At 33.9% G+C, this 72,089-nt stretch overlaps 1 protein-coding gene across 6 annotated transcripts; it reads right to left on the bottom strand.

Moving 5' to 3' along the window:
- Nucleotides 1–21,940: 21,940 nt before the first annotated feature.
- Nucleotides 21,941–35,910, bottom strand: KCO1 (Outward rectifying potassium channel protein). Of its 6 annotated transcripts, none has more exons than XM_089798585.1 (5): nt 35,870–35,910; nt 25,184–25,461; nt 24,978–25,033; nt 22,887–23,936; nt 21,941–22,387 (listed from the first exon to the last, which is right to left on the bottom strand). In XM_089798585.1, exons 4-5 carry the CDS (start codon nt 23,780–23,782, stop codon nt 22,228–22,230), a joined length of 1,056 nt encoding a protein of 351 aa, XP_089654711.1. In that variant the 5' UTR covers nt 23,783–23,936; nt 24,978–25,033; nt 25,184–25,461; nt 35,870–35,910; the 3' UTR covers nt 21,941–22,227. The 6 variants fall into 6 exon arrangements, with proteins under 6 accessions (XP_089654711.1, XP_089654707.1, XP_089654712.1 ...); XM_089798581.1 differs by having other exon boundaries at nt 24,966–25,033; XM_089798586.1 differs by having other exon boundaries at nt 25,127–25,461.
- Between the last annotated feature and the right edge of the window lie 36,179 nt (nt 35,911–72,089).

The following is a 72,089-nucleotide window of genomic DNA, read 5'->3' on the forward strand; positions in this document are numbered from 1 at the left end:
AAAGGTCTTAGATGGTGTGTTTTTAAGATGTGTTGATGCTGACCAGTAGAAGAAACTACTGAAAACCTTCCATGATGGATCCTGCGAAGGACATTCTTCATCAACAGTGACAGCCTTCAAAATTCTAAGAAGTGGATACTATTGGCCAAGTATGTTCAGGGGTACCTACAATTGGGTGAGAAATTGTGAGAAATGTAAATTGTTTAGTAGAAAACCACAATTAGCTACTCTTCCTCTAAAACCTGCGATTATAGAAGAACCCTTTTAACAATGGGGATTGGATTTTATAAGGCCTATCAATCCAAATTCAAGTGCAGGGCATACACACATCCTTACTGCTACTAATTACTTTACTAAATGGGTTGAAGTCATTCCTATTAAAGCCAAACCATCACTGGTAGTGTATAAATTCTTAATGGAAAATATTTTGACAACATTTGGTACACCTAACAAAATACTGACTAACAATGCACAAAATTTTTCTTCTTGAGAAATTCAATTGTATTGCTATGATCATGGTATCCAACTATCTCATGCTTCAAATTATTTTCCTCAAGGCAATGGAGAGGTAGAGTCCACAAATAAAAATATGGTGAATATTATGAAAAAGTTAATAGATGAAAAGGGGAGAGATTAGCATAAGAAGTAATATGAAGCAGTTTGGATTGATAGAACTTCTCCAAAAAGAGCCATTGGCATGACCCATTTTGAGCTGGTGTATGGAGTTGAGGCACAATTGTCCTTGCATTTGGAACTGGCTACCTTAAATTTACAAAAATAAATTGGAGATGAAGTGTTTCATTCTCCCATCGAAAAGAGAATATTGTACCTCTAGAAAATAGAAGAAGAAAAAGGAAGGTTGTAGATCACATAACCAACCATCAAGCAAGGGTTAAAAGAATTTTTGATCAAAAAGAAAGGCCATGGAGATTCATGAAAGGAGATCAAGTACTATTGTGGGATAAGAGGAGGGAACCTAAAGGAGCTCACACCAAATTCAAGAGCTTATGGAAAGGCCCATTTGTAATATCTAAGGAATTGGGTTCAAATGCCTTCAAACTACAATATCTTAATGGAGATGATTTTCCCCTATCTTATAACGATCAGGATCTTAAGCTCTACCAATTTTAAGTCTATTCTCTATCTCATTGTAAATAATGTCTTTTGGGTTTTGTTCTTTCCTTGTCCTATTTTTTTGTTGATGTCTTTTTGAGTTGGTTTGCAAAGCCAAAGAACCTGAGTTCATCTATGATCCTTCTAGTCTCATTCCCCAACTGGAGCCAATTGTTACCACACTCATATTTTTCTTGTGTCCTAAGTTGGTTCATGTGTGAGTCATTTCTTGATCATGAAGTTGAACTTGAAGTTTTAATTAACTTCAAGTTAGAGTTCATGCTCCCTACTATCTTTCATGTAACAAAGTCCACATTCAATGCCCTGAATCAGCCTTAATGAAGTCAAAGTCAAAGTTGAAGCCTGATCATCTCAAACTTCAAATTTAACTTCAATATCAATTTTGTATACTAACATTATGTTTTCATGTAGGCATTCAATCTTTAAAATAAAAAGGTGAAGTGGGTCCCAATGAAGACATTTTTCGAGGTATGCAAGATAATAAATGAAAATATTGAGGTGGCACATGTCTTGATACAGAAAGATTTGGCAAAAAGGAAAAAAAATTATTTCATGATGACATGGAGCATTAATAGGCATGTGGATTTGATAAGTATTTATAACAAATCTTTCAGAGGGTCTTTTTCGATGCGCAGCACCTGAATAGTAATTATTATATTTACTTGCCATATCTGTACTGCAATTTTTTCATAAGTTATCCCTTAAATGCATTACTTAGCCATTTCACTGCTCATTATGCCATTTGCAAAAAGAAATTTTAGCGTCATCTAGTAGGGAGAATGACTCATAGGATAAGCTTTGTCAAACTATAAGTGCATCGTCATTACCCTCTATAATTTTTATTGCGCTTTCTTTCATTTTGAAGAGTTTCCATTTGTGTCTTTTAGACTCTATCATCCCATAGCATGCCATGACATTATTTTGCCCCAAGATGCCCAAATTTGAAAAGCCATGTCTCCTTAGCTCTTTACCTGATATTTGTAACACATTTCTGATTAATAAAAATTTGACCAATGTCATCAAAAAAGTTAGAAATACCTAGTCAGGTCCTACATACTAGAGACTAGTTAATAGTTGAGTTGCTTGAAGCTGCCACATTTCCTGTAGTGATTACATGCCCAGAGCTAGTCATTGAATGTGCAAACCATTATGATCCAAGCACAAGGTGTGTCAAGAAAATTTCAGGGAAAGTGATAGTTAAGATTAACAGAACTAGTGTTTGTTAAGCCTTTAGGATCCCTCACAAAGAACCCTATGAACTATGGACATTTGAGGAGGTATAATCCCTGTATGTTGAAAGGCAAAAAAATTATGACAATAAACTAGCCCAGTCTTGGCTCCTAAAACCAACAGAGGGTGGTTCAAGGTTACCCAAGTCATTAACCATTGAAAAATTTATCAAGGAAATTGCAGACATTGTGTTTCTATTAAACAGAGTCAAAGGGAATGAGCATGCATTTCATTGGGAGACATGGATGTATTTCTTCATCCAAAAGATTATTGAGGGGGATAATTTCATTGACTGGGCTGACCTAATTGCTAATACTTTACACAAGGGTTTAGTAGTCGTCAACAATTTTTGTCCATTTTTACTATCTTCATTTTTTATTTACGTGTTAGCAGTGTCTAAAGAATGGGAAAGCCTTCCACATTCACCATGGATAGATGAAATGCCCATTTACCAATATTAGAGTGATCTTCAGGAAGCTACTTTGTGTAAAGAGTTTAGAAGAGTAAATGATGTCTTTCTAGGAAGACTAGTCTTTCAGCTTCAAGGTCGCAAAAATAATAGGTTGTCTAAGGAAGCAATGCAGGCTATACAAGTCTATGGTTGTTTTCACATTCAATTCCCTAGGTTTACATATCTCAGGATGGGTGGTCTTTCAAGTGAACCATTGAAGTTGCATCATTATTTCTTAGAATCTATTATTTTATCTGAAATGTGCAGACAATTTTTCTCTGCGGTAGATTCTTTTGAAATTTCTAAGAGGACCTCTTCTATCTTCTTTCCTGTTGAAATTGGCCACTATAGATGTCCTAGTTTAAAACAAGCTATGTTAACAAAAGCATATTTGACCCGTCTGTGTTTCAAACCCTTCTCCCCTCAGGAAAATTTTGATTACACAAGATTTTTCAGGAACAATTTCAAAGATGCAGTTTCTTTTGTTCACATTCCATTGTTAAAAGACTACTGGGCAAATTTTCCTGATGAGTTTGAAGTAAGGAAAAGGTTGTGGCTGAGGTTAATAGTTAAACAAATTAATATGTTCAATCTTGATCTTGATACATGCAAGCTAAAGGAGGAAGATTCAGAAGAAGTGTTTGACCAATTTTACATCGACCAAATTGAATGCATGCCTATTCGTGAAACTAATTGGGAAAGAAGAGAAGTGGATGATGTATTCTCTCGCACTAAAGATGTGTTGGCTAGGACTGAAATGTGGATAAAATCAAAAATTGTTGTCACCCTTGAACCATCTGGGAAGCCTTTAAAAACCAAAAACAAAAAGTCCTCCCAAAATCAAAAGGCTATTACTAACCATGATATTCATGGTCCTATTGCAAGTTCAGTTGATGTTGAAGCTGAAGCAGTTCCACAATCACTTCAACTTCAAGTTCAAGTAGGAACCCCTAAAGCTAAAAGGGTGACCCATTCTAGCACAAAGGATGCATCAACAACCAAAGGCAAGGGTGCAGTGATAGTTAACCTTGTGATTGCAGAAGAATCACTTATGGCGAACAGTGTACCTGAACTCCATAAGTCACTAGTGAATACTGAGAGCCAAGAGAGTAATCTTGCCTTGGCTAAATTCTCCCCTGCAACTAATAAAGAACTAATCACATCTAAGTGGTTGGAGACTTCTGTTGAAAGGAAGCAGAGCATGGTACCCCTTTCAATGCCAATTGATGACTTAGTTAGTAAATTCTTGGGAAAAACACCTAAGGTGAAGAAAGCTATGACAGAATCAAGGATCAGAATTTGATAAAAAATTAGGGCATTGGTCGGCTGAAATAGCCATGCCACCAGATGGAAGCTCACGCGAATCCCTGACCCCTCAAGACTACCAGATAACAAAGGTTGATTTAGGAAAAGGAAACTGTAAAGTGGATATGGAATTGATTGAGGCCTCTAAGAAGAAAATTGTGCACAAAGTGTGGGAAAATGGGCAAGACAAACAAGAGATGAAGGAAACAATAAAAACTAGGGCACATTATATCAATGTCATCTTTCATTTAGAAGAAAAACCTATCAGCAAGATGTTAGTGATTGTTGATGTGTCCTTTGCAACCAACCAGAAATCCCTTGATAACCAACAAAAGTGCAAAGTAGTCACAAGGATAGTAGGAGAACGGGTGTAGGGCATTTTACATGACACTGTGAAACACATAAGTCTCCTAGACAAAGCTTCGAAAGAAATCTCCACTATCACCAAAAAGGTAGAACTAAGCAATGAGCGATATGAGAAAGAAAGAAACAATTGGGAAAAGGTAGTGATATGGCTAAAAAATATCCAAGAGTTTGGGCTTCAAAAATTTCAAGCAAAATGTCATGTAGCAGGTTTAGACAAGAAAGCCTTGTATGTAATCAAAGATTGTATTGAATGGAGGAATGAAGCATTAATACAAGGCGTAACTAAAATCAAACAAAACCTACAAGAACTCAAAGTCATACACCAGATAATTCAGGGAGACCTCAAGTTGTTTGTTAAGCACTTCACAAGTAAAGAGGATGACTTTGTTGCCCAATCCAAGGAAGTAATCAAAGAGGTTCAGAAGAAATTCTAGGAACTCCAAGATAAGAAGACACCAACTAAGCAAGACTTTTCAAACGTAACCCACACTGAAGCCATGCTGATACTCAACTTGAAACACTTGGAAATGCATGCGGAAAGATAGTAGAAATGAAGAAGGAAAAAGAAATCTAGAAGCAGTGGCTCACCTACATTGGTCTGCCTCATCAATCCATTATTTCAGCATTTTCAAGTGCTTACAAAGCGTAGAAAGTGGTGAGAAATGCAGCTAGAGTGGATGGTGCTACATGATCAAAATACATAGTTATAGATGGTTGCTTAGTTGTCCTTTTTGTTATTTTACTTTTCTTGTATTTCAGTTAATACAGTTGTCTTAACTAAAAGACTATTTTATTCCTGGCGCGGTAATTTTGGCAACTGTCCAGCTCCTTGCCTTATATATATGTAATAATTAGTATGGCATAGGGTTAATCTCTAGTAGACTGATAAACATAACTATTTTTGTTTTAGGTATAGTCTTAAGTATTAGAAGATAGCATTTTAGATTTTCAGCAAATATAAAGAGAACTCTGCAATTTGATTTTGTTAAAAGCTTTGAAGGTAGATATTACTATCTGCTTCTTTGAATCATTATTTCTGAAGATACTATTTATATTAAAAACTTTTGATTTGTTTGTCGTCAATTCTGAGATTGCTTGTTTGAAATTTGAGGAGCTATGAGAAGTGAGTTTTATTTGATCTGCCTGCTTGTTTACTTAACTTTCAATTATGTGGATGATATTGATAGGTAAGATCAAGTAGTTCTTTAGCATTAAAATCTATTTTATGTTGATGAAGTAGAATAAGTTGATTCAACATTTTCAGCATATAATATTTTGAAAAGATCTTTCTGTCTAGTTAAAGATCAAAATTTATTATTTACAATAAAGGTAGCTATGCCTATTTTACTAAAGAGACTTTTAACTAGAGAATTCCTTTGCACTTTATAGGAATTCATGTGTTAGGATGCATTTTTCTCCATTTTGAATACAAAATCATTTGAGAAAAATTATTTACTAACAGTTTTTGGCAACTCTGCTAGGGAAAGACTAGAAATAGTTTTACCTCACCATGAAATTTTCCCAGTACTTCAACTAGGCTTAGGGTTTGACAATACTCAAGAGGACATTATTTCAAATCTAAGTGCACAAGCCTAGAAACTCAAAACAAGCCTAGAACAGTTTATACAAGTTAATCAAGTACTTGAAAGAGATGAAGAAATGGCAGAACTCATTAGAGGAGTACCTGTCGCTACTGAAGAAGCAGTAGTTGATAGATTAGTTCCAAGACCAATTTGAGTATTGGATTTTTGTTCTATTGTGATAAACTGGCTAGTAAGAAGTATACTTTAAGTGAAGAAAGGAAGGGATTCATTGATCAGTCTTATGAATTTGTAAAGAGTCTTAATTTTGCTCCTGATCTCTCTAAAAAATGCAAAAAGTCTATATAAAGCAAAAGTAGGCCAACATCTCCTCAAAAACCAACCCTTGTAACCGTAAGACTCCAAGCACTAATCTTACCTAGGACACTAGTACCTTCTCATTTTAATGATCAACCTTTGAATTTCATCCCACCATGAATGGCTGCTAACTCATGGGGTGCACAAGTGGGTCCCTCAGCCCTTGGAGCCAACTTAAATCCTCTCCATCAAGGTGCTAGAGAAGTATTACCAAAATTTAATGGAGATGAAAAGAAATCCACTAATGAACATCTCAATTCCTTCAACATTGTGTCTGCAGTTCTTGTTTTCATTCATGAAGATGTAGCTGTAAGGCTATTTGTACAAACCTTAATAGAAGATGTTGCTGATTGGTTTCATCAACTCTCACAAGGGTCAATCACTACCTAGGGTGAAATGCGAAATGCTTTTGAAAATAGATCTAAGTTTGTTGATGATGAACATACCTTACTTCTTCCATTGACCCAGTTAAAGAAAGAAGTACATGAGCCCATGAGAGATTTTGTAGCAAAGTTCAATAAAATAATTCATAAAATCCCTGCTACCAAGAGACCTAATGCATAAAATCACAAAGGTTTCTTTGTTAATGCAATGCCTCTAGATATCAATTTTCACTTAAGGAGAGACAAAGTAGCAGATGTTGATGCTTCTTAAAGACTGGCTATTGAATTAGAAGATGACATTTTAGCCACAGGGAAATTGAAATGAGAAATTCAGACTTCTAAGTCAACCAGACTTCTAAGTCAACCATCTACCTCTGAAATATCAAACCCATTAATTCAGAAGCTCATCAATGATGTGATGACTATTAAAAAGAAAATGCTTAAGATAAATACTCATTACCAATATATTCCAAGAAAATATTCAGGTCAAAGCAATTTTCAAGGAAAACAAGTTACTTTACCCCCAAATCAACAAAGATTGCGAATTGAAGCTCCACCTAATAAAAATAACATGTGTGTTTTTCATCTTACAAATGATCATGAAGGAAGTTCTTGTCCTAAGAATATAATATATCAACAACTTGAAGCAAAGAAAGTAGTCTCGGCTAATGTAAAAATAAAAGAACAACCTTCTGAACAACTTGTCGACTCTATATGCTATTATCTTAAATATGAATATGATTCTGACAGAAGTGGTGATATCCTTTTAACCTTAGAAGAAGTTGCATGTTCAATCTTAACATGTGGATAGAGGGCCGCTAAAGCTGATGATTCTAAAAATAATGCAACCCCTACTTAGGAAAAGGAATTAAAGACAAAGGGGGAAAATGAAAATAAGTCATCACCAATACAGTTAAAGACACTTCAAATCTTGAAGAGGTTTGATCCCGATTCTTCATTTGACATTGTTGAGTTCTATAAAGCATCCAAAATACAAATTTCTCCTGTTGAGTATTTAAGAATGAACCCTGGAGAGTTGAATAAACTAATTGAATATGTTCATCAGTCTTCCCCTGATGTAGCAACCAAACAAATCAATGAAGTCAAATTCTCAAGAAGTAATGAGATGTCTTCCAAGCAAACAAGTGAAACCCCTCAAGAAAATAAATTTGAAACTCAAGCATCTAATAACCAGGAAGAAATAGTCCAACCAGAAAAAGTTAGCCCTGAATTTCCCTCTTTTCATAAACCTAAACCATTTTATGTATCCCTCTTCTTCATGGTTTTAAGTTAAACAATTGCATCATAGATTTAGATGCTTCTAACAACATAATGCTAGTTGCAGTAGCAAAGGATCTTGATCTTCCTTTAACCAAAACTTTTGGTAAGTGTTATTCCATGGACTCCAAGAAGGTGCCCTTAATAGGTTAGATTAAAGATGCACAAGTTTCTTTAGCAGCCTATCCTCAGAAGAGAATTAAGCTTACTATCCTAGTGGCAAATATTCCTACTAGTTATGGCATACTTCTCAGTCAAACCTTTTGCCAAGATTTGGGAGGGGAAGTTAAAATAGATTGGTCTCAAGCTGTCATACCTATGGGGAAAGAAAAAATAACTTTGTTACCTAAAGCCAAATCCAAATACACTGTCTTCCCATTCGACGATCCCAAATCTCAGATCCTTTATCAGGAGACTAGTTTTTCTAACTATTTGATTTTGTCTGAAAGTGAGAAAACAAGTGAAAGATTTGAAGGTGAAGACTCATTGTGGACCTTAGATTTTGATGGGAGTTGCTGCTCAAATGGATTTGGGGTTGGCATTGTGTTGATATCTCCTAATGGTTAGAATTTTCCTTCTTCTTAAAAGCTTGTTTTTGAAAACACCAATAATACAGCAGAATATGAAGCCTTACTTCTAGGTATAGAAGAAGCCAAGAGAAGAAATATTAAGCTGGTAAAGGCACAAGGAGATGTTGAATTAATAGTAAAGCAAGTCAAAAACCTATTCTCAATAAAGAACCAAAGAATAAAACATTATAGGAATCGTGTACGGGATAAGATCAAAAATTTTGAAGCGTTTGCAATTGAAGCGATTCCCAGAGAACTAAATGATAAAGCAGACTCTCTAGTAGTATCATCCTCTTTAGCAGTATCAGCCTCTTTGTTGATTTCTCATCCTAACTTCATAAATAAAAAATATTCAGTTGAGATCATTCATAGGCCAAGCATTCCAGACAATAACAATTCATGGAAAGTATTTAAGGATGATGCTCACATTAATGCTTTTTTACATAGTATTAAAACATTCTCTACTAATTATTTTGAAGGTTTAGATTCTAAATGTAGAGAGTTTTGTCCCAATCTCACTGATGAAAAATATAGTATGTATTACAATTAAAAGGAAATGTGATACCTAAAGGCCTAGTTGAGCTTGAAAAACTCTTTGACAGGTGAGATGCTTTCCTGGCCCAAAATTTATCACCTAAAGAAGATCCAAGTGTTGATTATGAAAAGGTCAATTTGGGAGATAAACATAATCCCAAAATTATCAACTTGGGAACCTGTTGTGGAGAAGATGAGAAAGAAAGATTCATTAAACTTCTTACAAAATATATTGATGTCTTCACTTGGTCTTATGAAGATTTAAAAACTTCCTGCAGTGTTCAATTCAAACATCATATCACTCTAAAACCAAGTACTACCCCTTTTAGGCAAAAGTTGAGAACATACAATCCAAAGGTTTTTGATGCAATTTTCAAAGAAATAGACAAAATGCCTAAAGCTCACATCATCTTTCCAATTCATCATTGTACCTCGGTGGCAAATATAGTGCCAGTCAAAACGAAGAATGGAGAGATAAGGATCTGTGTTGACTTTAGAAACCTTAATCAAGCAAGCTTGAAAGATAATTTTGCTTTACCTATAATGGATCAAATTCTTCAAATAGTTGCTAGTTCGGAGATAATTTCTTAGGTTATAATCAAATAGATGTTGTCGAGGAAGATCAATACAAAACAGCATTCACAACACCTTGGGGCACTTTTTTCCTATCAAAGGATACCTTTCAGCTTAATAAATGCAAGTGCCACCTTTCAGTGACCCATGAATTCAACCTTTGGTCATTTGCTGGATAAATGTATCATGATGTATCTTGATAATATGATAGTATTTTCCAGAAGGCAAAAGAAGTGCCTAAAAGATCTGAGAAAAGTACTTGAAAAATGTACGGAACACGAAATTTTGTTGAACCCTAAGAAATCAATTTTTTTTGTAACTAAAGGAAAGTTGCTCGGGCACATGGTTTCAAAAGAAGGAACCAAAATTGATCCAGAGAGAGTAAAAGCTATTCAACAACTGTTTCTTCCTATCAATTATAATGGTGTTAAATCCTTCTTTGGACAGATCAATTTCATTTTTAAAATTGTACTTGATTTTGCACAAAACTATCAAACCAATGGCCAAGTTGGTAAGTGAGAAGAAAAATTTCAAATGGGATGAACCAACATCTAAAGCATTCAAGGAGGTAAAAGAGGCTATTACTAAAGCTGCAACACTTTTTCATCCTAATTTCAAAAAAGATTTTATAATGTACTGCTACACATTAGAGCATACCATGTCAGGAATATTGCTTCAAAAGAATGACAAAGGAGAAGAGGTGTTTATCTCTTTTATGAGTGTCCCATTGAAGAAACGTGAGCTAAATTACTCCCTATCTGAAAAACAAGCCTTTTTTGTTGTGAAAGCGGTGAAATATTTTCGGTACTATATTTTGCATTCGCATTCTTTAGTTTATGTACCATTCACTACAGTCAAGAGTATCCTCACATAGCAAGATGTAGCAGTTAATAATCAAGCAACTTCGGTAGCAAAAGTACAAAAGTTTGACTTGGATATTCGACCAACCAAATTGGTTCAAGAGCAAGGACTGTGTAAACTTATTGCAAAAGGAGAAAAAGAAGAAACATATCCCAATTATTTGTTTGTTGGTTTGAAAGATGAATGGTTTTCTGACATAGCATATTTCTTGACATATTGGAGATGTCCAAACCATTTAAAAGGAAAATATCAAAGGAGTCTTCAACTCATAGTGGCCAAATTTGTGGTCATTAATGATATCTTATACAAAAAGGGCTTGGATGGTATGTTTTTAAGGTGTGTTGATGCTGACCAACAGGAGAAACTACTGAAAACCTTCCATGATGGAGCCTGCAGAGGACATTTTTCATCAACAATGATAGCCTTCAAAATTATAAGAAGTGGACACTATTGGCCAGGTAATTGGGTGAGAAATTGTGAGAAATATAAATTTTTTATTGGAAAACCACAATTAGTTGCTCTTCCTCTAAAACTTGTGATTATAGAAGAACCCTTTCAACAGTGGGGATTGGATTTTATAGGGCCTATCAATCCAAACTCAAGTGCAAGGCATACACACATCCTTACTACTACTGATTACTTTACTAAATGGGTTGACGCAATTCCTATTAAAGCCACAACATCACATGTAGTGTGTAAATTCTTAATGGAAAATATTTTGACCCATTTTGGTACACCTAACAAAATAATGACTGACAATGCACAAAAAAAAAATTCTTAGGAAATTCAATTCTATTGCTATGATCATGGTATCTAGTTGTCTCATGCTTCAGATTATTTTCCTCAAGGTAATGGACAGGCAGAGTCCACGAATAAAAATCTAGTGAATATTATGAAAAAATTTAGTAGATGAAAAGGGGAGAGATTGGCATAAGAAGTTATATGAAGCAGTTTGGACCGATAGAACTTCTCCAAAAAGAGCCATTAGCATGACCCCTTTTGAGCTGGTGTATGGAGTTTAAGCACAATTGTCCTTGCATTTGGAACTGGCTAGTACCTTAAATTTACAAAAAGCAATTGCAGATGAAGTGTTTCATTCTACCATACCTCCAAAAAATAGAAGAAGAAAGAAGGAAGTTGGTAGATCACATCACCAACCATCAAGCAAGGGTCAAAATAATTTTAGATCAAAAAGCAAGGCCACGAAGATTCATGAAAGGAGATCAAGTACTATTGTGGGATAAGAGGAAGGAACTTGAAGGAGCTCACACAAAATTCGAGAGCTTATGGAAAGGCCCATTTGTAATATTTGAGGAATTGGGCTCTAACGCCTTTAAACAATAGTATCTTAATGGAGATGATCTTCCCCTGTCCTATAACAGGCAGGATCTTAAGCTCTGCCAATTTTAAGTTTGTTCTTTGTCTCATTGTAAATACTATCTTTTGGGTTTTGTTCTTTCCTTGTCCTATTTTTTTGTTGTTATCTATTTTAGTTGGTCTACAAAGCCAAAGACCCTGACTTCATCTATGATCCTTCTAGTCTCATTCCCCAGCTAGAGCCAATTGTTAGCACACTCATATTTTTCTTGTGTCCCAAGTTGGTTCGTGTGTGAGTCATTTCTTGATCGTGAAGTTGAACTTGAAGTTTCAATTAACTTCAAGTTCAAGCTTGTGCTCCCTATTGTCTTTCATGTAACAAATTCCACTTCAATGCCCTGAGTCAGCCTTGATGAAGTTGAAGTCGAAGTTGAAGCCCGATCATCTCAAACTTCAACTTCAACTTTGATATCAATTTTGTATACTAACGTTATGTTTTCATGCAGGCATTCAATCTTTAAAATAAAAAGGCAAAGTGGGTCCCAATGAAGACATTTTCTGAGGCATGTGAGATAATAAATGAGAATATTGAGGTGGCATGTGTCTTGATATGGCAAGGTTTGGCAAAAAGGAAAATTTGCCATTTCATGATGACATGGAGCATTAATAGGCATGTGCATTTGATGGGCATTTTTAACAAATCTCTCAAAGGGTCTTTTCCGATGCGTGGCACATGAATAGTAATTATTATATTTACTTGCCATATCTGTACTGCGATTTCCCTCATGAGTTATCCCTTAAATGCATTACTTAGTCATTTCACTACTCATTCCACCATTTGCAAAAAGAAATTTCGGCGTCATCTAGTAGGGAGAAGTCGCAGGATAAGCTTTGTCAAATTGTAAATGCACTACCATTACCCTCTGTAATTTTTATTGTGCTTGGTTTTGTTTTGAAAATTTTCCATTTGTGTCTTTTAGACTCTGTCATCCCATAGCAAGCCATGACATTATTTCACCCCAAGATGCCCAAATTTCAAAAGCCATGTCTCCTTAGCTCTTTACCTGAAATTTATGACACATTTCTGGTACATAAAAATTTGACTGATGTCATCGAAAGAGCCAAAAATACCCAATCAAGTCCTACATACCAGAGACTGGTTAATAGTGGGTTGCTTGAAGTTGTTGCATTTCCTGCAGCGATTACATGCCGAGAGCTAGTCATTGAATGCACAAACTATGTGATCCAAGCACAAGGTGTGTCAAGAAAATTCTAGGAGAAGTGATAGTTAAGATCAACAAAACCAATGTTTGTTCAGCCTTTAGGATCCCTCACAAAGAACCCTATGAACTATGGAGATTTGAAGAGGTAGAACGCTTGTATGCTGAAAGGAAAAGTAATTATGAAAATAAAGTAACCCAGTCTTGGCTCCTAAAACCAGCAGAGGGTAGTTCAAGGTTACCCAAGTCATTAACCATTGAACATTTCATCAAGGAAATTGCAGACATTGTGCTTCTGTTGAACAGAGTCGAAGGAAATGAGAATGCATTTCATTAGGAGACATGGATGTATTTCTTCATCCAAAAGATTGTTGAAGGGGATAAGTTCATTGACTGGGCTGACCTAATTGTTGAGGATTTACACAAGGGTTTAGTGGTCGTCAACAATTTTGGTCCATTTTTCCTATCTTCCTTTTTTATTTATGTCGTAGTAGAGTCCAAAGAATGGGAAAGCCTTCCACATTCGCCATGGATAGACGAAATGCCCATTTACCAATATTATAGTGATCTTCAGGAAGCTACTTTGTGTAAAGAGTTCAGAAGAGTGAATGATGTCTTTCAAGGAAGACTAGTCTTTGAGCTTCAAGGTCATGAAAAATAATAGGTTGTCTAAGGAAGCAACGCAAGCTATACAAGTCTATGGTTGTTTTTACATTTAATTCCATACGGATGGGTGGTTTTTCAGGTGAACCATTGAATTTGCCTCATTATTTCTTAGACTCTGTTGTTTTATTTGAAATGTGTAGACAATTTGTCTCTGTGGTAGCATCTTTTGAAATTTCTAAGAGGTCCTCTTCTGTCTTCTTTCCTATTGAAATCAGCCACTATAGATGTCCTAGTTTAAAACAAGCTATGTTAACAAAAGCATCTTTGACCCATTTGTGTTTCAAACCCTTCTCCCCTAGGGAAAATTTTGACTACACAAGATTCATCAAGAACAATTTCAAAAATGCAATTTCTTTTGTTCACATTCCACAGTTAGAAGACTACTGGGCAAATTGTCCTGATGAGTTTGAAGTAAGGAAAAGGCTATGGTTGAGGTTAACAATTAAACAAATTAAAATGTTCAATCTTGATTTTGATACATGTGGGCTAAAGGAGGAAGATTCAGAAGAAGTGCTTGACCCATTTTACATTGACCAAATTGAATGCATGCCTATTCCTGAAATTGATTGGGAAAGAAGAGAAGAGATGATCTATTCTCTTGCACTAAAGATGTGTTGGCTAGGACTGAAAAGTGGATAAAATCAAAAATTGTTGTCACCTCTAATCCATTTGGGAAGCCTTTAAAAATCAAAAATCAAAAGTCCTCCCAAAAGAAAACGGCTATCACTAACCAAGATGTTCATGGTCCTGTTGTAGGTTTAGTTAAAGTTGAAGCTTAAGCAATTCCACAATCACTTCAACTTCAAGTTCAAGTAGGAACCCCTAAAGCTAAAAGGGTGACCTGTTCTAGCACAAAGAAAGCATCAACAACCAAAGGTAAGAGTGCAGTGATAGTTGACCTTGAGGTTGCAAAAGAATCACCTATGGCGGACAATGTAGCTGAACCCCAGAAGTCACCAGTGAATACTAAGAGCCAGGAGAGTAATCTTGCCTTGGCTAAATTCTCCCCTACAACTGATAAACAACCAATCACACCTAAGTGGTTGGAGACTTCTGTTGAAAGGAAGAGTAGCATGGTACTCCTTTCGATGCCAATTGATGATTTAGTTATTAAATACTTGAGAAAAACACCTAAGGTGAAGAAAGCCAGGACAGAATCGAGGATCAGATTTGATAAAAACTCAGGGCACTAGTTGGCTAAAATAGCCATCGCACCAGATGGAAGCTCACGTGAATCCCTGACCCCTCAGGACTACTAGATAACAAAGGTTGATTTAGGAAAAGGAAACCATGAAGTGGATATGGAATTCTTCCAAGCCTCTAATAAAAAAATTGCGCACAAAGTGTGGAAAGATGGGCAAGACAAACAAGAGATGGAGGAATAATAAAAAATTTGGCACAATATATCAATGTCATCCTTCATCCTGAAGCAAAACCTCTCAGCAAGATGTCAGCGATTGTTGATGTGTCCTCTGCAACCAACCAACAATCCCTTGATAACCTGCAAAAGTGCAAAGTAGTCGCAAAGACAGTAGGGGAGTGGGCATAGGGCATTTTAGATGACACTATGAAACACATAAGTCTCTTGGATAAAGCTTCGAAAGGAACCTCCACTATCACCAAAAAGGTAGAATTGAGCAATGAGGGATATGAGAAAGAAAGAAACAATTAGGAAACGGTAGTGATATGGCTGGAAGATATCCAAGAGTTTGGGCTTCAGAAATTTCAAGCAGAATGTCCTGTAGTAGGTGATGAAGGGACACTCTGATACCACTTGATGATGGGCCACACCACCCTACCAACTCATAACCAAAAATGCAACAATATGAAGACAAGCGATGACAAAATGCTTCAAACAATTTTATTATACCTAAAAATCTAATATTAATTATAATAACATTTCTACAAGATCCCTCAAGATCCAATCCAAGCCCAAGCTAGTCCAGGTCCACACTCTAGTAGAAACCTCTGAGATCTCAACTTGTGCTCGCAAGCCACCAAACAACCTCCTTGTTTCTTAACCATAGTCACTAGCTCTTCTCCAGCGTTATCCAAAATCCAAGTGTAAACTGCCTCACATTCGGCGCTCTGTCTACACACTCACAACTCCATCACAATCCTACTATAAACTACCTCACATTCGGTGCTCTGTCCACAGACTCAGCAAAACTCACTCTTCACTTCCTCCTTCTCTTTCACACCTTGAAGCTTTTCCTTCCAAAGCTTTCACCTTTCCAAGCTTCACCTTCCACAGCTTTCACACCTTGAAGCTTTCACCTTCCAAAGCTTTCCTTCCAGCTTGACTAGAAATGCTCATATGCACTGCTTAAATAGGCACTTACCACCCCATGCATGACTTATCCACAACCTTCAAGAATTCCACAATATCCACAACCTTCTACAATATCCACAACTTTCTAGAATTCCACCTACAACTAAGCACCGCCATGTGGCCAATTAGAAAATTACATTTCCTTTATGAATCACAACAAATATTAAATGCATGATTTAAGAAACTTTTCACAAGCTTCTAAGATGCCACCTACACACTTCGATAAATGGAATGACAACTATTTTTCTTATTTTTCTATTTACGCCACCTATGCACCTTGAAAATAGAAATTCTTCTTTTCCTCTTTTTTCTATTTTCTATTTTTTTCTTTCTATTTTCGTCACTTTCTCTCTCCACACTTCTTTTTTTTTTTTTAAATAATTTTTCTTGTGCAAGATGATCCTGCATCAGACTCCCCAGGTAGCTAGAAAAGTGTGTCCCACACTTTGACGCTAAAAGATAGGTCTACAACCATCTTCATCTTCACCAAAGGTTTCCACCTCAATAGGGACAAGAAAACCACCATGCAAATCTTCCACATCTGCATTACTCTATCAAACACTAGAATCTCTACCATCCAATTAGCATGCTCACCACCAAGAATAAATTGCACATAATGCTTCATCAACAAAACCTCATTCACATCAGCAACTAGTGAATCCACACCAATAGCAACAAACCCCACATTAGCAACAACAAACTCCACATCAGCACCAGCATGTAGATCTCCATCAATATATGCCAAACCAATAATCTCATTGCTCACAATAAAATGCTCTGCAATACATAACTCACCTCCAACAACAACTGGATCATCCACAACCAAGTGCTCTGCAACATACAAGTCACCACCAATCTCAACTAGATCATCCACGACCAAATGCTCTGCAGTCTCCATGTCAAACTCAACCAATTGATCATGAAAACCAACCTCTGTCCTAGCATCAACAAGGTTATGAATATCTTCAGCAACAACCTCTAGTTGCTCTGCAAGTTTTGTATCAGACTACACAAGCTTATCAACACAACCAACCTCTTCCACCTCAACCTTGTAATGCCATCTTCTCTCATGAACCTCCTTAACTCGATCAGCCAAGTAGTCATCTTAGAAAAATTCCTCTCCACTATATCATGGAGTTTTGCAATCATCTTAGGGTCTAATCATCTCGGAGCCATCTTCCAAGATCTTTGTAAACCCTCTACAACAAATCCTTCCCACACTCCTTGTGATAACCTTTAATTGTTTGCAAATCAGATCACAACCTACCACCTTGCATGAACAATTAAGAACCACATCACAAGTCTAGGACCACGGATCTGTAATCCACAAACTCTCTACAATCATGCTTCAACAAGTTTAGCCTTCCATCTCTGCATCCATCAATCCATCTGCATGTCCTCCCAAGGTCCTGGTGCAAACTGCCTCAGCTTCGGCAATCTGTCTACACGCTTAGAAACTCCCACTTTGATAAACTTCACCCAACCAAGGTCCTAGTATAAATTGTCTCACACTTCGACGATTTGCTTATACACTCAGGAACTCCTGCTCTGATAAACTTCACCCAACCAAGGTTCTGGTACAAACTACCTCACACTTCGATGATCTGCTTGTACACTCAGGAACTCTTACTCTAATACCACTTGATGAAGGTACCCTCTAATACCACTTGATGAAGGGCCACACCACCCTAGCAACTCATAACTAGAAATGCCACAATATGAAGACAAGCAATGAAAAAATGCTTCAAACAATTTTATTATACCTGAAAATCCAATATTAATTACAATAACATTTCTACAAGATCCCTCAAGATCCAATCCAAGCCCAAGCTAGTCCAAATCCACTCTAGTAGAAACCTCTAAGATCTCAACTTGTGTTCGCAAGCCACCAAGCAACCTCGTTGTTTCTAAACTGTAATCACTAGCTCTTCTCCAACTTTATCCAAGATCCAAGTGTAAATTGCCTCACATTCGACCCTCTGTCTACACACTCACAACTCCATCACAATCCTACTGTAAATTGCCTCACATTCAGTGCTCTATCCACAGACTCAGCAAAACTCACTATTCACTTCCTCTTTCTCTTTCACACCTTGAAGCTTTTCCTTCCAAAGCTTTCACTTTTCCAAGCTTCACCTTACACAGCTTTCACACCTTAAAGCTTTCACCTTCCAAAGCTTTCCTTCCAGCTTGACTAGAAATGTTCATATGCATTGCTTAAATAGGCACTTACCACCTCATGCATGACTTATCCACAACCTTCAAGAATTCCACAATATCCACAACCTTCCACAATATCCACAACTTTCTAGAATTCCACCTACAACTAAGCACCACCATGTGGCTCAATTAGAAAATTACATTTCCTTTATGAATCACAACAAATATTAAATGCATGATTTAAGAAACTTTCTACAAACTTCTAAGATGCCACCTACACACTTCGATAAATGGAATGACAACTATTTTTCTTATTTTTCTATTTACGCCACCTATGCACCTTGAAAATAGAAATTCTTCTTTTCCTCTTTTTCTATTTTCTTTTTTTTTTCTTTTCTTTTTTTCACTTTCTCTCCACAATGTTTTTTTTTTTTTTAATAAATTTTCTCGTGCAAGGTGCTCCTGCATCAATAGGTTTAGACGAGAAAGCCTTGTATGTAATCAAAGATTGTATTGAATGGAGGAATGAAGCATTAATACAAGGCATAACTGAAATCAAAGAAACTCTACAAGAACTCAAAGTCAAACCGGATAATTTAGGGAGACCTCTAGTGGTTTGTCAAGCACTTCACAGGTAAAGAGGATGACTGTTGCCCAATCCAAGGAAGTAATTAAAGAGGTTAAGAAGAAATTCTGAGAACTCCAAAGATAAGAAGACACCAACTAAGAAAGACTTTTCAAACGTAGCCCGCACTAAATTCATGCTGATAATCAACCTGAAACACTTTGAAATGCATGAGAAAAAGATAGCGAAATTGAAGAAAGAAAAAGAAATCTGGAAGCAGCAGCTCACCTACATTGGTCTGCCTCATCAATCCATTATTTCAGCATTTTCAACTGCCTACGAAGCATGGAAAGTGACGAGAAACATAGCTGGCGTGGATGGTGCTACCTGATCAAAATACATAGTTATAGATGGTCGCTTAGTTGTCCTTTTTGTTCTTTTACTTTTCTTACATTTCACTTAACACAGTTGTGTTCACTAAAAGATTATTTTACTCCTTGCGAGGTAGTTATGGCAATTGTCTAGCCCCTTGCCTTATGTATATGTAATAATTAGTATGACGTAGGGTTAATCTCCAACAGACCGATAGACATAACTATATTTGTTTTAGGTATAATCTTACGTTTTAAAAGATAGCATTTTAGACTTTCAACAAATATAAAGATAACTCTGCAATTTGATTTTGTTAAAAGCTTTGGAGGTAGATATTACTATCTGCTTCTTTGAATTAGTATTTCTAAAGATAATATTTATATAAAAAACTTTTGTTGTGTTTGTCATCAATTTTGAGATTGCCTATTTGAAATTTGAGGAGCTGTAAGAAGTAAGTTTTATTGGATCTACCTACTTGTTTACTTAACTTTCAATTATGTGGATGATATTGATAGTTAAGATCAAGTGGTTCTTTAGCATTAAAATCTATTTTATATTTATGGAGTAGAATAAGTTGATTCAACATTTTCTGCAAATAGTATTTTGAAAACATCTTTCTGTCGAGTTAAAAATCAAAAATCATTATTTGCAATAAAAATAACTACATCTGTTTTACTGAAGAAACTTTTAAGCAAAGAATTCCTTAGCAGTTTATAAGAATTCATTTATTGATATGCATTTTTCTCCATTTTGAATACTAAATCATTTGAGAAAAAATGTTTACTAACACAATACAATATGTTTATTTAATTGGCACACACCAAAAGGTGAACCAAGCCTATTGGCCAAGTTAAAATTTAAAATTTATGATGGAAAGATGATAAAAATTCACACCCTGTTCCAAAATGGAATGAACACCCAATAGACAACTAAATGAAGGTAAGTAAAAAGATAAGTGTGATACACAAACAAACAAGGTCATATAGAAGAGTGTGTAAATGGATAGCAACCAAGAGGGTCCACCACATGCTACCTTAACTTTGTGCTTTTCAAAATCTCATGTGAATATTTCAAATCACTCTCATTTTTTTTAACACCATTTCACTTGTCAAGTCTCTTACTTAAAAACAAAATTTTGAGTCTACATGATCAAATATGATGCCACATCAGCATGCTTTTTTGCAAAGGTGTCCAAATTGGTCCCAAAAGGTGAGAAGACTGATCAATGTGCACTAAGTCATGTTCAATGGTGTACTGATGTAACACCACATGAATGATTGTTCTTTAAAATTCAAGAGCATCTTTTTGGAGGTATGCATTGATGGGACATTTATAGTGCAGATCACTATGAGGTATATTGTGTCCAACTACTATTAACATATATTGGACCCCACACATGCATTGGCTCGTCTCCTCTATAGGTTTAAGCGTAGAAAGATTTATTTGTCTATAGATGAATAAAGGACTATAAGAATGGGTCGAACATTACACAAAACCATCCATTTGTAAATGGGAAATGCAGATGGGAAAGAGCTTTGATTTCATTACTATAATCATATATAAGTAACTAATTAAAATATTAGATCTATACATTCTTAATCATTTATGTGTCAAGACAATCAAATAAGGGAAAATGCATTTGATGGAACAGTCTAGGAAAAGATGAAATGGAAAATGCATTTGATGGAAGAGTCTGGGAAAAGATGAAATGTACAAGGTCATGTTACATTTCTTGCCGCTAAGCTCAAGATTGGTTGGCATTCTTCCAGCGTGGAGCCGGTGTCAAGAACAGATGGCGTCTCCTACTATCAACTTTGAATTAACAATTTATAAGTTGTTTTTAGTGTATTTGGCCCTTCTACCTTATTGTTCAGTTCTTAGGTCTTCTTCTCCATTGCAGATTCTCTCTATCCATGATTGGGAAGCTGTTGAAATATGTTGGCCAAATTATGTAATGGCTCTTTCCAGGGAATAGTCTAGTGGGGAGAAGGTGCGAAGAACAAATATTGGCTCTGACATCCAACTGGGAACCCGTGGCTTTTAAGTTGTTTTTCCTGGGTTTTGGCCCTTTCTAAGACGATCTTTATCTTCAATTTTTAAAATCTTCAGGTTCAGTTGCAAACACATTACCCATTTTCACGGAACATAAATATGTTAATGGGCATATTTTGTAATTGAGCTCTTCACCGCTGAGACAAATCGGGCATTTACTATGACTGTTTTATTGAATCAATTAGTATTAGGTACACTAGATAATGAATGAAAACCTTTTATTAACACGAGGACACGAGCTTGTACTCTAGAAATGACTTGAATTTCTTTATGTAATTTGTTTGGTCTTTTTCTTTTAAGTTGGTGAGGCTAAGAGCTCAAACGTGATGCAGGACAACTTTGAGCTCATAGCATAGCAGCTGTAGAAAATAATGCAAGTAGAAAAGGCATTTACAATCAAACATTAATCATTTTACTAATTGAATGATAATAAACTCAAAAAATAAATAGGAAAAATCCATTAAAAAGTAAGAAAATTGACATGATCCCTCAAACATCCATATATTATCTCCCTTTTCAAAATCAATCAAGCTTGGAAAATTCTATCTTGGGATGTCTAAATCTGTCAATTTCTCTAACAACAGTATAAGGTGGATACTTTGAATGACACATGCGCTTCAACAAGAATAGAAGGTAATATAAAACCTTGGCATTCCAAAGCCATTTCAAGATCGTTCTGAAAGTAAAATTGTAGATATCATTGATTTATTGCCAAAAGCAAGTGAATCTAGATAAGTTCATGTGGCATTGACCATTAAAGACCAGATCTGGTATTGTACACAATTCACTTGCTTGATTTCTTCCCAATCAAAGATTCCTCAGTTCATTTAGTTACTATAGAAACACCATACTTTACAAAAGGCTGAAATATTGGCTTTGTACATTCCAAGAAATATATCACATACCCATAAAATATCAATCAACATTCTAAAAGTCACTAATATCACATTCAGTTATTTTCTCAATCTTCTGTTGCTTGCCCCGTGAGGTTCAAGTCCGATACTGTCACTGTACCTGAATGATCTGCATCAAGCTTACTGAATTCTTTGATAAAAAGAGCCACATCTTCCTCATCAATCTTTCCCAACTCTTTCAGCTTATAAAGAACAAACTCTGAAGGACTGGAGAGTAACATTAAATTAAAACCACCACCTTTGAATTAAAAAGTTGAAGTTTGAACAATAGTTAGAGATTTTCACAATCCATAATGTATAGAGAAAGCTGATTCTGGATTAAATTGTGCACAAGGTTTTTGCATGCGATAAATCAGACCACACTCCATGATCCATCATAAGGATAGACCAAAAATCCTAATGATGGATCACAGAATGTGATCAGAAAAGTTGATGCTAAAAACTTGTACCCAATTTAATCCAGAATCAGCTTTCTCGATTAATAGTTGAAGTTGCAATGCCGGAGGAAAACAGAAAACATCATAACTGCTAAAAACTACTTAAAGAATCTTCATTTTTCTACATTGCGTGCCTATACAGTATACATCATATTTCAAAATAATTTCTACTTTTTTCACTTTTCTGAGTGAAAATGTTATAGACAATCTTACTTGTAACCTATAAACTAAGAGTTTTGTCTTAATGCCACATATTGGAAAAACTGTACCTTACAGCTCCATCAGAATCCATATCTGCTGCCTCCAAATCTGCCCTTGTTGTCTTGCGCCTCAAAACCCAATGCACCAGTGACTGTTGCCTTTCTTCAGTTCTTACTTCAGCAAGGTACAAGAAGACCTGTATCAGACATAGGGTACTGACCATGATCCAAATACTAGCAAATATGCGTCCAGCCTTTGTTGAAAAGCTTTGATCTCCATATCCTAATGATGTAATTGTTGCACACACACAATAGAATGAGTTGAGTAAATCCAACCCCTCAACTTCATAAAGGAAAACAATTCCAATGACTATCAGAGCCAGCAGGATTAATAGACACACCAAGAGCTTCAACTTGGATCTGTTCATCTTACTCTCATTCAAGTCACTAAAACCATTATTTTGTTGCTTGTGAAATGCTTTGATCAATAACCTTTCCTGCTTCTCAACAAGGTAATCTGCCGCACCACTAAGAAGCAAGCCCACAAGGGCCATTCCAGAAAAGACAAAGAAGCAAGCTAAAAGCTTTGGGAGAACACCGTTTGGCACAAGATCTCCATAACCAACAGAAGTCATTGTTACAACGGTGAAATATAGAGCATCAACCAGCCTGCTTGTCCTTTTACCACTCAGTTCATCCTCTACATTATAAAAACAGATCATGCCCACTCCCAAGTAAATGAACAAGACCAACCCAGCTTGAGTGAGAGTAGGACGAATGCCTTTAGTTTTATTGGGTAATATAGAATTCATGTCCTCTATTTTAGTTTTAATTTTATTTGAAAAAGATGATGGAGCGGTCCTGCAATGGAAAAGTCGCCTAGATCTTGAACTTATATTCTTCTCAGTCGAGAAATTAGGCAAAAGGGGCTCATTTATTCCATTCTCTTTCACCAAAACTTCCATTCTAGATGTGTAAGACAATAAGGAACTTGTCAAGCAAAATGTACAGGTTAAATCAACCAGATCCTGTGCGTAATCAGAAGCTGCTTCCAATTTGAATCTTCACCAGTGCACCATAATCTTCAGAGGACCCACTTTTGTTTGACTACCCACTTATCTGAAAGTAAGAAACAATGATTATTAAAAAATGCTGATCCAGGAAAACTACAATTCAATATAAAAATTTCCCTACTAGAGCTTATTTGCCTAATTTTTCTGGTCGTGAGTCCAAATTATTATGTCTCTTGAGACTACCATAAAAGAAAAAGGCAAGTAGTCTGAATACTCAAATAAACACAAAGACACCTTTTCATTTTATCCATTGCATTCATGGATCAGACAGTAGTGGAAAACCAAATCACCTTGAAATTGAATAATTGCCATAAAAGATGAAGTAAGAACTCTGGATTTTCAAATAAACATAAAGATGCCTTTTCATTTTCACAGAAGTATGATGCCCACTTTCATTTGTTAGCAGGTTCTTTATCAAGAGATTAAGCGTCATATGTTCCACGTGGACATGTCCCCAATTTTTGGCCCTCTAGGAAATGTCCCAGAAATGTGTCCCCCACTGTCCCACGTCCCCATCCTCAAAATGCCGTGAAACATTTTAAAAACCAACACTAGTCGATGTTTTTCTTAAGACAGAAAAGTAGAAACAAATCCAATGGGACTTTCAAATTAACAAACCATTTTAAACCAGCACCAAGTTAAGTCTATTTTTCATGCATGCATCGAAGGGTTGAGTCGCAGGCTTATATTGTGTCTCAAACAGGACATTTTCTGATTTCACCATAAAACATAAGGTTTTTAGAGGTTACATATAATGTAGATTTATCCCAATGATGGATTGCACAATCACGTTTACCAACTTGTCAACAATCAATCACCATTATCCAATCATCTTGACAGTTGTCAATCCATCCCATCATTGGGATAAATCTACATCTTATCAAGACACTAGCTTATTGCTTACAAGGCACAACATTTCATCATATCTCAACATATTGCTTCCAAGAGTTTAACAAATCATTAAGCTAAAACCATACAATTAGGCCTCAAGGCCTATTAGGCGGCCTTATCATTAACCAGAACATTGGTCCTTACCAAAATCAGATAACTTCATCAATTACCAAACAATACTTACCATACTCATTACCTTTCACTCTGCAAGAATCCACCATTTGGATTATTCCACCGAGGCTCCTCCATACCCTGTCCTCAACACAAACCATTAGTCCTATCATCATCACCAGCCAACCAATTATCATAATATTAACAGTACACTCAACTGATCACAAAATTAACTCTGTCAGAATTGTCACAACCTTCAAATCTGATCATAAAATCAGGGAACCAAATTACCTAATACCATTCTACCAATCAGTTTCAAATAATCACTGTTGTAAGCCATTGAACACTTATAACTTATTCCAACATCTTGTCATGTGCTCCATTGCATGTTATCAATAAGATCTGATCAACCAGTGATCAAATAAAACAAAGAGCTGATCAAAGATTTGACTGTCATTTCATTGGCAGTTTTCTAGATCCGCGCTCAGACATCTATAACTTCCACACATGAAATTATTTGATCAATCGCTCTGATGAGGATGTGGATAACTTGGACAATGACAACATATCTGAAATTCATGAAGATCCACTGGTTATATTACAATTTATGCCTTTTGTACCAAGAGCAGTTTTTGTTACGATAATGGATAAGCATCTACTATTAGTCAATGGAAATCTATTTGTAATCTATTGTAAATATTAGAATGTTTCTATTATTTGGTCAGCTGTAGATAACTGTTAGTTTTCTCCTAGCTAAAATAGAAAGTTTCTATTCTTTACGATCATTTCCTAAGAAAACGTCGTTCCATTCATTTCAATATATAGATCTCTTGGTCTCTGTTAATATAAGCAAGTATTTTACCAATTATTTCATAATATGGTATTACAGCCACTTCTTTAAAAAAATTGAAAATCATAATTTCTTTTCTGAAATTCAGACCCTATTTTCGAAATTATCTTTTCTGAAATATTTACTTCAAACTAGGGTTTGTCTGAGAATATTGATGATCAATATTCATGTTTTTTTTTGCCAGTCGTTCCATTCATTTCAATATATAGATCTCTTGGTCTCTGTTAATATAAGCAAGTATTTTACCAATTATTTCATAATATGGTATTACAGCCACTTCTTTAAAAAAATTGAAAATCATAATTTCTTTTCTGAAATTCAGACCCTATTTTCGAAATTATCTTTTCTGAAATATTTACTTCAAACTAGGGTTTGTCTGAGAATATTGACGATCAATATTCATGTTTTTTTTTGCCATTTTTTAAAAAACGTGACTTTTTTTGGACATCTTCATCCATTTTTTCTGCACATCTAGGGCTGAGAGCAATGCTAGGGGTTTCTTAAAACCCTTAGTAACAGATTCACACCCAGAAACTATTTTTTTGTTGCAGATTTGCCATTGATTTCAAACTTTTTTAGCCCACAACATTTCTGTTCGAAACCCTATTTCTGAAAAGAGACTCTTGGTTTTTTCGAGAACTCAATTAGGTTGTCATCCGATTTTTTTGGGTGCCTTGATTTTCGAGCCAGCAGATCCAAAAACAGGGAACATATTCTTTTTGGGTTTTTCAAGCTCTCTTCTAGGTCACCTTTCAAATTTTTTGGGTCTTCTATTTTTTTGCCTCAAAGAACATGCCTTTACAGATTTTCATGCTTTTTAATTGAAAACAAGCTATGGCATCATTGACTAATATTCTACTCAAGAGCAATTCCAAATTCAATAGTCGGAATTATTGCACTTGGAAGCAACGAATAATAACATTTTTTTAATATCAAAATACTGATCAGATTGTTCTAGGTGTTACTCAGCATCCAAGTGCCCCTGATGTTGATAAGGATACATGGGATTTGAATAATCAAGAGGCAGTGATGCTTCTCAAATTATCCATAGCTAATGATTTGCTCTCTCAAATTCCATCCGGAAAGATAGTTGTCGAGATATGGGCACATCTCAAAAATCTTCATGATACTTCTACAAAAGCAGAGCTTTCTTCTTGAAGAACACTTTGTTTTCTATTACATGGATGAGAAAAAATTGCTCCAGGCTCACCTGAATAGGATTCAAGAAATCCATGATCAATTGCTTGTCATTGGTCGCAAGATGGAGCAAGAGGACATTGTAGTTATCTCTCTGGAGTTCACCAAGTCCTACGAGCATTTTATCGAGACTCTCAACATCATGTCTTCTGGTGTTGATCTAAAGTTCACAAGTCTCTGCACACTTTTGTTTCAAAAGATCGATGGAAACAACAATTCGATAGCAGTTCCAACTCCACCTCCACAGAGCAAGCCTTTGTTGCTAAATCCTTTCATAAGGATAAAGGCAAGTCTCAACAGAAGTCCTCTGCTCTAGCTTCAAAAGGCTCCCATAAGAAGAACATTCAATGCAACTACTGCAAGAAGTTTGGTCACATGAAGGTTGAATGTCATAAACACTTAGCTGCCCAATCTAAGCAACTAGGTTTGCAGCCCAAAGTGAACTGAGCAGACAGAATCTGCTTTTTTACACCTTCATGGGTAAAAGACATACAGACCATGTGAAGTCGCCTACCTAGTATATTGATTCAAGTGCCTCTCGTCATTTCACCCACTATAGAGACTAGTTCACTGACTACCATCCTTACTCAGTTTCTGTTATTTTTAGTGGCAGAGAAGAGTACACCATTGTCGAAAAAGGCAACATTCAAATTCAGTCTGCTGGGAGGAATCTCATTTTCCTTGATGTGTAATATGTTCTAGGGATGGAACTAAATCTACTCTCAGTCAGTCAGTTGTTGAAACCTTCTCCACACTTGGATTTTACCTTCAGTTCAAATCAGTGTACCATCACTAATAGGGAGACTCAATCTATTGTTGCAGTAGGTCTTGAGGATAGTGATCTTTTCTGACTTATTGATTCTTGCGATTCTCAAGATTTAGCTATGGCTGCTTGGCGGTCTTCAGTTAGCACACTTTGGCATCAGCAGTATAGGCACTTAAATGTGCATTATCTCTCTCAGCTTGCTCGGGAAGAGCTTGTCCTCGGTTTACCAAAGATTCAAACTCCGCAACTTGGAGTTTGTGATGCATGTTAGGCTAGGAAGCAACATCGCACACTCTTCACCAGTGGCGAGCTTCTCAAGTACTTCACCTTGTTCATGCTGATCTCTACGGCCCTACAGCCACTCCTATTCTTGGGTTCAGGTATTTTCTGTTATTTGTCAATGATTTCAGTAGAAAAATGTAGATGTATTTTCTTAAACAGAAATCAGATGCATTTGTTGTATTTCAAAAGTTTAAACCTTTAGTTGAAAAAAAGTCTAGGAAATCTTTTATTACTCTTAGATCAAACAATTGGGAGAAATTTTGTTCTAATGAATTCTCTACCTTCTTGGATACTCATGATATCAAATGCCAGTTCACCACACCCCACACACCACAACAAAACAGTGTAGTTGAATGTTGGGACAGAACAATCACTGAGATGGCTCGATCCATGCTCAAACATATACATGTTCCAAAGAAGTTTTGCGCAGAAACAGTCAACATTGCAATTTACCTTTTCAATCGACCACCAACAGTGGTGGTCAAAGGTAAGACTCTAGAAGAGGCTTGGTCAGGTCACAAGCCCAGAATCAGTCACTTGAAGGTTTTTGGCTCTCTTAATTTTGTTTGGATCCTTGATGCGTCATGCACCAAATTGGATGCCAAGAGTCAGAAACTTATGTCTTCACAAAGCCTACCACTTGATTGACACTGAGACATCTCGTCTCTTGTACAATCCTGATGTAGCCTTTGATGAGCACCGAGGACCATTCATGCATATTTCTCATGTTCCTGATCCAACAGACCAGCCTATAAAGGCTCATGATTTCGGAGTTAGGCTTCCATTAGGTCCACCTAATCGGTGGGCTCCAATAGCTCTTGCAGCTCTAGTTATACCTATGATCCCTATATAGACACCTCCAGCTTCTCCTACAAGATCACCTCGATTTGTAAATGCTTCACCTGAGTTTGATCTTGATTCTTTTGATGAGGAACCTAATCATCAAGCATCTCCTCTCTAGCCTAAGTGGAGGGCTAAAACACTTGTTGATCTTCATAATGACGAGCTCATTAGCGGAAGAACTGCTCGGAAAAAGAGAAGACCTATAGAGTCTGTTAACTTTGCTCTCATGGCCAACATTCATAGTGTATTTAAACCTCAAACATATTCTGTGGTTAAAGGAATTCTAGAGTGGGAATAGGCCATGACATCTAAACATCGGAGCTTGCTAAAGAATAACACCTGGGTCCTTTCTAATCTTCCACCAAGGTAGAAACCCGTTGGCTAGAAATGGGTTTACAAAATCAAATACAAGTTTGATAGTACTTTAGATAAGTACAAAGCTCGTTTAGTTACAAAGGGCTTTTCTCAGCATCAAGGCATTGATTATGAGGAGACCTTTGCTCCTATTGCAAAGATCAGCAACATCATATTAGTTCTAGCCATGGCATTACAGTTTGGCTGGAAGGTCCATCAAATGGACGTCAAGAGTGCTTTCCTTAATGGTGATCTCATGAAGAGGTCTACATGACGCAGCCTCCTAATTTCAAGGTTGCTGGTAAAGACCATCAAGTTCTCAGATTGGTGAAAGCTCTTTATGGCTTGAAGCAGGCCACTAGGGCATGGTACATGAAAATTGATAAGTACCTCAGTGATCAAGGCTTCAAGAGGAGTTCTTTAGACTCAAATTTGTATATCAAGACTACTGACAATGACATCATCCTTCTAGTTATTTATGTGGATGATTTGATCATCGTTGACAATTCAGCATATCTGATTCAAAGAACCAAATAGAATTTATGTTGGTCTTTTGATATGACTAACCTTGGGCTCATGCATTATTGCCTAGGTATTGAGGTTTGGCATTAGTCTTTTTGTATATTCATCTATCGGTCCAAATATGTCAAGGCTCTATTAGACAAATTCTGCATGCAAGATTGCAAACCTGCATCTACGCCCATGGAGAAAGGTCTCAAGTTATCAGCCAAGTCTGATTCTCCTCCCATTGATGATACTACATACAAGCAACTAGTAGGCAGCCTCATCTACCTCTCTGCTTCTAGGCTTGATATTAGCTTCGCAGTCAGCTACATCTTACACTTTATGACAGCTCCCAAGGTTGATCGTTGGATGGCAGCAAAGTGTGTACTTCATTATGTGAAGGGCACTTCAGATTATGGACTTTATTACTCTCAAAGTTCTAATCCTAGGCTCAGTGGGTTCACTGATTCAGATTGGGTAGGCTCTGTTGACAATAAAAAGTCAACTTTGGATAATGTGTTCAATTTGGGATTAGGTGTCGTCACATGAACCAGTAAGAAGCAGAAAGCAATTTCTCTCTCCTCTACAGAGGTCAAATACAGAGGGATAGTCAAGGTAGGTTGTGAAGTTGTTTGGCTTCATTGGATGCTTGGGGATACGCAGATGTCACCAGCAGGAGCAACCACTTTGTTTGTTGATAATGAAGGCATTATCAAATTAGCACAAAATCTAGTGTTCCATGAACGAACCAAGCATGTGGATGTTCGCTGTCACTACATACAACAACTAGTTGAAGACGGGACAATAGACTTGCAGTATGTTCCTACCACAAACCAGACTACAGGCATTCTCACCAAGCCTCTTGGTCCTAATAAGTTTGTAATTTCAGAGGACAACTTGGTGTTGTGGATAGATTAACCATTAAGGGAGGGTATTACAATAACAAATAAGCGTCTATTATTAGTTAATGGTAATCTATTTGTAATCCATTGTAAATATTAGATTATTTAGTCAAATGTAGATCATTGTTAGTTTTCTCCTAGCTAGAATAGAAAGTTCCTATTATTTACAATTGTTTTCTCAAGACAAGTCATTTCATTCATTTGTATATATAGACCTCTTGGTCTTTGTTAATATAAGCAAGTATTTTACCAATTACTTTGTAATAGTTTTGATTGTCATAAAAAAAGATGCTAAAACAATGTCCCAAGAGCATCATCCCTTTTGCACAATACAAACCCATTTAACCTAAAACCAATGCCATTTGAATGCCCTGAGAATCTAATTCGAAATAAGCCAAGAGCCAAGAATCTTAATTTTTCATTGGTTTATTTAGGAGATAATTACGAACCCCTATGAACCACTTTGTGAGGGTTTTAAACCAATTTCATGAAAATGCATTAGATCTTTATCCATAATTCACAGCTAAACCTCTAACTTGTTTCGAATCAAAGTAAACTCACCCCATGACACTTCTAAATCAATTTAGGCTTCCATTTAATCCATCTAATGAGGAAAATATGCATCAATCAGCAATGTAATGTGTCTGAAAACAGTAACTATCAACTTCCTAGATTAAAACAATGAAATACTTATTCTTTATTCAATAAAATACACTACAATCTGATTTGTTGATGTCCATTCTCCTTCCTCAATCTTCCAACATAAATGCATGAAGGTACATTCCCAAATTAGATATCAAATCCTTCATGGCTGTCCCCATGAAACTCCAATTTGGGTGACAATCAAAGGTACAAATGTCGTAACCTCATAAAACCTTCCTTCAATATATATATATATATATATATATATATATATATATATATATATTCATTCAATGAGGGCACAACTCAAGACAAAATGAACACAACAATAAAGGAAACTTTTACCATCAGAAATAAGAAGCTATTACATGCATTATAACAAAAACAGACCCAAATACATGCTCTATGGACTACAATTTAATTCAAATTCTAGAGAAAACCCCTTCTCTCAGTACCTTCTCTCAAACTCCATCAAAACATTGCTTTTACACCTCAACAATGGAGCTTAAGTACCCTGTTTTAGGCTTAGGATTGGGGATACATTTGCATTTTGACATTTGGTGGCCACGCCAAAACAAAGCTTCTAGAAGTCAAATCTAAAGTATATGCAAAAATAGAAGGGTCTAGAAAAGGCAATCCAACTTTCGGGAGACATAACTTTCGATCCAAGACTCCTATTGACAAACCATCTACATTTCTAGAAAGCTCTTTGAGCACTTTATAGCCTTGAACGCCACGTACGGCTACCCCCATTTTTCAGGGCCATACAAGGCTGTTTAGTGCCTCAAATTAGGCTCCAAAGCATTTCTAGGATGTCTCAAGGGAACTTAAAATTGCAATAACTTTCAAACCATGAAACCTTTTGAGCTAATTCTTTTTTTGGAGCGCTTAAAATTTCAATTACAACCTTCTCTCCAACTTACACCCTCTAACACTTCATAGTTATGACTATAGAAAAATTACCCATTTTCTGCAATTGTGCGTATCTCGAGATGCATAAAAACACTAACCCAAAAAAAGTAATAATAGATATTTGAGAGTTGGAATCTCTATTTGGCCCAAAGGGATATCTAGAAATACAAATACATCAAACAAAAACTATTACTAAGCATATTTTTGGGTGATACAGAATTGCCCTTATTATGTCATCCCCTATTTTTGGCCCTCTAAAAAATGTCCTCGAAATGCAACAATAGGGGATTATAGTGTGTTCATATATACATGTGTGTGTGTGTGTGTGTGTAGATATACATGTGTGTGTATAAATCACTGAAACCTAGGGACTCGCATCACAACGCCCCCCCTCAAAAAAAAAAAAAAAAAAAACCTCGAAGTACCTCTCCCCAGGACATCCCCATACTAGGTACTTGGAGCACCTAGGTACCCCCACCTACACTATTCTGCAACCATGCCACCATTGGAACAAGTACCTGATTTCTATTTGAATTTGAATTTTTAAATGCTACTATTGTTAAGCATGAATGCTGATGATGTTCCTATGGGGGAGTATCCTAGCATTGTTGGAGACATGATTCTGAGGTTGTCTGTTGCATTCGTGAGAGAGTTGGTCATTGATGTCAACATACTAGTTATTCTATGAATACTGGCAGTTTAGTAGTCAGAGATTGGCTTCGCGATGTTCACAGAATGCAGGTGAGCTTATCAGCAATTGAGGATATTTTCTACAGAGTGTCTATAGTAAAGAGCACATATGGAAATATGAACACGAGACAGAGATGTGATGGATTTAGTGAAGGAAGTGTTCAAACAAAGTTATTGGATACCAATTACTGATGTTTTGATTTTATCTCCTAACAGAGATAGAATCCGATCAAGTGGACTTGAATGGAGGTAGATGACATGATGAAGATGTTGCGGTCAAATATGCACATCCTGATGAGAATCCAGTGAAGAGTTATGAAGACTGTGAGCCGACAACTTTGTGTAATTGCGAAAAGTGTGAAGATGTAATATAATGTGCAAATGTAATATTTTAAGTTGGTCCTATATTATTATTGTTAATTGAGAAAGCCTCAACACCGACTCAATAATTTGTTTTAGGACTTGGTATAAAGGAAAGATGTTTTCCTTGTGGCAGAGTGTGCATTGTGTTGTAATGCGAGTATGCTAACTTGTATGTGAGATCCACTAAACTTGATAATGAATATCTTTTGGTCAAATAAGTGTTTGGTGCAGTTGAGGCATGGTGAACTTACAAAGTAACTGTATTTGGCAAGTTGTTGTTGTTGGATAGTTGTATACATGTATTATTCTAAGAAGGATAGTAGTAAAGCCAATTGGACAGTGAGTTCAGTGATCTTGCATCGAAGTTGTTTAGATAGTGGATCCTTTAACCTTCCTTTCAACTCCTAACAGGATTGGCACAACTCCTAATAGAGTTGGAATCTCGTAACAGGGATTCAAAGTCTCCTAATAGGGAGTGATATGTACTAAATGTATTTCATTGACTCCTAACAGGGTCCATTCTCTTACAAAGAACATTTATATTAGTACATCATTTTGTGGGTACCATCCCCACCGGGGTTTTCCCTCTGATCAAGGGTTTCCCTAGTTGATAGATCTAGTGTTATTGTGTATGGTGATCTTTCTATGGTTCTTACATCTACTATTTACATGTTTTGTAACTAATAAGAATATTGAGAGTTGTTTTAATTGCATAATTGATCCATCAAATCCTTCATGACTGTCCCATGAAACTGCAGTGTGGGTGACAATCAGAGGTACAAATGATGTAACCTCATAAAAACTTCCTCAGATATATATATATATATATATGCACACAACATCATCCCTTGGTTTTAGCCCTCCAAGAAACATCCTAGCAATGCAAAAATAAGGAATGACAATGTGTGCATATTGAGAGTTGTTTTCATTGCATAACTGATCCATCAAATCCTTCATGACTGTCCCATGAAACTGCAGTGTGGATGACAATTAGAGGTACAAATGATGTAACCTCATAAAAACTTCCTCAGATATATATATGTATATATATATATGCACACATCATCCCTTCGTATGTTATATAGAAACATCATTTCATAACTAGCATTTCAAGTTCTATATATAGTATGCAACACTCCCCTTGTCTCCCCTACTTGCCCACCCCAAAACTGAGGTTCTTTGTCCCACATCTTGGGAACTTGTCCCAATGTACACCAGCACCAGTGCTATACTGATATATACATGCACACACACTACCATCCCCTACTTTTGGCCGTCCACAAAACATCCGGGACACATTCCTTGCCATCTTGTGTCCCTTTCCCTAAAATGCCATCGAACATAAGTTATCACCTATGTAAATTGAATCTTTGAGCATCAGTCCAATTATTTTGCCTCAAAAAAAGCTTTATAATTTTAGAACAAGAGATACAAATTCTTCTCTCTACCAATGTAGTGTGGGAAACTATTAAAGACCCAAAAAAAATATATTTAAACCTACTCATCTACAAATACACCTATTTCAATCTCGATTTTAGTCACCAAAAGAATGCTATAGATTTTCTAGCTAGAGATCATACCAACTACACCAATTATATAAAGTTGTACTTCAAACTAAATATGACACTTATTTCTGAAAAGCAATGACTTCCGGATTTCTCATCCTATGATTCAGAACTAAATGCTGGCAAACCTATGATTCACTACTAAATGCTGGCAACCCTGGATCAGGTAAAAACTAAAGATTTCAGAGAAGGTATCCAAAATGTACAAAGGTTGTATATCAATCTTCACCCTTCCAACGACAGCCAAATCATGTAGGTGCTAGTATCCTAGAATTATAGCACCAACAGTGGAGCTGTCGTATAGTACTTAGTAGTAATATTATGCATCCAATGTAGATACCACTTGGCCTCAAAAAATACTACATCTCCTCCAATAACCCCGCATCAGAACATTACCCGTTGAGTTATTGTCCACCGGTAATATTTTGTTCCCAATGCATATACATTCAGATTCAAAACATGGTAAAACTCCCCCACGCGATATTATAATGCTAACATTTTAGGCTGCTCCACCACTAATCTATCAGCTCCTTTGTGATTTGGAGTACGCATTATTCATAGAAAACCCCACGTTAATTACATTTTGTTTTAATGTGCTATGATAGATGTTATTGAAGAGTTGGCTTTCTATACATCGTTCAAAATTCTGTACGAGATCGGCCAGATGATGACCTAAAAGTAGAGATTTAGTCCCAGATTTTCCGAAATGGTGTCAGAGTCAGCGTTATGAATCAATTTTCGTTTAGAAGGTAGGTAGGACCTCCAGTAGCAGTGTTGAGAAACACATAGGGCTTATATATAAAGGGAAAGTAACTCAGAGGTAGATCAGTACATTTACGCATTCCCACAATTCAAATAGTAAAAATAACGGGGAATACAAGAGTCCGCCACGAGTAGTTTAGATCCCAATATCAATTACAAATAGAAGGTCACCTCTTAAAACACAAAGAAGATCAGATTTGCTATTGGCAGTTGGCCAATTCCAAATTCCGACTTTTAAGACAATAAAACTCCAAAAAAATCCACCCAACAATAGCCCTAAATTATGTACAGTAAACTGCAGCAACTGTAACGAAAGATTCACAATAAAAAATACAGAGAACTTACATGGCGTAATCCGATCGAATCGAAACGAGCGGGCGAAACTTCCAGCAGAGCAAAATCATGTTCCGCAATATATATGGGATGGGAGACAAGTAGGCCTTCGTCGTTGGGGTCGCCCGTCCCTGTCATCTGTTCGTCTACAAGAACGGATGTCACAGTCGATGGGTTGTGGGACAGGAACAAGACAGTTAGAGAGACTTCTACTGAATGAATCTTATTTAGACTCACACCGACTATAAATATCTCCTGGCAGAGTGACACGTTATGATATGGTCAAAGCACAAGCGTAAAGAGCAGAATTGTGTAGAAGGTTTTTTGGTTTAGGAGACTTTTCGGAACACTTTTGTTGTTTTCTTAAAATGCTAATTTCTTTATTTACCCATTTTTTATTTTATTTTTATAACAAATTCCCTAATTTCATTAGGGAAAGAGATTGAATAGTAGTCTCGGGTTTAATCATTAAGTTATGTTTCAGATATTAATTATTATTCTAATAGTTAACAAGTGTCACATAATGGCATGTATTTGCTATAATTTATAATAGCTTAATTAGATAGAGTAGTAAAGTAAAAAAATTGGTAAAATTTAATATAATTTTATTAATATTATAAAATTTAATTAATTTAGTCTATAGGCTGTTTGTGAGAACTTGAAAATTAAATTTTTGACGAAAAATTTGGAAGAGTTTGGCTAGAAAATTGAAAATGCTTATCTTTCCACTTTTAACTCTTATTTTGATATTTATTAGTTGTTATCTCCACTTTTATTAGTTGTGATCTCCACATTACCTTATGTTGTGATCTATTCATTAGATTTAGATTTTAGTTTTTAAATTATTTTAATTTTTTTTATTAGTTTAATTTTTTTCTTTAAATATTATTTTTTAATTTCTATAATTTATTTAGTCAATAGAATATTTATTAGACATTATTTTTTGTATTTCTCTTATTAATTTTCATAATAAAATTTTTGATGAGTTTTCTTAAATGATAATTTTTTTCATATTTGATAAATTTAATTAAAATAAATAATATTTATTAATCTATTTAAAAGATTTAGTAAATATTATGTTATTTAAATTAAAAATTATTAACAATCTAATTTGTTCACCTAAGATTATAATTTAAATATCCACTTTTAACTATTATTTTTATTTTCTTATTTATTTAAAAGATAATTAATTGTGATCTCTACATTAGATTATGTTGTGATCTCTATTTATTAAACTTTTGATTTTTTAAATTGATTTAGGTTTTAATTTTTAAATTACTTTAAATTATTTTTTTAAATTAGTTGAGTTTTTTCTTAAATATTATTTTTTCAGTTTTTATAATTTATTTAGTCGATAGAATATTTGTTAGAGATGTCGCTATTTTTAATATTATTATTTTTGTATTTCTCTTATTAATTTTTCATAATAAATTTTTTGATGAGTTTTTATTTTAATAATTTTTTTTTCATATTTGATAAATTGAATTTAATTGTAAAATATTGAAACTATTGAACACGTTTCTTAAGCAATATTCAAATTTTCTAAATATTGTAAATTTTATATCTATGTTTTAATCTTCAACTTTTTTATTTTTCTATTTTTATTTTTGAAAAACTTATATTTACATTATTTAATGTTAATTCTACATTTTTCTCTTAAATCTCATATCCTATTGGCACACTCATTGCATGTACAAAAACATGCAACTACTAGTTTTTAAATTTTTTAAATTATACTTTTACATTAAAAATCTAATTTTTGATTTCGAAAAAAATATTTTTAATAAAAAATTATAATTTATAATTAAATATAAATGTCATCATACTATTATAACTAATTAAGTTGTAGCTTAAAGTATTAATATTTTATTTAAACTAAAAAAATATTATTCATAAAATATAATCACAATAAATAAAAATATTTTATTAAAATAATTATATATTAACATATTATTGATATAATAGTTTTACATAACAAAATATTTTTACATTCTAAAATATCGGGTAGTGCTTCCTCAAAATTCACTCTTATAAGACCCAAATTTATAAGCCAATGAGATTCAAGTAAAATAAATTTTAAAAATTAAAAATCTCATAAATAAACATTACAAAAATTAAAAATTAAAAGTAAGATGAAAAATACTTACATCTAATTTGTTGAGATAGAAAAACTTAATAACTGGTTAAGTGCAACTGATTGCAATAGTATAACCTACGGAAAATACAATAACATATGCACTAATAACTGATGACACATGTAAAAATAGTTTATCATTTTTTAGCTTTCTTGGTTGTTGATTTGTCCCTTTGTGCCAAAAGTACTTCTTCTTTTTTTGTGAGTGGCTCTTAGGGGTTGAACATAATAGGTATTGGGTGAACATTTTGAAATGACACTTTTCAACCACTTTGCACTCCATGGCCACTATAGAGAGCTTTGGTAAATGCAAAAATGTCTAAACCTTAGCTTTAAGCTCTTCAGTCACCTAGAGAGGTTCACCCAAAAAAATGGTAAACTTTGACATACATATTAGGAGTTCTAGATGCGCAAAGTTAGCTTAGGTAGCTAATGGGTCTCTTCCCCTAGTATAACAACGAAGATATGATTGTGTTGATTTCTATGATTTTTATTTTGAAAATATATTAGTATATGTAAATGTTAGCATTTTCATTTAATTCTTTAAACATAGTTAAATAAAACATATTTTAGAGATTTAAATCTTGATTAATAACTTTTATAGGACATACCATTATGTTTATCAAATATGCTCAACCAATTGAGCTACAACTTACAATTGGTGTTGATTTTGAGTATACAAAAGTTTGAATTACTTTTTTATTTAATTTTAAAATAAGAGTTGAATTTGTTGTTGTTGTTTTTTTGCAATGTCTTCTGAGTTGCTATGCATGTGGGTGTTTTTTAAACTCTTACAATAACCTTAACCTTTTGTGACTTAATAGTTATTGGAGTTGAAGATTTGATGATACTTGACAAGGAACCCTCAAGAGGATAGGAGGTATGCTTACAATGTATCCATAAAGGAATGCATTTTGAAACATCCCTTATTTTTCTCCTTGTTATTGATTTGTTAGCATGCATGACATTGTTTAGAAACAATGAATATAATATTTTATGTGAAGGATCACCCCCTGCCTCCCCCTTGCTCACCTCTACAAAAAAATATGCTCAAAGATGAAGTCAATAAGCCTTGGACTACATGGATTTCACCTTGATGTCGTACAAAACCTTATGAAAGTTTTTTTTGCCCTTTTTAAAAAAAGATTGAATTCAACCATGTTATAGTCATCCTTAAACATGGCCCCTAATTTGATCTCACCTTGGACTAGAAGTTTTTTCAACTCTCATAGGAATCTCTAACTCATCTAGGTGAAGTTTCTTATTTGACACTTGCCATGTAAAAAAAAATATTACACAAATAGCAACATCTCTATGATGTGTTATGTTCATCAAACTAGATAGTTTTTCCTCAAATTGACCCAAAAATGGGGTTTATCTTGAAATGGATCTCTCTAGGGATTTAAAGGAAAATGTTATCCAAAATTATCAAATGTCATATACTCAATATGTTCTATATTTGAATTTTTGCAACACTTTTTATTAATGTTAATCTTCTACTTGTATAAGATCCAAGATTTTTCTTTAGCGTCTCTCATGTTTTAAATTTGTCACTTGCTACAAGAGCATTCAAGGCATAAGAATAATCTTGCATCACCCAAAAAATGTATTTTTTATTTTTTCGATAAGGGCTATGACTATGCAACTTCCTGCAGCCAAAGGATAGTTGAGTATTGAATGTATTCAAAATTAAAATCAACATTGTCAACTTTTTCAATCTTGAAGACTTATTATAAGGTTTTTTTTATTGATAAGAGGCCAAAGCCAAGGTTAATTATTGTTATTTATTTTGATTAATTATTTCAATTATTAGTTAATCTTGAGTAGGTTTGAACCCAAGATCTCCCAATTAAGAGGCTCACAATTCATCGTTGTGTTGTAGGCTCCTACCTTTAAAGACTTATTATAAGTTTTATTATTATGAAGATAATCTGATTTCTACTTTCAATGACCTATATAAAAATAGTTAAATTGTTTGTAACTGCTAAAAAAGTTGTAGTAATAATATGTAATGTCCCCCTGGCATGGGTTCACCCTTATCTCGATTCTAATTTTCAACTTAGGGTTTGGAATTAGGTCTTATAGGAGATGAATATTTTTAAAACTTTATTATCAAATCTACAAGGACCATTACACAACACAAATACACAAGTTTTTTTATTGGATAGGAGAGAGAGAGAGAGAGAGAGAGAGAGAGAGAGAGAGAGAGAATACTAGTTATTCCATAATTAAACCATTTGAATGTACTTGACCTTATACTCTCATTGTAAATAATGTCAATATTAACTTATCCCTTTTTTAATCACTACTTAGTTCTCTTTATTACTCACCTATAATTACTTCCAAAATTCCCATAAATTATAATGTGGGTGACAGCTTGTTTTGATTTTATTTCTCACCTTATTATAAATTAAACTCTCCCCATTTTCCTAAAATTCCTCTTCACGATCCTTTGCTTTGCTTTTATAAATCAATGCTAAAATTCCTTGTTTTTTAAAATAGAGGAATGTCTTTTTTTCCCTTCCTCAATTTTAACTACTTCAACATGCTTATTTTCTTTATAAATTAATGTCAAGAATCTTTGGTTCTTCTAAGGAAAACTAACTAGGGCAATAGACCCAATAGCCATTGGGGGGTCCAATGACCATTACGGTATCATTATAGATACCCCCAATTATTGCTTTTAAAAAGCCCCAAAAAATGATTACACATGTATTAATAGTCAATTACAAATGTACTAATAGACAATCACACATGTAGTAATAGTTGATCATTTTTTAGCTTTATTGGTCCATTTGTGCCAAAAGTACTATTTTATTTTTTGTGAGCAGCTCTTAGGGGGTGAACATAACGGGTATCGACCAAACATTTTGAAATGGCACTTTTCAACCACTTCATACTCCATGACCCCTACAGAGAGCTCCATAAATGTGGAAGCACCTAACCCTTAACTTTAAGCTATTCAGTCACCTACATAGGTTCACCAAAAAAAATGGCAAATTTTGATGTACAGATTAGGAGCTCTAGATGTGTGAAGTTAGCCTGGGTAGCTATTGGGTCTCTTGCCCTATATTTTTCTCCCCCTTATCTGCTTTCAACGATATTATCCCCAAAAAAATGGCATATCCCTATTAATTTGGCTACTTTTCTTATTTGCTTTCATATTCTCCCTTTATGTTCCTTTTATATCTTTGATCACTTTACAATGCACATTCATACACACCCTTTAACTCATCGTGCCCTTTAATATGTGTTAAATTTTTTGATCAATATGTTTATTAAACTAGTTTGATTAAGAATGTGACAATATGGTTTTTAAATTGGTCATGACATATTTATTTTATTATTATTATTATTAGTTTGAATAATTATTATTTATTAGGAAAATTTCTACAACGCAACAATAACTTATGAGCCTCCTATGTACGAGGTCTTGGGTTCGAGTCTACTCACTGAACACATAATAATATTTGTAGAGCTATTTCTAGATTTGATTGTGTATGTCTTTTAAGCATCAATGTTTCGAATCACACTCCATGGTCCATAACTTTTTGTATTCTTACATGCTCCCATCTTGATGATCGATTACGGAGTGTGATCTGAAATGTCGATGCTTAAAAAACATACACAATCAAATCCAAAAATAGCTCTACAAATTTCAATGGATTGTAGAAATCTGATAATGTTGGTCACATAATAATAATTAATAATAGTAAATATTAATAATTAATCTAGGCTTCAATACATTACCTATCAATAAAATATTATTATTTATTATTTAAATAGTGATAAGTATTAAATGTTTTTTTATTAGTATGAATATCTTTAATTAATGATAGACATTATTTTAATAAAATATATATATTTAATTATTTTAACAAAGATTAATCTTAATGTATTTAACATTGATAATAATGAGTAATTGCTTTTTTTTAATACTTTTTTTTAAGTGGATAAAGAATGGCAAACAAGATGTGAAAGTCAGAACAAAATGTGAACTCCTATAATGCCCCACCAAGGAACCAAAAAGAAATTAACCTAAAGTTTCACTGAGTTTATCAAACATTTTTCTTTTAAGATAATAATTAAATAACAACAGATAAAATATAGTGGACGCAATAACTCACATACATACAACCATCAAAATAGATTACATCTCTTAAGGGTCCCATGATGTTGAATCACATTTAAGTTTAATTAATACAAAATCTAACACATTCACAAGTGCAGATCTAATTAAATAATATACAATTACAAAGGATGCCATTTGGCATAACTAGAATGCATAATCATCCACTGTACAAATCATAAGGTATTAAAAGCTCAAAGAATAAACATCATCTCATAAGATCTCTAATAAAAAAAATAGTACAATAGAATATAACAATCCAACAGAAATACAAGATCAAATAGAAAGGAACATCTGCACAAACACATCTAGCAACAGCATCCAGCTATTGAATCTCAATGGTATAAGAAAAATGTAATACCACCCGACCTCGTGGAACCTAAATGGACCACTCCCACTGTGCTGAGGAGATAGTCTCAAGTCCTAAACATATATCAAAACACAATTCATAACCAACATTTAGGTCAAGGAAACACCTGATAGCAAACTATTTCGAAGGTACTAAGACACAAGTGTCATCTAATCCTAGAGGCAACAAAGACACATATGAAATCTACTATACAAGTGAGAAAGTTTCATCACATGATCCAACTCTAATGTTACCCTAGTAGCCTCTCTAGACTCTGGCCCCCTAGTGTCTCTATGTGGCACCAATATCCTTTTGCACAGACAAGGCATGCTAATGAAGTAAGGTTGCAACCAAACATCCTCTCTACTCCCATCCTAGCATGTACTAGCACTCAAGGCATGGGCAAGGAAAAAATGACTCTTATTAATTCATTTTACTCTCATTTAATGTAATGTTATCACTTATTAAAACAACTTACAATGGGTTACCTAGGCAGCCACTTAGGGCTCCAGCCTCCATTGCAAGCCACTTCTCAATGTACACATAGATTACCCACCCTAGACTCATAAAAGTATAAATCAAAGAATGACAATTTTCACCTCAACCCTTTACAATCGACTAGAAATCGCCTATAGATAAAACATGGTAATCACCTTAGTCCTTTACAAGCAAGTAGAAAGTGTCTAAAGACAAATCTCAATATCACCTCAGTCCTATACAAGAAATTGGAAAGCACCAAAAGATAAAACACGATAATCACCTTAGTCCTATACAAGAAACTAGAAAGCATCAAAAGATAATTGATTGAAGACTTGAAGGTTATAGTAGAAAAGTCACACCATTCACCTCAGTTCTATACAAGAAACTGGAAAGAATTAACAAACAACAGATCAAATCTCATCATAGAAAAATACGTGACACATCACCATGGTTAGGCATAAAAGATCATATACAAATCATCATCATGACATCACATGACAACACCAAAACAGTAACTCCCGGCCTCTAGTAAACATCCAAAACTAGTCAACGCTCTAAGTCAACCCAAACCCAACACAAAAGAAATCATACAACTAGCAGTGTAGTTTCATAGATTTTGTTTGGTTTGAAAACACACAAGTTCAAATTAACATTAAGGTTCAAGTTTACATTTCATTATAAGTTTTCAGCCTAATAAAGTTTAAAAATTTTCCCTTATGACTGAACCCCTTCTTAACAAATCAACAATTGTTTAATTAAATAAACATTAGATTTAAAATAGATAATGCAAATATAATCTTATTGGTTTAAAACAAAAAAAACCATTTCCAAAAAAATATACTTTAAAAACTAACATATAATTAAATTCATTTTAATAAAATTAATTAATTGATATTAACTATTAAAATAATAATAATTAACTATTAATAAATAATTTTAATTTATTAATCATTACTATAGTAATGAAATAATATTAACTAGTATGATATCTCTGCTCTGCAAAATGGTGAAAAAGATAGATTCACAGGGAAACTTTAAATCTTTCGCTCCTTTCAACCATACGTATTAGCATCAGAAGAAGGAATTTAACCTTTGATTACCAGTAACAAATTTGAAGCCCTTTCCTCTTAGAATGGTGATCAGTTGTGCAAAACCAAAACAAACACAAATAGGTTTGAAACCCTAATCCAACAACATAAAAAATGAAATGTGGATATTATCAAAAGTCAAAACTATAGAAGGGAGGAAGGATGGTAGATAGTACAGAATAGGATGGTGCAACAACAAGGCTGCAAACTCAAAAGGAGTTTTTCAGAAGAACAAAGTATGCAACTTCGGCTAATCAAAACCCTAGCCTGAGGAAGCAAGTCCAGACAAGGCACTCAAATCAGCCTAAAGCAATTTTAGAAGCCAATAAAATACCTTTAGGCCTTTCTCTAAAAAATTTACAGAAGAAATCAGAAACCTATGTATCACTAATAAGCAACTGCAAAAACAACTCGTGGAAGGCAACATTCCACCCAGCAAAGGAGGCTTACATTCCACTGCACCGAAAGAACCACCAAGTAGCAATCAATCAAAGAGAGGCAAGAAACCCTAATCTAAGGTCTTCAATTAAGAACAAAAGCAACAACAAAATAATCATCAGCAATTTTCATAATGAACGAAGATGGATGGATTGCATAGAAAAGGACATCTATATGTACTGGAATGGACCACCAAATTATAGAATCAAGCTAGTATGTATCATATCCAAGAAATGGGGCGACATGGTAAGTAACATAATCTCTTTTGCAGATAAATACTAGTTCATACTTTGTCAGAATTCAAAGGATAAAACTAAAATTTTAAGTTTTGATAATTACTTCTATAAGGGACATCACATCAACTTTACAACATGGCAACCAAATTTTAACAAAAACCACATTAAAGATATAAAAACTATCAAATGGATGGAATGTTCAAACATACCATCAAAACTAATGGAGGATAATATCATAAAGAGAATAGGAAAATCTATGGGATCTCTCATAGGATTCGAAGATAGTAAAATTAAATCTAATAAAATTAGGGTTTTGGGAAAATCATATCTAAGCAACATAGTAAGTAGGAAAATTATAACCAATAGATCCATTTATAATTTATTGTTCAAAGAATACTTAGAAGAAATAGATAAAATTGAGGATCTAAATTTAACTAATATGCATATAAAAAACAACCTTAAAGACATCATAAAAGCAAAAGAAAGAAGAGGCATGGGGAAGAAAAGGAATGTAGAAGTTGTAATAACAAACGATAATAGAGGAAGTCAAAGGACAGAAGAAAAGGTTAAAAATCCAAATAAAAGAAATCTAGAGAACAAAGAAGAATACTTACAAGAGAATTTGGAAATAGAAGGAATGAAGGAAAAAGATTGGATGGAAAATATAAACTATCAACACTCACTAGATAAATTTAAAAGGTGCAAATTTTGTCAAATGGAAAGAGAGATAGTAGAAGAAATGAAACTCAACATAAAAAAAGTAAATAAGCTTTTTCATGAGATCCTTCTACTATAGAATGATCTGATAGATCAAAGCATATTGGTGGAAGTTGTTCACAAAGAACACAAAGGAAAAGGGATACAAATATTAGAAATAGGGTAAACATCAAAGAATAGGAGCAGCCAAATTGGAGCCCGAGGAGAAGAACAATCAGAAGTCTTAGTTGAAAAATCAAAAATTGAGCAGACGGAACAAAGAAATAATGAAGAAAAAGGTTATGCAAAAGACAAAATTCAAGAAGAATCCCACCAACTAAGGACCTCAGAACAAGAAGTAAACATCCCTTTGACAGATTTAGCCCAATGGAGCAACATCACAATCAGAAAGAAAGCAAAAAAGAAGAATTACAAATTTTAGCAAACTCCTAGTAATGGAAAGGACATGTTTGCACCAATCAAAGAAGGAACAGAATCAGCATCAAGAATAAGGATAACATTCCCAGAACCAACAAACATGCTAATGGGAGAGAAAATCATATGGAATGACTTAGTGGACAACCCTAATAAAGGCAAAAACAACAAAGAATTAAAGTTAACAGGGAAAGACCAAGTCACAGAAGGTAAAGATTACCAAATTAATAAGATGATAATCAAAGAAATAATTACAGAAGACTTCAAGGAAAGAGAAGATTCAGTAATAGTAGAAAAAGTGCTAAAGGATCAAAATTTAGAAAGGATAGGTATCTTAATAAATTAGGAAGGAATGAAGACACCAAATTGCAGGAAAACAAAGCAGAAATGAGGAAGGAAATCACTAAAAGAACTTGGGGTGGCAGTAGGACAGTTAAAGAAACAAACCAAGATTTCTGACATTCTACAAAGTGGGAAAGGGAAGATCCTTCCCAAGGATCAATGAGAATCACCACTTGGAATGCTAGGGGCTTAAATGCCCCTAGCAAGAAATGCTTATTAAAGCATAATCTCACTTTATTTGATTCAGACATTACATTAATACAAGAAACAAAATTAAACAAGGAAGAAGGAATAAAGTTAAGTCAAAAATTGGGGAAGTGGAAATTAGAATTTAAATAGTCAGAGGGAGCTTCAGGAGGACTAGGAATCATATGGAATTCTTGGCAAGTGAATATAGCAGAAATAACTACCCACACAAATTGGATGGGAAGTAGAGCTACCAGTACAAAATCAAACATACAGTTGATTATAATAAATGTCTATGGGCCCACTCAAACATTAGAGAAATTAGCTGTCTGGAATGAAATCAACACATTTATCAACTCAAAACCAAATGAAACCATCATCATAGGAGGAGATTTCAATGTTGTTTTTAAAAAAGAGAAGAAACATGGAGGAAATTGTCCAGTTTCTAAAGCCATGGAAGACTTCAAAAACTAGATCCAGAAGGACTCCATTATTGACATAATCACCGAGAATGGCTTATATACATGGAATAATAGAAGGAAAGGTTTTTGTTAGATTGCAAAATGTTTGGATAGATTTCTCTTGAAAGGTGAGCTTAGCATACTGGATAAAGTAGTAAATGTAGAAATACTACTAATGGCAAGTTCAAATCACTTCCCTGTAAGGCTGCAAATCAAAGAGCAGATTAAACCAAGTAAGAATCTATTCAAATGTGAAAAGATGTGGTTTATGGAAAAATCTTTCATGGATCAAATAAAAGAATGGTGGCAGGAAGAATAGTTTCAGGGATAAAAAATGTTTTTCTTAGTTTAAAATTAAAAAGCATCAAATAATTATTTTTTAAATGGAATAAAACGCAATTAAAAAATATCTTCATAGAAAAAATATATATAGAAGAAAAAAATAAGTAAATTAAACAAAGAAATAGTAACTAAGGGGATGAAAAATGAATCTTATCAACTAGAGAAAGAGTACCTATTAAAACAAGAAGAAATATTCTAGAAACAAAAATCTAGAGAAAAGTGGCTATTAGAAGGAGATCGTAACACAAAATTATTTCATAACAACACAATTTACAATAGAAATTGTAATAACAAAACAAAGATCAAGAATCCACAAGGTGAGCAAACTAAAAATCCAAAAGAAATAGCTGAAATCTTTGTCAACTATTTTAAGGATACCCTTAATAATTTTGACTCTTCTAATAGAGTAGATCAAGAGGAAATGTTAAAAGCTATTCCCAAGCTAATTACAGATGAGGATAATAGATTCCTAAATAAACCTTTTACTCTTCAAGAAGTTAAAACCATGCTTTTCAATATCAGTCCTGATAAATCCCCATGCCCAGATGGGTTTCAAGCATTCTTCTTTCATCAATGTTGGTATATACTAGGAATAGATCTATGGAAAGCTCTGGAAGCCTCTAGAAATGGAGGATCCCTATTAACAAAAATCAATCATACTTTTCTTACTCTTATTGCCAAAAAAAAATGAATGCAAAGAACTAGGGGACTTTAGACCAATCATACTTTGTAACACTATTTATAAAGTGTTCTCAAAAAATTTCACTAACCATCTAAAAATACTCCTCCCTAAACTTATTTTGAAAGAACAACCTAGTTTTGTCTCTAGTAGATCCATCTTAGATGGGATTTCAATCATACAAGAAACTATCCACTCTACAATCAAAAACAATGAAGCATGTATGCTATTAAAACTAGACATCCAAAAAGCTTATGATAAAGTAGATAGGAGATTCCTCTATAAAACTCTAGAAGCCTTTGGCTTTTCTAAATAGTGGATAAACATCATCTACCAATGTATATCTACCCCAAAAAAAATTCTTCTCATTAAAGATACTCTAGAAGGATTCTTTAACACATCTAAGGGGATCTGACAAGGAGACCCGATATTGCCATTTATGTTCATCATTATGGAAAAATCATTTGGAAGAGCACTCAAATCTGTGCAAGTAGAAAACAAAATTAAAGGAGTTAAAGTAACAAATGATGTAGAAAAAATGACCCATCAACAATTTGCTAATGACACAATTCTTGTTAGAATCAACACTCTGAATGAGGCAAAACATATGAAACATATTTTAGAGACATACATTAAAGCATCAGACCAAAGAATCAATGCTGAGAAATAAGAAATCTTTTTCTTAAATACACCTAAGGAAAGAGAAGATCAAATATGCAAAAAATTAGGATTCAAAAAAGGTACTTTACCATTTAAATATCTAGGAATATTCCTAGATAAAGGTAGCAAATCCAACCTAGGATGGGAGCATATATACTAGGGAAAATTGATAACCAAACAAACTCTTGGAAAGGAAGATGGTTGACCAAGGTTGGGAGAACCACTAAAATCAAAGCAATCTTATCAGCAATTCCCACCTATCAGCTCTCTTATACACAATTTCCTAAAAACATAAACCTAAAAATTGAAAAGAAACTACGAGATTTCTTCTAGAATGGACTACAGGATAAGAAGAAGGCAACTCTTATTAGTTGGGGCAATATTTGCAAACCTAAAGAAGTTGGGGGCCTAGGAATCACAAATCTAGAATGGCAGAACAAAGCATTAGGAGCTAAACAAGTCTGGAGATTGTACTAACAAAAGGACAGGAAATGGGCCAGAATCCTCTTTAACAAATATCTTAACCCACTAGATAGTACCTCTTTATTTAGAATTAGAAAACCCCCTAAAGGTTCTACAAGATGGAACTTCATTATTAATTGTCGAAACCTGATATCCAAATACCTCACTTGGGATATAGGGAAAGGTGACAAAGCTTTGTTTTGGGAGGACTCATGGAATGGACATCCACCCTTAAACTATTCAGACATCACCCCAGAAGCTTTGACTCACCTTAAGGCAATATGGGGGTCAAAAGTGAAAGATTATATAGAGGAAAATTACTCTGAAGCAAGAAAGACGTGGAAATGGAAAACCCTCTCTAATTGTGGACTTAACTAGGTGGATCAAAAGAGACTTGAAAAGATTCTAAAAAATCACCCAATTTCAATCAAAGATAGGGAGAACAAACTAATTTGGGTAGCCTCTAAGGATGGGACTTATAAAGTCAAAGAAGGGTACAAATTGATCATAAATTCCCAAAGATGGGAAGCTAGTACCCTCCCAATAAATTTATGTTGGGATCTAGCAAGACTCCCCAAAGTAGGTATGTTTCTTTGGGCAGCCATGCAAATGAGAATACTAACAGCAAATAGAATTAAAAAAAGGGTCTTGAGGGACCATCAAGATGCATATTATGCAAAGAAAGTGAAGAAATTATAGAACACCTCCTCTACTACTATAAATACACTCAAGAATGTTGGAGGTGGCTCTAATACAGACTCAGTTGGATTGCCCCTCTTGCAGGTAAATGGATAGATCATCTAATGGGTTGGCCTAAAGACCCTCCTAATAAAGTACATGGGAAACTTTGGAATATATCCCCAACGATTCTAACTTGGGAGATTTGGAAAGAAAGAAATCAACATATTTTTCAAAATCAACATATTAATGTGCAAGCTCTCCTTACAAAGATTGAAGTAGCTATTACAGAAGTTATGAATAGTGATCTTAGGAAGAGACCAAGAGAAGAAGGATCATTTATAGAATGGGATGCAGAGATTAAAAAATTATGGCATCTTCTCATTAATCCTACTCTCTATTATAAAAAAGAAAAATAATCTAGCCAGGCAAGCTTGTAAATGGGAACCCCCATCACTAGGATGGAAGAAACTGAATTTCGATAGGGCATCTAGAGGTAATCCAGGTAAGGTAGGTATAGGATGTATTATTAGGGATGAATCACAAAACTGGTTAACAAAAAAGATCTAAATCACTAGAAATAATAACCAATAATGTAGTAGAGCTTGAAGCAGTAGAAGAAGGTATAAAAATATGCAATAACCTTAGCATTAAAAAGATCATGATTGAAGGGGATTCTTAGATCATATTAAACACTCTCAAAAAAGGGGGAACACCAAACTGGATCTCTAATTCCAAATTAGAAACAACCCTCAAACTATTAGGAAAATTTGAAGTAAGATTCTTGCATATCTACAGAGAAGGTAACAAGGAAGCTAATAACTTAGCTAATAAAGGTACCGATGGAGAAAACTTATTAATATATAACCAAAACATAATAGGATAATTTTTCACCTTTGTTGTTTATTCTCTTGCCCAACTTATTTCCATTTTGAGATTTTAATTATCATTAAATCAGGCCTTGTACCATATTATGATGCATGTCTTTCTTCGTGTATGAAAATCTACTCAATTATGATTTTGAGTGACATTTCTCAACCTATTAGGTCATCCTTGTCATCATTTCGATTCTAAATTTTTCCTCCTAAAATCTATAACTAGTGGTTTCAACTCAGAAGTGTTAATTCTCACTATAGCCCTTGGTTTGTAACTTTGTTTCTCCATGAATACAAATATCTGTATCATGCTTTCGAGAATTGTACTATGGCCTTTTGTAGCCCTATTAAGCAAGAAAGATATAATAGGTTACTTTGGCCAATAGATGATATGAGTTGAATTGTAGTTAGCAAAGCGTTGGGTGAGGGGGTTTTCAATTACGAGTATTCATGGAGGACAAATAGTGATATTATAGGGCTTTGAGTAGGCTACCTTGCTAGGGCAAGGGTGGAGGAATGGGACATTGTTAGGCTGAGCTACAACCTTTTTGACCCATATTGGTTGCTAGGGCTTGAGATAGTGGTAGCTAACATTGATGAAAGGCTACAAATCCCCCTCCCTGAAGCATACATGGAATACGAATTGGATAGTCCAGAGCTAGCTAGAAGCCCAAGGTGACTGTGTCTGGTAATCAGGGGCAACATTCAATTCTTCAAAGAGTGGTTGAAGATGGAAGAAAGCATTAACTTCCTGCTAAGATGGAGAGGAATAATTGAGGATCGTGGTAGAGATAGGCTCCTGAAGTATTTGAGGGCCTTTGATGCATACATTCACCCAAATGCAAATATCTCTGATTTGGACAATGTCAAATTCTGCATTCCAAATTATGATAAATCAAGTAGAGGCAAGATGGCCTATGAGTTTCCTCTGGATTCAAAGCCCATAAATCTACATAAGGTTTTGAAGATTATCATGGTTTTTAAGAAACATAATTGACATACTTAGCTATAATTCTGGGTCATTTTGGTAGTATTATTTCAACCCAGTTAAATATAGGGCATTGTACTTACATATAGGTATCGGTTATTTACTTCTCGCTGACTAGTTTCCAATTATAGTTTCTTATTCAACAAATTTGTAGTAAGGCTACATTTTATAAGCAGTCCTCTTAAGTGCCTGAAACTATCCTATATACAATTTTGGTATGTAGATACTGTTATCATAATAGATAAAGATAGTGACTTGTTACATCTCTTCCAACTTCATGATCTAACTTATGGTCTCTATGATTTTGGCATGTGGATATCATCTCATTTTGTTAGTTTGGGTTTTCCTTCGATTACATGTGTGTCACTTTCCAGATCATTTTTTTGCCACAAATAGTTTTTGACATCTTTCCTTTATTTATTCGTGTTGACTTTGTAGAGTGGAACGCACTTATTATTATGGATTATTCATGTTTGTTCCCTTGATCATTCGATAATCTAGTTATAATCTATTCTCTAAATCTCATGATCTTAAAATTATCAGCTATATGATGAATTTTGCTCCCTTTGGATTATGTGAAATATTAACATAAATTATTATATTTAATCATGGTTTACTAACTTTTAACATCACCTGTTGTTTATTTTGTGATGTCTTATAAGAGATCAAGACTTTCTTGATGCAACATCCAAAACCTAGATGCTTTAAAGATCAATTCTTAGCATAGTATGATGTAATCACCTTAACATAATGTCTAACTTTCATAAACTGGGGTATACCCCTTTTATTGATGTATAATGTAGGACTTTGGTCTTGAGCTAGACTAGAGGTTTTCTTACTCCGTTCTTTCCTACTAATGCCTGCCAGAATGAAGAAACCCTTGTATTTTTTTAAATTTATTAATATAATACATTAGAAGGCTATGACCATTTACCGATCTTAATTAAAAAATTAAAAAAATAAGAAAATAAAATAATATAATATTAACTAATTTGATATTATTATACCTTTTAATTTAATTAATTAAATTGAAATTAGTTTAATAATAATTAAAAATTAACTACAATATTTATTTTATTAAATTATAAAATTTATTAATTTTAATTTACTACTAATAAATAAAAAATATAATAAAGAGCAAGTTTAAAGGCCCATCGACCTGGGCATTATTGTCCTGACTATGTCGTTGCTGCAACAACAACTGCCATGCAACTGACCTATGTTGTGGGTGGATGAGGAATTGGTAGCCCCGCCCATCATTTCATTTTAAAAAAAAATTAAACAAAACGCATCGCAGCTTCCCCCTCTCCCCCCCATAGAGATTTTTTTATTTTAATATTATGTGATAAAATTATCATAGCAAAATCATTTACTGTGGTAATTTATCTAATAGAAAAATTACAATTAACTAATCGAATATGTATAAAACAATCCTAATTTCTTTTCAAAACCCTACTCGTATCAAAATACAGTTCTCTAAAAATTTGCAAATAAGGGTTTCTAATTCTTAATTCATATATAGATGATTTGAAAAAAAGAACAATGAAATTTTCAACAAGGGTATCAACCCAATCAAAAATTCTAAAAACAAATTCATCTAGACATGAAGAATATAGAGAATTCAAAGAAAGAAAACTACCACGCAAACCACAAGATCCTACCTGAATCTAATGTTAAAACCACGAATGCACAGAGTTGGCAAGAAATTCATTTTCCTCTGAAAACCTTCTTATCAAAAATTGGCTCCAAATCTTTGTATTGAGAAATGAACTCTAATTTCCTAATAAAGAGTTTTTCCCCAAATTAGGGCTTAGATTGTGCAATCACGTGAAACCCCTTTTCCTTAATTACTTTATTATATTTTAATTTTCATGTGCAACCTTTTGCATTTTAACTAAAATAAACTTTATTATATAAATTCCTTTCTCTCTTTTATTAAATCTTGAGACATTTTTAAATAAAAAATTTATTAATTTAACTAATAACATTATATAGAGTTTATTATTAAAATAAAACTCCTAAATAATTATTATTAAATTAAATAAATATAATTATGCCAAAATTTAGACTTAATTAAATCTTTTAACTTTAATTCTTTTATTTAATTAATTTCTCAATTAATCAAATATAATTAAATATTGAATTTTCTTTATAAAATTTCCATTAACTTAAATCATTAAATTATCTTTTAACTTGATTTAATTATAATAGAAATCACAATAGTCCCACAAGACTAAATACAACAACTCAACTGAAGACAAAGAACATAATCAAAGTTCAAGGTCAAAATCACAAATTCATGTCACTTGATGGATTCATATGGGTAAACAACTCAGATACTTGTCCTGCTTTCTAGGACAATTGGCTTAGGTTAGGATTTGGACTATCACCCCACTTTTACCATTAAGATACTGCAATAGGGCATGCTCATCTTGGCAATTTAGGGAAGTTGATGCCCAATACCTAAAACCTACATAAATTCTAAGCATGTACATACACATATAATCTAAACTAAATAGGAAATGGTGGGGAGTGGTGCGTCATGTAGATCTCGACTAGTAGGTGACTACAACTTCATCCCTCAACCACATTAGAAATGTCAATCATAAAGTAAAACATATAGGTAAACCATACACATGTAAGTATGGGGTAAGTAACAATAGAAGCCACATATAAATAGTCCATCTAACTATCATCATGAAATAACTCAAATCACTATATGAACATACATTTATCACCATAGGAATAATCCTGAACACATGAAATAACCAAGTAACCCATTACATATAAATTAACTAAGTATGAAATAACATCTAATGAAATTCGGTAACTAGTTACCGCTAATCATAAAACTGGCCTAAAAAAATCTGACAAAATAACCTGAAAAGTAAACTAGGGGTAGGCATTGCATCCACTCCCCTTACACTCAGGCTTACTCTTGGAAGCCTACAAGAAAGATAAAACTAAAGCATTCATTGTGTGGGTCCCATCGAACTCTTTCCCCCTATAGGAGGATCAGACTCCACTAAAAACACCTGTTGTGACCTATCCATATCACTAATCATGGGTTCTGAAGCTATAGGTCTCTAATCTAAGAATTGTGATTTCTATCGAGGACAATGGAATGACTTGTTTCTGCATTGTTTGCATGAAAAATACTCTCCATCGAAACTCCTATGCACTCTAGGTGCACTAGACTATTGAAAACTACCTCCACTAGCATAAGAATGTGTACTATGTGATGGTTGGTCAAACTAGTTGTGCTTATTGTGCTAAGAGTACTAGGAATTCCTAGAGCATGAACCACCACCACCAATCTATGCTGAAGGATAGGATCCTCCCTGGTACTACTGTCAATTGCCTCCTGAAGAAGCAAGCTTCCTAGTGCTACCCAATCCTTGATTACCTTTGGACCTTGATGTTGTAGGTGCTCCCACAAATCCACCATGTCCTAAGGTGATGTTGTGCTCTACAAGGATAGCTTTATGTACCACATCCTTGAGGGTTTTAGGTTGGAAAACTTTTACACCCCCAATAAGATGGTTGTTCAGACCTTGAATTAAGTGTTAAACCATCAACAATGAACTCTCACTAGTTTTGACATAAGGCATGAGCTCATAGAATTTTTGTTCATACTCTACCATAGACATAGTATATTGTCTCAACTTATGAAACTCATCGGCCCTCTGCTAGTCCCATTCCTCTGGTAGGAAGTGGTCACAAAAGTTCTCAAAGAATAACTCCCATATAACAGTGTTCATGTTCACACCCAATTTCTTCCCTTCAATATTCCACCATGTATCCCCAAAGAGCTCTAGGTTGCTTATGGAAAACCTTGCTTTGACATTAGAGTCAAATTCATATATGGAAAAACATATGTCTAGAGAAATTATCCACTGCTAAGCCACGTATCCTAAACCTAACCCATTGAAAGGTTTTATCTTGGACCTTTGAAGTTTCTTCATCTATCCATAATAGTCCTCTCTAAGTCTACATGATCTTCTCTATGGCTCTCTTCCCTATTTTCCTCCTAAATAGGACTCTCTACATGAGTCAGAGGAGGACTATCATGCCCACCTCTTCCACAAATTCTACCTCTGCCTACACTATGACCTCTAACAACTAATCTAGTCTCAGACACCATCTTCCTACAATACCCAAGAAAGAACAAAAACAATGCTCACAATTCAACAAAGGTATAACCCCCATAAAGCACAATCATAAGAAATATGTCTAAGATCCAGTCTCAAGTCTATTTCATTTTTTTCCCTTTTCTATGTTTCAAGTATTCAAGTTTGAAGTTTCCAAGAATTCAAGTTGCAAAAGATACATGACATTGTTTAAGTTTCATTTCAGTTTAACTACTTGACAACTAGTGGCATTCCAGTATACCCAGAGCTCCCAATGTAGAAACTCAAGCTCTAATACCAAATGTAACACCCCACAAAGGAAGCCAAAAGAAATTAACCTAAAGTTTCACCAAGTTTGTCAAACACATTTTTTTTAAAGATGATAATTAAACAAAAACATGTAAAATATAACAGAAACAATAACTCACATACATACAACCATCAAAACAGATTACATCTCTTCAGAGTCCCATGACATTGAATCACATTTAAGTTTAATTAATACTAAATCTAACACATATCCAAAAACCACATCATAAAATAATCACAAGTACGAATCCAATTAAATAATATGCAATTACAAAGGATGCCACTTGGCATAACTAGAATGCATAATCATCCACTGTACAAATCATTGGGTATGAAAAGCTCAAAGAATATACATCATCAATAAAATACATCATCTCATAATATATTTGATAAAAAAATATAGTACAACATAATATAACCATCCAACAGAAATACAAGATCAGATAAAAAGGAACATATAGACAAACACATCCAACAATGACATCTAGTTGTCAAAGCTCAATGGTATAAGAAAAATGCACTACCACCCGACCTTGTAGAACCTAAATGGCCCACTCCCACAATGTTAAGGAGATAGTCTCAAGTCCCAAATGGATAACAAAACACAAGTCATAACCAAAATCTAGGTCAAGGAAACACTTGATAGAAAACTATCTCAAAGGTATCAAGACACAAGCATCATCTAATCTTGAAAATCTACTATCCAAGTGGGAAAGTGTCATCACATGAGCCAACTCTAAGGTTACCCTGGCAACCTCTCTGGACTTTAGCTCCCTAGTGTCTTTGTATGGTACCAATATCCTTTTGTACAGACAAGGCATACTAATGAAGCAAGGTTGCAACCAAGCATCCTCTCTACTCCCATCCTAACTTGTACTAGCACTCGAGGCATGGGAAAGGAAATGATGACTCTTATTAATTCTACTCTCATTTAATGTAATGTTATCACTTATGAAAACAACTTACAATGGGTTACCTAGGCAACCACTTAGGGCTCTGGCCTCCATTGTAAGCCACTTCCCAATGTACACATAGATTACCTACCCTAGGCTCATAAAAATATAAATCAAAGAATCACAATTTTCATGTCAGCCCTTTACAATTGACTAGAAAGTTCCTATAGATAAAACAAAATAATCACCTCAGTTGTTTACAAGCAACTGGGAAGCATCTAAAGACAAATCTCAATATCACTTCAAACCTATACAAGCAACTAGAAAACACAATAATCACCTTAGTCCTATACAAGCAACTGGAAAGCATCAAAAGATAATTTATTGAAGACTCAAAGGTTACACCAAAAAAGTCACACCATTCATCTCAGTTCTATACAAGAAACTATAAAGCATTAACAAACAACAGATCAAATCTCACCATAGAAAAACATGTGACACATCACTATGGCTAGGTATAAAAGATCATATACAAAACATCATCATGACATCACATGACAACACCAAAACAATAACTCCTAGCCTTTGGTAGACATCCAAAATTGGTCAACACTCTAAGTCAACCCCAAACCCAACACAAAAGAAATCATATAACTAGCAGTATAGTCTCATAGATTTTGTTTGGTTTGAAAACACACGAGTTCAACTTAACAGTAAGGTTCAAGTTTACATTTCATTATAAGTTTTCGACCTAATAAAGTTTACAAATTTTCCCTTATGATTGAACCTGCTATTAACAAATCAACGATTATTTAACTAAATCAACATTAGATTTAAAATAAACAATTGAAATATAATCTTATTAATTTAAAACAAAAAATACCATTTCCAAAAAACTCATAATTTAAAAACTAACATATAATTAAATTAATCTTAACAAAATTAAATAATTAATATTAACTATTAAAATAATTTTAATTAACTATTAATAAATAATTTTAATTTATTAATAATTATCACTACTATAGTAATAAAATAATGTTAACTAATTTAATATTATTATATCTTTTAATTTAATAAATTAAATCTGAATTAGTTTAATAACAATTAAAAATTGACTACAATAAAAAAATTGTTAAATTTTAAAATTTATCAATTTTAAATTACTAATAATAAAAAATCTATATAAAAAAGAGCAAGTTTAAAGGCCCATTGTGGTAATTTTATTAACATATATTTTTTTTTAATAAATTAACGTGACAAATCAAATAGAAGAATTACAATTAACTAATCGAATCTGTACAAAACAATCTAAATTTCTTTTCAAAACCCTACTCATATAAAAATACAGTTTTCTAAAATTTTACAAACGAGGGTTTCTAATTCTTAATTCATATATAGATGATTTCGAAACAAAGAACAATGAAATTTGCTACAAGGGTTTCAACCCAATCAAAAATTCTGAAAACAAATTCATCCAGATATGAAGAATACAAAGAATTCAAAGAACATAAACTACTGCACAAAACCACAAGATCCTACTTGGATCTAATGGTAAAACTACAAATGCACGAAGCTAGCAAACAATTCCCTTTCTTCCGAAAACCTTCTTCTCGAAAATTGGCTCCTCCAAATCTCTGTATTGAGAAATAAACTCTAATTTCCTAATAAAGGGTTTTTCCCAAATTAGGGCTTTGATTGTGCAATCAGGCGAAACCCCTTTTGCTTAATTACTTTATTGTATTTTAATTTCCATGTGCAACCTTTTGCATTTTAATTAAAATCAACTTTATTAGATAAATTCCTTTCTCTCTTTTATTAAATCCTGAGAGGATTTCAAGTCAAATATTTATTAATTTAACTAATAATATTATTTAGAGTTTATCATTAAAATAAAACTCCTAAATAATTATTATTAAATAAAATAAATATAATTACGTCAAAATTTAGACTTAATTAAATCTTTTAAATTTAATTCTTTTATTTAATTAATTTCTCAATTAATTAAATATAATTAAATATTAAATTTTTAAAATAAAATTTCCATTAAACTAAATCATTAAATTATCTTTTTACTTTATTTAATTGTAACAGAAATCACAATAGGCCCACAAGACTAAAAACAACAACTCAACTGAAGGCAAAGAACATAATTAAACTCTAGGGTCAAAATCACAAATTTACGTCACTTGACGAATTTAGATGGGTAAATGACTCAGATACTTGTCTTGCTTTCAAGGACAATTGGCTTAGGCTAGGATTTGGACTCAAGAATTATCTCCCCACTTTTAGCATTGAGATACTGTGATAGGGCATGCTCATCTTGGCAATTCAAAGAATTTGATGCTTGGTACCTGCAATTTGCATAAAATCTAAGCATGTACATACATAATATCTAAACTAACTAGGAAATGGCGAGGAGTGGTGCATCGTGTAGATCTTGACTAGTAGGTGACTATAACTCCCTTCCTCAACCACATTAGAAATGTCAATCATAAAGTAAAATATATAGGTACAACATAAACATGTAGGGATGGAGTAAGTAATTATAGAAACCACATATAAATAGTCCATCTAACTATCATCATGAAATAACTAAAATCACTATATGAACATACATGTATCATCATAGAAATAATCCTAAACACATAAAATAAGTAACCCAACACATATAAATTAACTGAGTATGAAATAACATCTAATCAAATCTAGTAGCCAAATACCACTAATCATAAAACATAACATAAATCTGGCCTAAAAGGGTCTAGCAAAACAACCTAAAAAGTAACTAGGGGTAGGCATTACAACTCCACCTATGATTCGATGGACTAACCAAAGGAAAGAAGAATTTTGTCCATCAAAAATCTTCAAGGGGAAAGGAAGGCATTTACAAAATCCTATTAAAATCCTTCAAAGGTGTAGAAAGATCAATCCTAAGCTCAAACAACTTTGAAGCCCTCACCAAATTACATGAAATTAGAAGAAATGGGATCATTAAGGCTTAAAAAGAGGAGACTCAGGAAATTAAAATCAACCAAGAAAATCTTAAAGATAAAACAAAGGAAGGTTTCTCCCTCAAAATTACATGGACTTAAGCTAAGGCAGAAGGGAAAGAAGGAGGATGGAAAATTGTTTGTAGTATAAAAGAACAAAATGACTAAAATATCCAATGAATTATCCATTCAAAGCTGAGATTCAAAAAAGCCAACCCTGAAAAGAAAAGAAAAAGCTTCTTTAGGAGCAAAACATTACAGATTTGTAGAGTTATGGGACAAAGATAGAATATCGAACTAGGAACTACAGTTTTCCAAAACAAAATACACTCCATATTCAAAAGAAAAGGTAGTAAATGGTATCTTAGATAATTGTCTTTCTTCTACCAAAGAGCAAGAAATCTGCCAAGATCTACATACCAAACTTCAAGTAACTCTAATGGCCAATTTAAAATTAGCAAAACCCCTCAAGAACCCTATTTTTTCCACCTGAGACCAAGTATCCTCTTTGAAGTTAATCATATACTAAGAGGAGCCATGATCTCCTTTGAAAATCTGCCTATCCTTAGTAACCAGTAAGCCCCTAAATCAAGCAAGCATGTTTTCTCAATTCAAAAGTTTGGAGTCCATATCCCTCTGCACTAGAAATCTCCTTGAAGGGTGCCTTTCAAAATAGGATAGAGCTTCAAAGTTAGGTACATAAAGGAAACAAAGAGTGTGGTTCTTTTCATGCAAACCCTAGGGCTGAAAGGATAAGAGAAGATAGTCCAAGAATCATATCAAGGGGTCATAATCCACAACCTCTTTCCTCAAGACCCCAATATCCCAACTTTGAAATTATTCTAATTATTAGCAACTTTTGGAATGGCCCAGAAGTGAGAACTTCCAACCTAGTAAGATGGCTCCAAAACTTTTTTGGCCAATAGGTAAGTATATTTGTATATTCTAATCGACTGATTTATTTACATTGTCAAAACAATTGCATTAGGAATGAATTTCTTTCAGTATCTGATTACTTTTACAAGGGCTATTCTCTAAAATTCTTAAAGTGGGAACCTAAATTTAATGAACAAATGGCAAAAAAAAATCATTCCCCAACCTTGATAATTTGTAAATCATTGCCGACCAAAAAAGGCTAATCATGTTGAACCTAGAGACTTCTGACTTATAGCTCTAGGTGGTCCTATAATACTGGTTCCCACTTTTTGGCCAACTCTGACACTAAAACAAATATTCAAACAAAAAAAACTCACTTTCACTTGCTTATTACTAAAAACCCATAAAGAATTTGAAGACAATGTAAATTAGTGATTTGTAGAATTTTCTTTGTAGTTTCTAACAATATATATATATGTATGTATATATGTATATATACATATATGTATGTATATATGTATATATACATATATGTATGTATATATACATATACATATGTATATATACATATACATATGTATATATATATACATATGTATATATACATATATGTATGTATATATGTATATATACATATGTATATATATATACATATGTATATATATACATACATATGTATATATATATACATATATATACATATATGTATATACATACATATGTATATACATATGTATGTATATACATATGTGTATATATATGTATATATATATACATATGTATGTATATATATACATATATATATACATATATGTATGTATATATATATATGTATGTATATATATACATATATGTATGTATATATGTATATATACATATGTATGTATATATATATATATGTATGTATATATATATACATATATACATACATATATATATACATACATATGTATATATGTATATATACATATGTATATGTATATATATATATATGTATATGTATATATATATGTATGTATATATGTATATACATATATATATATATATATATAATGTATATACATATATACATACATATATATATATATACATATACATATGTATATATGTATATATACATATATATGTATATATACATATATATGTATATATATTGAATTGATTGGAGTTCATTCTTCTTTCTCCTTCAATAAGTGATATGTATGAAAATCAACATTTTTAAAGAGTGATGGTTGTTTTGATCAACATAACTTTTTAAAAATATGATAATGAAAAAATTATTTCAAGGATAGAATGGTAACATCAACACCTAGAAAATTTAGTTGGTTTCATTCAATTTTGTTAAAAATTATAGATTTTATTCAATGGTAAAGTGACATCAATGATAAATTAGACATAGGTTGATTTTGATTGATATAATTTATTTTGTATAAATCAAAATAGATTTTTCTTGTTTTGCTAGAAAGGTAACACATGTTACCTTTGATGAACATATTTTTCAAAAAATAAAAACTTTCATTTTCTATTTTTCTCGAAGCTTCAAACAATGATTTATGAAATGACTAAACAACCTATATTTAATTAAATTACCAATAAATCATGACAATAAATGCAATATATATTAAAAGTATGGTCATTAGAAAGATTATTCAGAGTACAACAATGTGATATATTTAGTTTCAGAAAATGGACCTATTTAGCTCTTGTTTGAGCCCTCAAAAGGGAAAAATTTGATAGAAAATTTAGGAAGTTTGTAAAATTTTCTATTTTGGGACCTTCAAATTAAGGGGACTTCGAATGAAGCCCTTAAAGAGGCTACAAATGAAGGGGGTTTCACTCAAAATCCCTTAGGAGTATTTTGGTGGCCCCAGGGTGGTTCGAACGAACCCCCCATGGCCCACTTTTTGCCCACTTATTGGCCTTGGGGGGGTTAACAAAAGCTTTGGCAAATAGATTCGAAAAAGCCCTCCCAAAATTGATAAAATAAGAATAGATAGGATTTGTAATAGGTAGGTCAATCTTTGATGGGATCATTATCATACATGAAACAATACACTCAACCCAAATAAATAAGGATTCATGTATGCTAATGAAGCTAGATATTCAAAAGGCATATGATAAGGTAGATTGGAGATGCCTATGTAAAACTTTAGAAGCTTTCAAATTTTTAGGACAATGGATAAACCTAATCTGAACACATGTATAGCCACCCCAAAAAAATCAATCCTCATTAATGGATCTTCAGAAAGCTTCTTTAGTATATAAAGAGGGATAATATGGGAGATCTTATCTCTCCCTTATTATTTATCATGATGGTAGAAGCATTTGGCAGAGCAATTAAGAAAGCTCAAGAAGAAGGTAAAATAAAAGGAATAACCATAGCAGAAGACATCCCAAACACAACACACCAACAATTTGTAGATGATACAATCCTCCTAGGGGAAAGTACAATAGAGGAAGCTCAAAATTTTAAGAAAATAATACAAACCTATATGGAGGCATCATGAAAAAGTGTAAATGTTGAAAAACAAAGATATTCTTTTTAAATACACCTCTAGAAATGGGAAAAGATATATGTAACTCAATGGGTTCGAGGAAAGGCACCTACCCTTATAAATACCTAAGAATTCAACTAGAAATAGGTATGAGAGAATAAAAAACTTGGAACCCATTCTAGATAAAGTCAATAGACTCATAGAAAGATGAAAAGGAAAATGGATAACCATAGTAGCTAGAGCAATAAAAATCAAATCAATCCTTTCAGTCATTCCAACATATCAAATGTCATGCCTGCCCCTTCCTAAAGAGGTAAAAAATAAATTGGATAGTAAACTCAGAAACTTCTTCTGGAAAGAAATAGACGAGAGGAAGAAATGAGCCTTAATCAAAAGGAAAACATCTGCAAACTCAAAACTTGGTGGATTCAGAATCAAAAATCTTAGTTTGTAAAATAAAGCCTTGGGAACCAAAATAGTTTGGATAATGTATCAAGAAAGAGAAAGGAAATGGGGAAAAATTCTTAACCATAAGTACCTAAATAGAATAGATCCTCCTTCTATCTTTAGAACTAGGGATCCTTTCAAAGATTGTAAAATGTAGAACGTCATGATTCAATGTCGGCCTATTATTAATAATAACTTAAGTTGGAATATAGGAGAAGTTAAGGAAGCCCTCTTTCGAGAAGATTCCTAAGATGGGCTTCCATCCCCAGAAAAATATTACCTGCTAGCTAATATCAAAAACACATTAGTTTTTCTTTGGGGAAAGCAAGTCATTAATATTGGAAATGATTGAAAAGATCATGAGGAAAGTTGTTGGAATGATATATGGAAATGGTAAAGAATGTTCTCAATCATTGTTTTGTCATTGATGTCAAACTTGCTATTTTCAAGAATGACAATTGCTTTAGTGATCCAAATACTATCAATTAGTTGATTGACAAGGAGGTGGCAATCAATAAGATGTAACTAGTACACCAAGAGAAAGGTTGAAGTTATGATGTTGTAATGAAGTACAAGGATCAACTAAGCCATTGATGAAAAAGTGTGTTGATGACATACTACAAGACATAGAGAATGGGCACACTGAAACATGTCAAAAGATGTAAGGTTTTTAGCTAAGACATCTGTAAAGCCTAAGTAAAAGTTCATTAGAGAGTAGGAGCCGAGCAAGCTAGTAGGAGTTGAGCAGATTCTTAGTTGAAGCTGAGCAAGATCAATATCAAGTGCCGAGTGATATCAAGTGCCGAGTGATATCAGGTGCCGAGTAACACAGAGATGCTGAGCACCAGTAAAACCAATGGTGCCGAGTAACATAGAGATGTCGAGCACCAGAAAAACCAATAGTGCCAAGTAACATAGAGATGCTGAGCACCAGTAAAAACAATAATGCCGAGTTGCTGCATTATTTTGAAAATCGAAGATTCACCAGATCTAAGCCGACAAGGTTGTTATCTAGAAGTTTGTAAATTAAATGGAAGATAAAAATGATGAGCTGGTGGCACAGAACACCATGTAAAATGTTTTAAGGATACAACTGATGAAGTTTCTAGATGAGAACAAGATATGAGGTAGATACATTGTATCCTACCTAATACATTTTGAAATGCTAAAATTGGAGAAGGAGAATTGAGCGGCAAAGGCAAAAATTACATTTCTATTTAAGGAGACATAAGTTCATGAAAAAAAAGTAAGAGAGTGAGGCGGTCAAGCATGAAAGCATAAAATGCCTGAAGGAGGTGCTAAGGAGGAGAGAGAGCATAGTTACTCTGTTTCAATAAGAAGACCCCAAATATGGATGCATTGGCATGATGAGTAAGAAGACTCAAGGAGACAAAGCTTGATAAGAAGACAAGCAATCAGAGCTGAAGTGATTGAAGCCAAGCATAAGGATTGAGCTGAAAGTGTGATCTGAAATCTTCAAAGTATGTTGTAAGTTATATCAAATCAAAAGGCCATTATTGTCACTTTCTAGCAATTGTAGCGGTTAGTTTAAATCCTATGGACTTAGGTTGGTTTGATAGCCATAAGATAAATCCTTTAACAGGGTGACATTCCAAGTGAATGTTCTAAAGTCCTTTAACCAGGTCCATTCCTAACAATTTGGTGAAATCCTCTAACAAGGTCACATTTAACAGTGTGTTGTAAGCCTTTAACAGGGTAGGCTTTTAACAGGGCATCACTTTAGAAGAGTGAGAATCAAGTAGCATGCTACTGGTGGTTTTTCCCAAATTGGGTTTCCACGTAAATCATTGTGTCATGTGTTGATCCTGAATGCTTTATTTCTACATATTGATTTACTGTAACTTATTAATATGGTTGATTTGAGTTTGGAAGGATGAAAAGTGTATGAATTTATTAAAAGTACAAAAAAAGTATTATTAGGGCATTTGGACCTTGAATAACAGATTCAGCCCCCCCCCTCTCAGTTATTCTAAAGAATTCTAACAATTAACTATAAGCAAGAAATAATAGAAGGAAGTAAAGATATTTGGGAATGAAAAATGGCAAAAGGAACCAATGTTTTAGAATAGGAAAAAGAGACATTAAAAAATTGCCTCGGACAAAGGAAACTCAATCACAAGATCAAAAAATACAAACTAATATGGGGAGCATCTAAGAATGGTTAGTATAGTGTGAATCAAGGATATAACTTGATAATTAACTCCCAAAGGTGGAAAATGTTAAATATCCCTCTCAACCCATGTTGGGATCTAACATGTATTCCTAAGGTAGAAATTTTCCTATGGGAAACAATACAAAATAGAATGCTAACAACAAGTAGATTTACTAAGATGAGCTTTGAAGGCCTATCAAGATGCTCTCTCTATAGAGACAACTTAGAGACAATTGACCACTTGCTATATCATTGTTCCTTCACAGAAAAAATGGTGGTAGTGGCTTTGTAAAAAGCTAAATTGGACTATAGTCTTACCAGATAACCTCGACAATCACCTAAATAGTTGGCCCAATTTTGGAAAGAAGAGAATATATAGTAAATTATGGAATATTTCTCCGGTAATCCTTTTGTAGGAGATATGCAATGAGAGAACCCAGAGAATTTTTGAAAATGCAAAAATAACAATCCCCTCCTTCCTCAACAAAGTAGCAATTAGTATTAGAGGTTATCAATAGAAACCTCAAAAACACAACCAAAGAAGAAGGATCCTTTTTCGATGCATCAACTTTTGGGAGTCATAACTCTTGACTTGGATATGGGTTTTGGTTGAAATTTTACAGGCAATTGCGTGAGGAGTTATTTGGATTGTTGATCGAGCTTACCCGATAGGTTGTCATTTTGACATTTTTTTTAGGAGCCTAAAATATCGTCTTGACCTCCAAAATTGGCTTTTTGTGTTTTGTCCAATTTTTTAGAAAGTTGTTTTTTTAATAAATCTAAAATCATATTTTTTATTTTATTGCTTAATTGGCAATTCATCTTTCCTTAGTTGGGGGCTTTTCTTGGGAAAAATTAAGGCTCGTAGGATGGGTTTTGAAAATTACAAAAAATGGAAAAATCTATTTTTCTCAAAAATTTGCCAAATATAGAAATTTTTGAAATTGTAATAAGTAGTTGTTTTCTTTCATTGTAGAGGAAGAGTAGAGTTGGAAGAATTGAATGAAGAATTTGACATTCTGAAAATATGTGTTATTATTTTCTGAGTTATTATCATTGAAGGGGTTTGAACTACATCATTTGGTATCAAAGCAGGAAGATGGTTGGGAGAGTAAGAGGATGGGGAAGAGGAGGTGTCACTCTAATGCAAAGATTTATGTTGGATATATAGAGACAAATTGAACAGTTGAATGAGTGAATGGATAATTAAGGAATACTAATAGCATAAGGAGAGGATGAATTAGATGAAGAAGGAAATCAAAGAGGTGCCAATCAAAATGAAGAAAATGAAGAACACTTGAAAGAGTTGAGTTATGAAGATAGAGTGTTCGGGCTTTAGAAGGTAAAACTGAAAGGATCAAGATCAAAGTTTTAGACTATGCTGGTAGTCTTAAGTTAGAAGAGTTGATAGACTGGCTAATCAAGACGAGTAAATTTTTTGAATGGAAGCCTATGGCCAAGGAAAAGAAGATGAAGTTTGCATGCACAAAATTAAAAGTACATGCAATGATATGGTGGGATCACCTCCAGAAGGAACGAACCAAAAAATAAAAGGAAAAGATCAAAATGTGGAGCAAGATGGAGAAAAAGCTTTGGAAAAAGTTCTTTCTATTGGATTACTCACAAACCCTATTTCGTAAGTTTTAGAATTTGAAGAAAATTTTGCCTTCTATACAAGAGTACACAAATGAGTTCTATAAGTTATCCATGAGAGTAGAGCATCAAGAAGATGATGGGCAGGTGGCTGCTAGATATATGAATGGCCTTAAATTCTCTATCCAAGATTAATTGAACATGCATCATGATAATAGTATGGAGGAAGCCTACCAATCAGCTCTAAAGGCTGAAGAAAAGTAGAATTGATAGTATAGTCAGAGGAACAAAGGAGGAAGAAGGGGTCCCTCAACACCATTTCGAGGAGATCCTAATTACGGGTGAGGAAAATTCTCCCAAGGATTCAAAAGAAATATAGATCCCAGACAAGGTCCTACAAAATAGGAAAGAGGAAGGGGATTTCAGAAAGGACGAGGTTATGGTAGTGAAAGAGGATGGGAAAACAATGGAGGCCCTTTACCTATTTCAGATGTGGAGAGAAAGGACATAGAACCTTTGAATGCTCAAATTATAACACACAAGACATGAATCAAGGAAGACAACCTAGACTAAACCTAGTTCATCCAGAAGAGGAGGAGCAAGAAGTTTCAGTAGATGTGGGAGAAACCCTCATGATGAGGGGATCAATGATCATTCCAAAAAAAGATGAAGTTCCTGAAAAAAACTCTAACGACTCATGGCTCCAAACCAACATTTTTAAAACTAGATGCACTTTTGGAGGAAAGGTATTTCAAGTTATTATTGATGGGGGTAGTTGTGAGAATATGGTATCTAGAGAAATGGTAGAGAAATTAAATTTACAACATGAGAAGAATCCTCGTCCTTATCGTATTGCATCATTTAAGAAAGGAAATGAATTAATAGTTGATAAAAAGATGTTTAGTCAGATTTACCATAGGAAAATTTTATAATGATGAGATCCGGTGTGATGTTATCCCTATGGATGCTTGCCATATGTTATTGGGAAGAGCATGGTAGTATGATAGGAAGGTTATACATGATAGGGAGAAAATTACATACACATTTTGGAAGGATAGCTCTAAAGTGATTCTATTACCGCTTAAGGATAACAAGAAAAGTGAAACCATGTTGTCTGCAAAAGAAGTTGTCAAAGAAATGAAAGTAATAGGTTGATATTATACACTAGTACCAAAAAAAGGAGAAGAAAAAGAAAACTTGGTGCCACCTAAGGAAATGAAGGTGCTGGAGGATTTTGTTGATGTTGCTCCTAATGAACTACCTGATGGTCTCCCACCAAAAAGAGATATTCAACATCATATTGATCTTATTCCTGGAGCAACTCTACCTAATCAAGCAACTTATCAGTTGAATCCAACACAATATGTAGAGTTGAATAAGCAACTAACATAACTGATGCAAAAGGGTCTAGTCAGGGAAAGCACGAGTCCATGTGCAGTACCCACATTGTTGACTCCAAAGAAGGATGGCACATGGAAGATGTGCATTGACAGTAGAGCAATCAATAAGATTACCATTAAGTATCAGTTTCCTATTCCTCAGATAGAGGACATGATGGATGAATAAGTGGGGGCTAATTACTTTAACAAGATTGATCTCTGAAGTGGCTACCACTAGATCTACATTCGAGAGGGAGATGAATGGAAGACAGTATTTAAGACAAGAGATGGTTTGTACGAATAGATGGTTATGCCTTTTGGGCTATTGAATGTACCTAGCACATTTATATGGTTGATGAATATAGTGTTGTGACCTTACATTGGTAAGTTTGTTGTAGTTTACTTTGATGATATTCTGATTTATAGTAGAAGCAAGGAAGAACACTTACAACACCTGAGAATCATCTTGGGTGTCTTAAGGAAGGAGAAGGTCTTTGCAAACTTGAAGAAGTGTAAGTTCATGAAAGCTAGTTTGACCTTTCTAGGATTTGTCATTTCTTAAGATGGTGTTTAAGTGGATCTAGAAAATGTAAGAGCATTCCTAGAATGGCCCAATCCTTCTAGTATAATAGGAGTATGAAGTTTTTATGGGTTGACAACTTTCTACCAAAAGTTTATCCAAAAATTTTATAGTATTTTAAAACCCATAATAGACTATACCAAAGGAAGGGAGTTCATGTGGACAACAGATGCTAAAGAGAGTTTTAAATTCTTGGAGAAAAAGGTAACTGAAGCTCCTATATTGACATTTTCAAATTTTGACAAAGTTTTTGAAGTTGAGTGTGATGCTTCACATGTTGGGATAGGCATGGTTCTTAGTCAAGTAGATAAGCTCATAGCCTTCTTTAGCAAGAAATTGAATAAAGTTAGAAAGAATTATTCTACCTATGATTTGGAGTTTTATGCAATTTGTTTAAGAATTAAGACACTAGAGGCACTATCTAGTCTCACATGAATTTGTGTCATTTACTAATCACATTGCTTTGAAATATCTCAACACACAAAAGAAGTTGAATAGTTGACATGCCAAGTGGGTATCTTTCTTATAGGGTTATAGCTTTGTTCTGAAACATAAGTCTGGAAAACAAAATCAGGTTGTTGATGCCTTGAGAAGGTGTCTTACACTATTAACCACAATGGAAACTAAGGTCACTAGTTTTGATGCTATTGAAGCCTTATATGAAACTAATGATGAATTTTGGGAAATTGTAGAATAGCTAAAGGCTTCATCTTCTATTAAATTGGATCATGTGAAAGGTGACTATTTTATGCAGGATGGTTACCTCTTTAAAGAACAACTATTTATACCAAGCGGGTCTATGTGAGAAAACATTATCAGGGAATTTCATTGTGGTGGACTAGCTAGACACTTTGGAAAGGACAAAACAATAAACTTGGTTGAAGATAAGTATTATTGGCCTAAAATAAAGTGGGACATTAGTAAATATGTGGCAAGGTGCAAAATCTATCAAGTTGCTAAAGGACATTCATAGAATATAGGCTTACACATGCCTTTACTAGTACCCATCGAACCATGGACTAACTTGAGTATGGATTTTGTATTGGATCTCCCACACACTCAGTGAGATAATGATTCTATTTTTGTGATTATTGATCAATCTTCTAAAATGGTCCACTTTATTGCTTGTAAAAAGACTAATGATGCAACTAGAGTAGTATAACTATTCTTCTCAGAAGTTGTTCATTTGCATGGCCTTCCAAAGACCATTACCTCTAATAGAGGCACTAAGTTCTTGAGCCATTTTTGGAGGACTCTCTAGAGGAAATTAGAAAAAAAGTTACAGTTTAGTAGTGCTTATCATCCTCAAATTGATGGACAAACAAAGGTAGTCAATTAGAATTTGGGAAATTTGTTATGCTATATTGTGAGGGAGAAGCCTAAATAGTGGGACTTGTCATTGCACCAGGCATAATTTTCCTATAATAGTTTTGTTAATAGATCCACCATAAAATCTCCATTTCAAACTGTCTATGGTCAAAACCCTTAAGGTGTTCTAGATCTTGTGCCACTTCCCTTGGGAGATAGAATTAGTGATGATAGAGTTTTCTTTATTGAACACCTTCACTAACTCCAACAAGATGTCAGACAAAAGTTACAGGATAGTAATGTGATTTACACGCTTATTGCAAATGCTACTCGGAGACAACAAATATTTGTTGTTGGTGACTTAGTGATGGTTTACTTGAGGCATAAATGGTTTCCTACAGGAACATATCCTAAATTAAAGTATAAAAATATTGGGCCTTGCAAAATCATCAAAAATATTAATGATAATGCTTATGAGGTTAGCTTACCAACAAATCTTGACATCTCCCTAGTTTTTAATGTTTTTGATTTATACACATTCTGTGGATATGTTCCTAGTGTAGATGACATCCAGGGAGTGGATTGGCAACATCACCTTCGCAATAAGAAGAAGGAAAAGATTGCCAAAATTCTTGACAAGCATGCTACCTCCACAAGGCATGGCCAACATAACAGATACCTGATACAATGGGATGGGTTACCTAAAATAGAGAGTACATGGTTATCTGAGTGGGCAGTAGTGTAGTTAGATCCAATAAAATTGCAACAATTCACAGACAACCACTTGTAGGAGTTGCATTTCTTTCAAGAAGGGAAAAATGATGCATCAACTTTTGGGAGTCATAACTTTTGACTCGGATATGGGTTTTGGTTGAAATTTTACACTCCGAACTGTAGAATCAACTCAAAACTCAAAAATACCCTTTTTCTCTTAGACAAGTTTGAGGAAACCAAAATTTGACTTGTATACCAAGAAGAAAATAAGGAAGTGGACAATTTAGCCAATAAGGGAGAAGATGGAGAGGACTTCCTTATTAGAAGAACTTAGAACAATCTAAAATCCATTCTAAGTTATAACAATATAAATGTATCCCTCTCTATTAATCACCCTATGAATAATTTTATCACTCCACATAATCTAGTACATTGGACTTAATTCGATGTTTATAAATTATCTCTTGAATATTTCTTCCCCTTCTCTCTTTAATTTGTAACCATCTCCTCCCACCAATAAACCATTCTAAATATGTCATCAAAATAGAGACCCAAGATAAAGACTGTTGATCACAAAAGTCAAAATGGTAATCATAGATCCAAGTTTATAGGAATTATTATAAGATGAAAAAACATAGTTAATACTTCTAGGAAAAAAAGTCACAAGTGTCTGAAGGACCAAAA

This window comes from Cupressus sempervirens, chromosome 8, assembly GCF_028749045.1.
Source record: "Cupressus sempervirens isolate cs-2001-9-10 chromosome 8, ASM2874904v1, whole genome shotgun sequence".
NCBI lineage: Eukaryota > Viridiplantae > Streptophyta > Pinopsida > Cupressales > Cupressaceae > Cupressus > Cupressus sempervirens.

Excerpts from the sequence above, each read along its gene's own strand:
- KCO1 (XM_089798584.1), bottom strand. The coding sequence starts at position 23,782 with ATGGAAGTTTTGGTGAAAGAGAATGGAATAAATGAGCCCCTTTTGCCT. Across the intron at positions 22,388-22,886 it reads GATTCTGATGGAGCTGTAAG|TCCTTCAGAGTTTGTTCTTT; the intron begins GTACAGTTTTTC and ends GTTACTCTCCAG.